This window comes from Anser cygnoides, chromosome 28 (genome assembly GCF_040182565.1).
Source record: "Anser cygnoides isolate HZ-2024a breed goose chromosome 28, Taihu_goose_T2T_genome, whole genome shotgun sequence".
In the NCBI taxonomy this organism is placed as follows: domain Eukaryota; kingdom Metazoa; phylum Chordata; class Aves; order Anseriformes; family Anatidae; genus Anser; species Anser cygnoides.
The window spans coordinates 3,799,761-3,868,560 of NC_089900.1; the positions used below are offsets into that span (position 1 = coordinate 3,799,761).

The following is a 68,800-nucleotide window of genomic DNA, read 5'->3' on the forward strand; positions in this document are numbered from 1 at the left end:
AGGTGCCCCTCAGCCTTCCCTCCTGTGCTGCCAGGGCACACGGCTGCCTCCTGCCCAGCTCACTGCCCACCAAGAACGCCTGACAGGGCTGCTTCCCAAGCTGGGCCTTGCCCAGGGTCAGTCCCCTGCAGGGACAGAAACTGGCCCTTGTCCTGGTGGCTTTTCATGGCCTTCCTCTCAGTACATTCTCTTCTCATCCTTGAACTCTTTTACTGAATACATAGGCCTAGGAGAACTTTTTGGTACAGACTAATACAGAGAAAACATTGAGTCCCTCAGCCCCGTCTCTGTCTGCTGCTATGACGTGGCTATGAGACATGGATTCGCTATCAGGTATTTTCCTCTGACAATCTCAGCAGTCTCCATGACAGGACAAGACATGAGAATACATGACATTCCACACAGGAAAACACTTTTACTGTGAGCAATACCAAGCACTGGATCATGTTTCCTAAAAAGTACTGGAGTCCCCATCACTGGAGATACCCAAAGAACAGCTGGAAATGGGCCTGGGCTGCCTGGTTTAGGTGTCCATGCTTGGCTAGTGGGTTGGGCTAGATGGGCTTTGGACGTCCCCTCCAGTCTCAGTGAACCTATCACTCTGCAATGCTTGTCAGTGTTTCTGAGAACTCCTTGGCAGTATCTCCAAACCAGCTGGACACCGGGTGCTCATGGGGCAGAGCCTTCTTTTGAGGATGAATTCGTTCACGATGTAACCCCAAGGACAAAGTTGAGCAGGGATTACAAATGCCAGCAATACCTCGACTCACAGAGAGGGAGTGCCTGCCAGGGCAAAATGGGGCAGCCCCAAGGGCCACCAGGGCTTTTCCTCCGCATTGCAGCTGGGCTCTTCATCCCACAAGCACTGCTGTACCTGAAGAGAAATTATGAGAAACAAGAGTCACAGAAAATGAAACAGAAAATGACTACCTGCTGGTTCCTTTATTTGGTTATCTACCAAGACCTTATCAGCACCTGTACATGAGGTCTTTAGGTTAAAAAAAAAAAAAGAAAAGAAAAAAAAGGTGAGCTCTGACTCAAAACGGAGCACTTTGACCTGAAACACAGCACATCTTTACATTTGCTGAGGGTGCACTCTATTCCATCATCCAGGTCATTGACAAATAAGTTGAACAGGACTGGACCCAGTGTAGATCTCTGGGGGACACTGCTGGCTCCAGGCCTCCAACTAGACTCTGTTCCACTAAACACAATCCTCTGACCTCTGCCATCCAACCAGCTCACAATCCGCCTCTCTGTCCACTCATCCATCCCACACTTCCTGAGCTGGCCTGTGAGGATGTTATGGGAGACAGTGCTGAAAGCCTTGCTGAAGTCAAAGTACACAACATCCACTGCTCTCCCTCACCCACTCAGCTAGTCATTCCATCACAGAAGGCTATCAAGTTGGTGAAGCATGGTTTCCCTTGGTGAACCCATGCTGACTACTCCTGATCACCTTCTCCTCCACATGCTGGAGATGACCTGCAGGATGAGCTGTTCCATTGCCTTTCCAGGGATGGAGGTGAGGCTGGCCAGCCTGTAGTTGCCTGGGGCCTTCTTCTTGCCCTTGTTGAAGACTGGCATGACATGAGCTTTCTTCCAGTCTTCAGGCACCTCTCCTGTTCTCCATGACCTTTCAAAGATGATGGAGAGTGGGCCAGCAATAACATCTGCCAGCTCCCTCAGCACTCATGGATGTATCCCATCGAGGTCCATGGATTTGTGGGTGTCAAGTTTGCCTAAGAGATCTCTGACCTGATCCTCTTCAACCAAGGGAAAGTCCTCGTTTCTCCAGATCTCCTCCCTTGTCCCGAAGCTCAGAGATTCCAGAGGGCTGGTCTTAGCAGTGAAGGCTGAAGCAAAGAAGGCATTCAGTAATTCTGCCTTCTGTGTATCCTTTGTCACCAGGGCACCCACCTCGTTAACCAGTGGGCCCATATTTTCCTTTGTCTTCCTTCAGCTCTTGATATATTTGAAAAAGCCCTTTTTGTTGTCCTTGACACCTCTTGCAAGATTTAACTTCAAATAGGCCTTGGACTTCCCTGTCACTTCCCTGCATCCTCAGACAATGTCCCTATATTCTTCCCAAGTGGCTTGTCCCCTTTTCCACATTATGTATGCTTTCTTCTTTCATTTAAGTCACTCCAGGATCTCCTTGATCATCCAAGCAGGTCTCCTGCCCCCTTTGTCTGACTTTTTGCTCACAGGAATACACAGCTCTTGAGCTTGGAGGACTTGGAGGTCAGTGCACTATTGCTGCCGGTGCACCGTTGTGGCAGCCATCGGCACCTGCTCTTCTTTGGCTCTCAGCAACCCCACAACAGAAGGGTCCTGTGCGAGACCAGGCAAGGTAGACAACTATTTGACGTTCTCTGTATTCAAGGCAGTTATGCCAACAGCCCTCCGGTACCCTTTTCTTTAGTTGTTTACCCTTGGAAAAAGCCAGAAACAGAGTCTGGAGGCATGTCATTAGGGTTGCCCAACGATGTTCACAATACTCAAGAGCTATCATGACTGGCCCCAAAGAAAGAAGGGGAAGGTGCCCTGCCTTGTGCCCTCCACCAAGTGGATTCATGAGTGTCGTACCAGTAGCAGCTCAAATAGTATTTATTGGTGCAGATTTAGGGAAAGCATCACAAGCCCATATTTGCTTTCCTAGTGGTAACTTAGTAGTTTCTTGCACTATGTAGTTGCTTTACAGGTAGGGTTTTGTAGCAATATGTAATAAAGACATTCATGAAAACGGAGCAACGAGGTGTCTGTGTCCTTGTGTACTATGGAATCCTACCAACCTCCTGTTGCGATCCATGGGCAGGCTGACCCTCATAGGTCCTGACCATCGTTACTGTGATGCCCTTGGAGTGGTCCTCAGAGCTGCAGGAGCAACCACAGACCTGGGGCTTGGTGACAGCTCTTTGCTGCGGAGAACAGACCCAACCGCAGGGGCTGGACCCTTCAGATGCCCCGGTGCCATGAAACTGGCTTTTTATCTGCTCAGGTCTGCTGCTCCCTCACACACAGCCAGGCCTGTGGCTTATCTCCCTGTGGAGGAGGAGGAGGCAAAGCGCTGCTGGTGCCCGAGTAAGGGAGAAATACTCCACCTGTAGGAGGGCAGGGCTGGAGGGGAGGTGGCACAGGACAGGCACTGGCCTCTTTCTCCTATTCCCTACCCTAAGAGCATTGAGACCACAGGTCAGTGTCAGTACTGCTCACAGGTGCCTGCAGCCCTGTATCCTCAGGATCCATCTTCTCTCCTTCTGTACGTAACATTATTACTTTGCTTCTCACAGTTTGGGGCCAGCATTTGTGGACCTGGTACCTGGCACTGAAAGGCTGTGTCTCACACCATGTTTTTTTGGTGAGTTTTTCCCATTGCAGCAGCAGAGCAGCAGCTAATTGCTTCTGGAAGACAACTGAAACAGCTTCTTCAGTGCATGCTTGAGCTCCTGGTTCCTCATGCTGTAGATGAGTGGGTTCAGTGCTGGAGGCACCACAGAGTACAGAACTGCCACCACAAAGTCCAGGTATAGGGAGGAGATGGAGGGGGGCTTCACGCCAGCAAACATGATAGTGGTGATAAACAGGGAGACCACAGCCAGGTGAGGGAGGCACGTGGAAAAGGCTTTGTGCAGGCCCTGCTCAGAGGGCATCCTCAGCACTGCCCTAAAGATCTGCATATAGGACACCACAATGAAAACAAAGCAACCAGCACCTAAACAAAAGCTAAATGCAATAAACCCAACTTCCCTGAGGTAGGCATCTGAGCAGGAGAGCTTGAGGATCTGTGGAACTTCACAGAAGAACTGCTCCACGGCATTGCCTTGGCAGAGGGTCAGGGAAAATGTACTGGCCGTGTGCAGGACACCATGGAGAAAGCCACTGCCCCAGGCAGCTGCTGCCATCTGGGCACAAGCTCTGCTGCCCAGGAGGCTCCCCTAGTGCAGGGGCTTGCAGATGGCAACATAGCGATCATAGGACATGACAGTGAGAAGAAAAAACTCTGCTGACATCAAGAAGACAAATGCAAACACCTGTGCAGCACATCCTGCATAGGAGATGGCCCTGGTGTCCCAGAAGGAATTGGCCATGGCTTTGGGGAGAGTGGTGGAGATGCAGCCCAGGTCGAGGAGGGCGAGGTTGAGGAGGAAGAAGTACATGGGGGTGTGGAGGCGGTGGTCGCAGGCTACGGCGGTGAGGATGAGGCCGTTGCCCAGGAGGGCAGCCAGGTAGATGCCCAGGAAGAGCCCAAAGTGCATGAGCTGCAGCTCCCGCGTGTCTGCGAATGCCAGCAGGAGGAACTCGCTCACAGAGCTGCTGTTGGGCATTTGCTGCCCTTCATCAGGGACACTGCCAAAGAAGAAAAAATATAGAGTGTTAGGGAAAATTGCTCTGAGCTGTAGCCATTTGATTCTTCAATGCAGCCTTCACATTGCCTTTCTTTCTAGAAGACCATTTTGTCTTTCCCTGGCTGGAGCCCTGCTCTGTGCTGGCTGAGTGTCCTGTACACAGCAAATACCTCTGCCCAGCAGCTCCCGATGGGCCAACTCTGCTCCAGAGCTGTGGTACACAGAGGTGCCAACAGAGCCATGTACTTGGAGGAGGGTTCCAGGGAAGGGGATCCCTCTGTTGAGTGAGGGGTGTTTGGCTGTGTGACTCCATGTGAGTCTTCTCTATTCCCCACCCTGAGAGAGGAAATCAGCTCACAGACCGCCTGTGTCTGGCCGGAGAGAACAGGAAGCATCTCCTCCTGCTTCACCCTCCCTGCACAGCATTCTCTGTCAGAATCAGGCACCAGCAGCTGCCACGCTGGGCAAGGGAGAGAAGCAGGCATGGGCAGGCAGGGCGGACCCAACCTGGTGCCGAGGCTGCGGTGTCGATGAGGTAGAACCTGTCCTCACACCCCTGTGCCACCTGGCCAGCACAGGCAGCAGAGGGAAAAGAGCTCTGGAGTCTAAGAAGCGTTTGGAATATGCTCCTTGTCATATGGTAGGAATTTTGGGGTAAGACCTCTGTGGAGCCAGGAGCTGGACTCGATGATCCTTGTGGGTCCCTTCCAACTCGGGATATTCTATGATTCTGTGATTCTATGCCTTCTTCCGTGGAGGAAGGTGGAGGGGGCCTGCAGCAAATGTGCCTACTTACACAGAGATTTAGGGTTCAGACACCCCGTATTCTCAGCTCCACAGATTATACATGCCATGACAGAAGCTGTGCTGGTGAGGAGAGGAGACCAGGGGCTGCTGCAAGGAAGGCGCCTGTACTTCAGGGGATGGCAGGGAGAGAGCAGCTCCCTCTCACTACCTGCCCATGTCCCTGCTGCCTGCAGCTGTCCCTGCCAGCAGCTCTTTCTCTGTCCCCACGTCTCCTCCTGTCCATGCTCACAGACACCATCCCATCCGCTGTGTGCCCAGCTCTGCTCTGCAGACACCTCCCAGGGACATGTCCCTGTCTGCAGGTCCTAAAGAACAGCTCAGAAAAGCCCTGGTGCAGTGTGTAAGCAGAGAGAAGGGAAGGGATATTCTCAGGTTCATCACTAACCTGTTTATGTCTCAGTTCAATGCAATAGGAAGTTCCTTCACCTGTGCAATCCCTACAACTCTGTTAACACAGAGCCTGCGCAAGAATTAGAGCAGGAAAATGCAGGCAGAGACTGCAGAAAGTGCCTTCTCTTTGCAGGCAGCCCCTGCCCTCCCCTTCCTCTGCCCAAGGCTGCTCTGCAGCACCTTCTCCTCCACACAGCACGAGCCACAAGAGACATCCTGGCAGCTCCTGGCCAGGCAGAGACATCCCGGATCCAGGAGCCCCTTCCAGGAACCTCTCCTGCACTGTCCTGCAGCCGGACACTTACATGTGCAGAGCTGTGAAGGTTTCTCCTGCACTGAGCTCTCCTCTGCCCACACCCTCCAGGCTGCCTGGAATCACTTTCTGCCTGGGTGCCTGCAGTCAGAGCCCCCAGCCCTGCTGCGCTGGGCAGAGGAGCTGCTCCTGGGCAGAGCTGTGTCTCTGCACCAGGGCCCTCTTGCCAGGAGCTCTCTCTGTCCCAGGAGCCTTGCCCAGCTCAGCACCAGAGGCCCAGCCCAAGGCATTGGAATCACCCCTCTGGGAGTTTTGGTGATGAGCCCACGAACCTCAGGCACTGAGAGACAATTGAAGAAATCTCTCAAGAAGTCCAAGTCAGAGGCAAGTTTCCTGCAGTGTCTCCCTGAGGGCCAGCACTGACACAGCCTCCCTTGGAGCTCGTTAGAGCAGAACATTGGAGGCAGTGAGAACAAGGAGACAAAGGCAGTGTAAAGGTGACACTGATGTGTAGACAACCTGGATGTGTTTCACCAAAGAAAAGGAACAGACCTTGTCCACTGGCACCCAGGAAGGGAGATATGTTTCTGTCACACACTGCTCAGGGCTCTTCCTGGGGCAGTAGGAGATGGGGATGTGCATGGACAAGTGCAGGAGAATGGTATGACCCCTGCCTGGTTCATGGGTGGGGTCGAGGAGGTAATGATTCCCTGGTACTTTAATGACAAGCTGTCTCCTCATAGGCCTCAGTGGCAGAGACAACAGCCATAGCCATGGACACAAAGACCTGGGTCCTGTTGGGACTTTCAGCCTTGCCACAGCCCTCTATCCTGTCTACACCTGGCTGTTCAAAGGACTCCCACACTTGCACATCTTTCCCTGCTGGCTCTAGACCCTTGTCCGTGTGGTGTCTTATTGGATCTCAGCTGAGTCTGATAACTCAGATTTTCTTGGTGCAATGCTCCTCTTAAGGCAGCTCTGTAGGAAGCTGGCCTGGTTCCTGGTGAGCGGCACCACTGCTCGTATGGCATCCGTCGTGGTGTTCCAGGCCCTCCTCCTCTTGGGCACTGCTCACTCAGCAGGGTCCCAGTCTGCCCTCATGTGTGGGGTTCCTCTTCCTCTGGTGCAGGATTAAGCTCTTCTCCTTGTAAATGTCGAGAGGATTCTGTAGGCAAAATCCTGCAGTTTCTCAAGGTTCCCCCCCAATGACACTCCATTCTGTCAGCTGTTCATGTCTGCAGGCAGACAGTTTAACCTTCACGTGATTGTGCTCTCTCTGACAAGATGGCAGCATCAGGAGTTGCAGGAAAGTTTGGATAATACAGGAGTAGTGAGTTGAATGGAATTGCAGCACAGAGTCACAGAAGGGTAGGGGATGGGAGGCTGCCAGGTTCCGCATTTTCTGTGCTTCCTTCTCATGCATGCTGTCAGTTTGTCTGGAGCTGTGTCCTGAACTTTATGGGGCTGTGCAGGTCAAAGTTAGAAGGGCCAAAGCCCAGCTGGAGCTCAATCTGTCTATTACTGTCAAAGACAATAAAAACTGTTTATATAAATACTTTAATAAAGGAGGATTAAGGAGAATCATCATATTTTATTGGATGTGGGGGGAAACCTGGTGACAAGAGATGAGGTAAAGGCTGAGGCACTTAATGCCTTCTTTGCCTCAGTCTCTAGCAGCAAGACCAGTTATTCCCCTAGATATTTCTTCCTCCTCATGGCCAGTGCCACCCTTCCAAGGTGCACTTTGTGGCAATTTTTTCTCTCCTGCTATTTCCTACTTCCAAAGAAAGCTCAATAAGTGTGGAAACCACTCCTGAAGTAGGCATCCCAACCCATCAGGCTCCTTGCGGCCTGTCAGCCCAGCAGACAGAAGTCACCTCACCAGCATCTTCCAAGCCATGGGCCTGCTGCTGGCCTTGCAGCTTCTTGGCTGGACACAACCAAGCCTTGTGCCTCCTGCTGTCCAGTCAAGGACTCAAGCAGAAGGGACAGCACAACCCATATGCGGGCCTTCTTTCTGCCTGGGTCCTCCTGGGTATGGAGGCAGAGGGGATCCCACAGTCAGCATGCCAACCAGGTGCCTTCTGCTGGCCTAGCAGGGCCACTGGCAGATGCCAGCTAAACAGTGCAGATCCCAGGGAGAAGTCGAGGGTGACCTGTCAGCTACTTCAGACAGAAGTGACCTCACAGTCCCTTTCCGTGACATGTTCCTGCTGCTGCCCTATCATCTGCAGAGACAGAAGTGACCTCACAGTCACTGCCACAGCCACATTCCTCCTGCTGGGGCAGGAGATCCTGAGGCAGAGCTGAGCTCATCAGAGCATTCCCACCCATCTCCTCCTTGTGTTTGACGAGCTGATCAGATCCATGGCCCCTCATATTCATCTTTGAATGCCATGTGACTGCACAGCAACCTCACGGCTCCTGCCCTGCGCCAAGGGGGTAAGCGTCTAAAGTTAAGGGTTAGGAGAGGGGTTGAAGGTGAGGAGGTTAATGCATAGGAACAGGGGCTTTGGGTGTTAGTTGTTCATGTATAGGATTAGGGACTAGGGCTCACCTTTCTGAGTTAGAGATTAAGGAAAATCTAGTGGAAGGGTTTGGTGTTCTGTTTAAGGTGTGACCTCTGTGGTTAGGGTATGGACAAGCTTTGCGGTTTAGGGTTTTGTTTAGGTCTGTTAAGAAGTTGTCCAGGGTTAAACAGAGCATTTCAATGCTGGTATTAAGGGCAGGGATCAAGGTAAGCATGAGAAAAAGCATAAGGGAAAGAGGCTATGGGCTGAGTTTTGGCTTCAAGGGATACTTTGAGGTCTGGCATTAGAGTAGTGTATTCCTCTCAGGGTGTGGAGTAGCATTTAGGTTTAGGGATTAAGGTTACTGGTTGAGACATGGGAAGGGCCTCACATGAATTTTTGAAGTTAGTGTTAGAGCAGCATTAACATTACCTGAACTCTTTTCCTCTTCAAAATCATTAATTTCTGCTGCCCTAGGTCCTCTTCCCTCCCCTAAATCTCACATTGCTCCTAGCCAGGGTTTAGCTGACCTGCCCATAGCAGTAATCTTGTTGGGATCAGCTTTCTGATGGCTTTCATGATCTCAGAGTATCTGTCTCACCTCTGTTGGCTACTCCGTTCCTAAAAGAGAAGTGTCACCTAAGGCAAAATGGAAGAGGACACAAACATGTCTGGGAGCACCTTGCACAATGTGCCCAGCAGCTCTGCACCACCACAAAAGTGAGCTTCTTGCTCTTAAGTTTTGGTTCCAGAATGGCTCCTATGGATTCAAGCTAACTATTCCCAGGCCCTCATGCATGCTTCAGTTTCCCCCAAGGATCATGGAGGCACTGGCTGACTCTGTGTAGAAAACTGAAAGCAGCCGTGGAGGATGACTTTAGGCCAAAGTTGAAATCTCTGACATGACAGCCAGAGGTGCTGCTCTGCAGAGAGAGGGGGCTGTGGTGCCTGGGGCATGGGGGCACTCTGCAGGACTGTGTTGGGAAGGCTGGGAGGCAGACCCAGCTCATGGGGTCACTGCCGTTGCCCCAGGGCTGCAACGAATCACTCACCAGACTCCTTTGCTGGGGCTGCTGCATGCCCTGGGGCTGCAGAGCTCTCCTCTGCCTGCTCACACCAGATTGAGCACTTGAGCTCTGGTCAGTCCACTTTGGACATAACATGGTGCTCAGCAGGAAATACTGGGGTCATCTTTCCAAGACAAGGTGGCAGTTTCTCAGAGATTGGCAGCACAGCGGTCTGCTTGTGGGAACTGATGAGTTACTAAATATTCATCATGTTTGGGGTTGGAATTTCTTTTTCTTTAATTTTTCTTTTCCTTTCCCTTCCTTATGTGTCTATCTCTCTGTGAGTTTTTATGTTCTTTCCCTTCTCTCTCGAGATGTGTTTCCTCCTCTTCCTCTAGAGGAGGAGGAAGCAGGCAGCTCATGCATGTGTAGTTGCTGGTTGGGGTGAGCAAGGAGGAGGCTGGCCATGGTGCAAGGAAATGGAGGTCGGTGAAGCTGCAGGAGCCCTGGTCTCTTGCCTGGGAGATCCCCAGCACAGAGTGCCTGTGCCCCGCAGGGCCAGCCCCGCTCCCCAGGCCAGCACAAGAGGCCTGCCCCAGGCACAGAGCTGCCTGCCCCAAGCAGGTGCCTGCAAAAAGAGCTTTCCCTTTCTCCTTTACCCATCTGTGCAGGCCCAGAAATGCTGCCCTACTCTTCCCCAGGGCCATCCCTGCTCCCAGAGAGCCTTGCCCAGGGCAGTGTGTCTGTGATGGCCTGGCTGGCTGTTGCTGCTTCCCTCCCCGTGCTCCCTGCAGGGCCCCAGCTGGTGGTGCTGCTGCAGGGGCTGTTGTGCCCTGGGACCCCCGGGGGTCTCCCCCCTGCCTGTGCTGCTCAGGGTGGGCAGCAGACCCAATTCCATGGGGATCTCTGCTGCTGAACCCATTTCCATCTGCCCTGATGGCTCAGCAGCACAGGACAGTGCTTGGCAGGGCCACGGGGTGTCTCTAAGGGCACAAAGGGCAAGCGAGTGCTGCACCAGACCTCGCCCACAGCACTTCAAAATGGTTATCCTCAATTAATCTGCAGTCTTATGGGCCTTTGCCTGCTGGCTCTTCACCACCTCTTCTGGCATTGCAGAGCCCTCCTTTAGCCCATGGACTCCTCAGATTTGCCTTTTCCTTTACCAGACCCTTCTTTGGATGGTCACTCATTTTATGAGGTTCTAATCACTGCCCACTGAGCACATTGTCCCTGCAGATCCCCTGACATCTGCTGGAAGCTTCAGATTCCTCTCCAGGCTGGCATTGGACATCTACCCCACTTCAGGGGACAGTGTTGTCTATTTGGGCATGTGCTGCCACAAAAGGAGTTCTTGGCCCAGCCCTTGGTTCCTCACAAACCACACTGGGACTTTCAGCCCGTGTCCTTCATTCCATGAAGAACCCCAAAAAATCAGAAGAGCAGGGAGCAACCCCTTGGCTCTATTCCTGATAACACATTTGGAAGAGGTGTCCAGGCTTCTGGATTTGCCCTGAGCAGCCCCTTTTGTTATTTTGGAGCTAGCAGGGAGGCCAGCTGTGACCCAGGGCTGCACAGTGCCTGCTGCTGCCTGCAGGGACAGGGATGTCACTGTAGGGACAACAGGACTGTCACCAAGGTACATGAGATCTCACGGATTATCCAAATACAAGAAGCACAATGAGGAAGCCAAAATAGAGCAGCAGTGAAAAGACCAGGTCCTGCTGCTGGCCATGGCCATGGCTCCAGGGAAGCAGCAGCCCCAACCTGAAGGCAGCAGAGAGGCAGAGCCCAGGGGGCAGTGAGGGGCAGCCCCGAGGGCCAGCAGGACTGCTCCTCCATGTGGCAGCTGGACTCTTGGCTCCGAGCCCCTCCTGCATGCTGGGGCAGCTCTCCAAGCTGCAGAGGAGGTGGGAAGAGCGGGATACTGAGACACATCAGGTTCTGACAGCTTCTCAGTTGTCATTATCTACAAGGCAAGCATGGTTCTACAGGTACATGAGACATTTATGTGAAAAAAAAAAGAATAATTAAGAGATATGAAAATAAAAATACCATTATTAAATGAAAATCTAAAGATGCAGTATAATATATTATAAAAGAATTATAACAAAAGACTATCCTAACAATTTTATAGAAAAACAGTGAGTTCTGATTGGATTGTGGGCTTCAGTATTACTGATGAAGAAGCATGTATCCAAAGAGTACCCTCACTGCGTCCTTGAGCTCGTGGTTCCTCATGCTGTAGATGAGGGGGTTCAGAGCTGCAGGAAAGACTGAGTACACAAGTGCCACCACCAGATCCAGGGACGGGGAGGAGATGGAGGGGGGCTTCAGGTAGGAAAACATGCCAGTGCTGAGAAACAGGGAGACCACAAAGAGGTGGGGGAGGCACGTGGAAAAGGCTTTGTGCCGGCCTTGCTCAGAGGGGATCCTTAGCACTGCCCTGAAGATCTGCACATAGGAGAAAACGATGAAAACAAAACAAAGAAAGACTAAAGAAACACTAACTACAATAAGCCCAACCTCCCTGAGGAATGACTTTGAGCAGGAGAGCTTGAGAATGTAGGGGATTTCACAAAAGAACTGGTCCACGGCATTGCCTTGGCAGAGGGGCAGGGAAAATGTATTGGCAGTGTGCAGGACAGTATACAGAAAGCCACTGCTCCAGGCAGCTGCTGCCATCTGGGCACAAGCTCTGCTGCCCAGGAGGCTCCTATAGTGCAGGGGCTTGCAGATGGCAACGTAGCGGTCATAGGCCATGATAGTGAGAAGGAAATACTCTGCTGATATGAAGAAGAGAAAGAAAAAGACCTGTGCAGCACACCCTTGATAGGAGATGGCCCTGGTGTCCCAGAGGGAATTGGCCATGGCTTTGGGGAGAGTGGTGGAGATGCAGCCCAGGTCGAGGAGGGCGAGGTTGAGGAGGAAGAAGTACATGGGGGTGTGGAGGCGGTGGTCGCAGGCTACGGCGGTGAGGATGAGGCCGTTGCCCAGGAGGGCAGCCAGGTAGATGCCCAGGAAGAGCGCGAAGTGCAGGAGCTGCAGCTCCCGTGTGTTTGCAAATGCCAGGAGGAGGAACTCGGTGATGGAGCTGCTGTTGGGCATTTGATGAGCTTGGACACAGTTGTCTGTTGAAGAGAAGAAGGCAGAATGAACAGATTCCTAAGAAGAAAACCTATTGCAAGACTTAGAGCACCCCCAGCCTGAGCCTCTCTCTTTGCAAAGAACCTTTCTGCAGCTCTCTTGAGCTGTGGCTGGTGCTGGCTGAGAGTGGCACTGGGAGCTGGGGCTGCTGTGGGCTCCAGAGGAGTCCCTCCTGCTTTGCAGCAGGAGGAAAGCAGGAACATGGGGGAAACTCAAGTTCAGTCTATGAGTTTTGCAGTGTTGTTGCAACAACAGATCTGAATACAGAGCAGAGCAGAGCTGCGGGGATTTTGTTTGCTTTCTTTTTGTTTGCTTTTCTTATCCCAGTTGCCCCATAATGCTTAAGAGAGGCGTTGGATTGTTGAACTACCTGACATTTCCTGTGCGCTCCTCGTGAAATCCTGTGGGTGCTAGGAGGCAAAGGGACTGTGCCTTGCTGAAGACTGAGCAGAGCAGATATTCCCACCAGACCTGTTCTCAGCAGCCCTGTGTCACCCCTCTGTGAGCTGCAGGACCATCCCACTGAGGTGTTTCCCTGAGAAGAAACTGGAGACAGCTGAGAACAGAGAAGCCCCAGTCCAAGTGCAACTGGACAGCATCCTCACCTTGTTTCTGTAAGGCTGATCAGGATCTCAGCTCTTCCCTCCTAACCAGGGGTGCAGAGGCCTCCCTCCAGCTGCCCGCAGACAGCCATCCAGCAGCACGGACATGGCCTTTGCATGGAGGTGTCTTCTTCTTGGGGAACCTGGATAACACAAGGATGCCATGAGAGAGCGGCTCTAGCTGGAGAACAGCCCGCAGCCCAGGAGTATGCCCCATGCACAGAGCCTCATGCACCCCACAAGCTGGGGTGTCCCAGAATTGCAGCTGCAACCCCTGCAATGTCTGGAGGATGCCTGGCCACTCCGCTTTTGGCTGACCAAGGGCAGCTAGGTTAGGGCACTCAATGTGGCTTCTGCCAGTCTTCCTCACCACGCAGTGCAATCCAGCAGGACTCTCAAAGCCCACTGCATTGCCCACTGCCCTCCCAGAAACAAGACCCAGGAGGAGACCCTTCCAGGACGTGCAGCTGCATGGCCCTGCAGCCAGAGACTTACCTTGTCAAGGGCTGTGCAGATTTCTCCTGCAGTCAGCTCTCAGCATCCTCCCACTCCCAACTGCCTCCAAGCCCTCTCTCCTTCTCTCCTCTCTGTGTCTCTGCTTCAGTCAGAGCCCCCAGCCCTGCTGTGCTGTGCAGAGGAGCTGCTCCTGGGCAGAGCTGTCTCTCTGCACCAGGGCCCTCTTGCCAGGAGCTCTCTCTGTCCCAGGAGCCTGGCCCAGCTCAGCAGCACAGGCCCAGCCCAAGGCATTGGAATCACCCCTCTGGGGGCTTTGGTGATGAGCCCACGAACCTCAGGCACTGAGAGACAATTGAAGAAATCTCTCAAGAAGTCCAGGTCAGATGCAAGTTTCCTGCAGTGTCCCCCTGAGGGCCAGGACTGACACAGCCTCCCTTGGAGCTCGTTAGAGCAGAGCATTGGAGGCAGTGAGGACAAGGAGACAAAGGCAATGTGAAGGTGACACTGATGTGTAGACAACCTGGATGTGTTTCACCAAAGAAAAGGACTACGCCTTGTCCCCTGGCACCCTGGAAGGGAAATCTGTTTCTGTCACACCTTGCTCAGGGCTCTTCCTGGGGCAGTAGGAGATGGGGATGTGCATTGCCAAGTGCAGGAGAATAGTCTGACCCCTGCCTGGTTCATAGGTGGGCGAGGTGTCAATTAGACTCTGGTGCTTTAGCAATTGGTTGTCTCCTCATAGGCTTTAGTGGCAGAGACAACAGCCATAGCCATGGACACAAATATCTCATAAGACAGCTGTCTGTGAAGCCGGCCTGGTTCCTGGTGAGCAGGCACCTCTGCTCTATGGCATCGCTCGTGGTGCCCAGGCCCTCCTCCTCCTGGGCACGGCTCACTCAGCATGGTCCCAGTCTGCCCTGATGTGTGGGGTTACTCTTGTCTGGTACAGGACTAGGCTCTTCTCCTTGTAAACGTCAAGAGGTTTCTGCAGGAGAAATCCTGGGATTTCTCAAGGTTCTCCCTGACTGACGCTCCATTCTGTCAGCTGTTAATATCTGCAGGCGGATGGCTCACCCTGACTGTGCTGTCTATTATAAGATAACTGCATCAACAATTGCAGGAGTATTTGGACAATACAGGATTTAGTGGAATAAAACTGCAGCACAGTATCACAGAATGATAGGGGATGGAATTCCACTGGATTCTACCTTTTCTCTGCTTCCTTCTCATGCATGCTGTCGTTTTGTTTGGAACCGTATCCTAAATGTTGTGAGGCTGTGCAGGGACAAAATTAGAAGGTCGAAAGACCAACTGGAGCCCAATTTATTTACTAAAGATATATAAAAAATAATATATATTTTTAAATTCATAAAATTAAAAAAAAAAAAAGAGGATATATGAGAATCTTCATCCTCTATTGGTTGTGGGGGGAAGCATAGGTAAAAGTGATGAGGAAAATGCTGAGGTTTTGATTGCTTCCTTTGCCTCAGTCTCCAGCAGCAAGAACAGTTGTTCCCCTGGTACTCAGACTCCTGAACTGGTAGATAGGGACAGTGAGTGGAATGAAGCTCTCATACTCCGTGAGGAAATATTTAGAGACACGCTACTCCACGAAGATATATGCAAGTCTACAGGGGCCAGATGGGATCCACCCAAGGGTACTGAGGGAGCTGGCCGAAGCACTCACCAAGCGGCTTTCCATCACTGATCAGCAGTCCTGCCTATAAGGGGAGGTCCCAGTCAACTGGCGACTAGCAAAGGTGACGGCCATCTACAAGAAGGGCCAGAAGGAGGATCTGTGAACTGCAGGCCTGTCAGTCTGACCTTGGTGCCAGGGAAGCTCATGGAGGGGAAGCAGATTATCTTGAGTACCATCACACAACATTTACAGGACAACCAGGAGATCAGGCCCAGTCAGCATGAGGGAAAGTAGTCAGCATGAATAGATGAGGTAAAGTCTGTGGATATGGCCTACCTAGACTTCAGTAAGTCTTTTGAGACCATTTCGCACAGCATTCTCCAGGAGAAACTGGTTACTCGAGGCCTAGATGGATGTATGCTTCATTGGGTTAAAAACTGGCGGGGTGGCCAGGTCCAAAGAGTCATGGTAAGTGGAGCTAAATGCAGTTGGAGGCTGGTCACTACTGGTGTCCCCCCGGGCCCAGTACTGGGGCCAGTTCTCTTCAATATCTTCAACAATGATCTGGACGAGGGGATTGAGTGCACCCTCAGTAAGTTTGCAGATGACACCAAATTCAGAGCGAGTGTTGATCTGCTTGAGGGTAGGAGGGCTCGGCAGAGGGATCTGTATAGGCTGGACCCATGGGCTGAGTCTTGCACTTGGGGCACAACAGCCCCATCCATGCTGGGGGAAGAGTGGCTGGTCAGCTGTCCGGCAGAAAGGGCCCTAGGGATATTGGTGGATAGTCGGCTGAATATGAGCCAGCAGTTTGCTCAGGTAGCCAAGAAGGCCAAGAGCATCCTGGCTTGTACCAGGAATACTGTGGTCAGCAGGACTAGGGAAGTGATTGTCCCTTTGTTCTTGGCCGTGGTGAGGCCACACCTCAAGTACTGCTTTTAGCTCTCAGGCCCCCAGCACAAGAAGGACATGGATCTATTAGAATAAGTCCAGAGGAGGGCCATGAGGATGATCAAAGGGCTGGAGCATCTCTCCTATGTAGACAGGCTGAGGGAGTTGGTGTTGTTCGGCCTGGAGAAGAGAAGGCTCTGTGGAGACCTTACAGTGGCCTTCCAGTACCTAAAGGGGACTACAGGAAAGCTGGGAAGGGACTCTTCATCAATTAGTGTAGCGATAGGGCTACGCGTAATGGTTTTAAACTGAAAGAGGGTAGATTTAGATTAGATATTAGAAAGAATAGGTTGGAATTATATGATCTTTAAGGTCTTTTCCTACCCAGACCATTCAGTGATTCTGTAAATATGAAACACAGCACCATAGCAGCTATTAGGAAGAAAAATTATCGCAGCCAAAACTAGGACAATATCCCCCGCTTATTCCATACATTCTACGTCATGCTCAGGTCTGACACTTTCCAATTAATCACTACCACCTTTTCTGTCTTTTGAGACACATAAAGAATGTCATGTCCTTAGTCTATTGGTGTCTATAATAATAATAATAATAATAATAATAATAATCATAATAATTCCTTTTGTGTCCTATGAAACAGCCTTTATCTCAACCCATGAACTTTTACTTTTTTTTTCTCCCAGTTCTCTCCTCCATCCCATTGGATGAATAGCTTAGGCATCTGAGCAAGAGAGCTTGAAAATCTGGGGGATTTCACAGAAGAACTGGTCCACAGCATTACCTTGTCAGAGGGGCAGTGAAAATATGTTGGCAGTGTGCAGGACAGCATTGAGAAAGCCACTGCCCCAGGCAGCTGCTGCCATCTTCACAGAATCACACAGAGAATCACAGAATGTTAGGGATTGGAAGGGACCTTGAAAGATCATCTACTCCAATCCCCCTGATGGAGCAGGAACGCCTAGATCAGGTCACACAGGCATGTGCCCAGGTGGGTTTTGAATGTCTCCAGAGGAGGAGGCTCCACAACCCCCCTGGGCAGCCAGTTCCAGTGCTCTGTCACCCTCACTGTAAAAAAGTTTCATCTCATATTTAAGTGGAACCTCCTATCTTCTAGCTTGCACCCACTGTCACTTCTATCATTAGATGTCACTGAGAACAGCCCCTGGTTCTGTCCTCCTGACACTCACCCTTTACATATTTATAAACATTAATAAAGTCACCCCTCAGTCTTCTCTTCTCCAGGCTAAAGAGACCCAGCTCTCTGAGCCTTTCCTCATAAGGGAGATGCTCCACTCCCTTAATCATCCTTCTGGCTCTGCGCTGGACTCTCTCAAGCAGTTCCCTGTCCTTGAACTGAGGGGCCCCGAACTGGACACAATATTCCAGATGCGGTCTCACCAGGGCAGAGTAGAGGGGGAGGAGAATCTCTCTCGACCTACTAACCACAGCTGTTCTGATACACCCCAGGAGGCCATTGGCCTTCTTGGCCACAAGGGCACAGTGTTAGCTCATGGTCATCCTGCTGTCCACCAGGACCCCCAGGTCCCTTTACCCTTCGCTGCTCTCCAGCAGGGCAGTCCCCAGCTTCCACTGGTGTCTGGAGTTGTTCTTGCCCAGATGCAGGACTCTACACTTGCCCTCATTACATTTCATTAAATTTCTCCCCACCCAACTCTTCAGCCTGTCTAGGTCTCACTGGATGGCAGCACAGCCCTGTGGCATGTCAGTCGCTCCTCCCAGTTTAGTGTCATCAGCAAACTTGCTGACAGTGCGCTCCATTTCCTCATCCAAGTTGTTGATGAATATATTGAATAGTACTGGTTACAGTACCAACCTTGAAGGACTCCAGTAGATACAGGCCTCCAACTAGACTCCATCCCATTAACCACAACCATCTGGCTTCTTCCCTTCAGCCAGTTCACAGTCCACCTCACCATCTGATCGTCCGGACCACACTTTCTCAGTTTAGCTGCGAGGATGCTGTGGGAGACGGTGTCAAAGGCTTTACTGAATCAAGATAAACCACGTCCACTGCTTTACCATCATCTGTCCACCCAGTCATATCCTCATAAAAGGCTATCAGGCTGGTCAAGCGTGACTTCCCCTTGGTGAAGCCATGTTAACTGCCTGTTGACAGCTGTTCGTTTGAGGAGGGGGAGTGAAAAAGCAGTGTGGCAGAGTTCAGCTGTGCATCAATGTGAAACTACCAAACTGTTCAGCTCTGTTATTGGCACCAGCTACGAAAGGAGAGGAAAACTTTCTGTCAGTATATTGGGGAGATTCTGTTTTATTACAGAAAAGCAAAGAGAGAGGCAGTGCTGACATATAGGTAGACAAAAAAACAAAACAAAACAAACAAACAAACAAACAAACAGACAAAAAAAACCACATAGAGCAGTTTCATAACTGAATGGACACTGTATAAATCAAAACCATTTTTCTAGGAAACTAATGAACAGAAGTGACAATGAAGATAAAAGTAACAATAATGATAATGAAACAAGTATCCAGGAAATCACTTTTGGAGAAAGAGGAGAAATTTATCAATATTCAGAAACATCCATGAAGCTACTTTTCTAACAGCATCTCTGAGCTCCTTGTTTCTTATGCTGTAGATGAGGGGGTTCACTACTGGAGGCACCACCGAGTACAGAACTGCCACCACCAGATCCAGGGATGGGGAAGAGACGGAGGGGGTCTTCAGGTAGCCAAATATGACAGTGCTGAGAAACAGGGAGACCACAAACAGGTGAGGGAGGCATGTGGAGAAGATTTTGTGCCGGCCCTGCTCCGAGGGCATCCTCAGCACTGCCATGAAGATCTGCACATAGGACAGCACGATGAAAACAAAACAGCCAAACCCCAAAAAAGCACTGAACATAAGAAATCCAACTTCCCTGAGGTAGGAGTCTGTGCAGGAGAGCTTGAGGATCTGGGGAACTTCACAGAAGAACTGGTCCACAGAATTGCCTTGGCAGAGGGGCAGGGAAAATGTATTGGCCGTGTGCAGCAGGGCATGGAGAAAAGTACTGCCCCAGGCAGCTGCTGCCATCTGGGCACAAGCTCTGCTGCCCAGGAGGCTCCCGTAGTGCAGGGGCTTGCAGATGGCAACATAGCGGTCGTAGGCCATGATGGTGAGAAGAGAATACTCTGCTGAAAACAAGAAGACAGTCAGAAAGACCTGTGCAACACATCCTGCATAGGAAATGGCCCTGGTGTCCCAGAGGGAATTGGCCATGGCTTTGGGGAGAGTGGTGGAGATGCAGCCCAGGTCGAGGAGGGCGAGGTTGAGGAGGAAGAAGTACATGGGGGTGTGGAGGCGATGGTCGCAGGCTACGGCGGTGAGGATGAGGCCGTTGCCCAGGAGGGCAGCCAGGTAGATGGCCAGGAAGAGCCCAAAGTGCAGGAGCTGCAGCTCCCGCGTGTCTGCGAATGGCAGGAGGAGGAACTCGGTGATGGAGCTGCTGTTGGACATCTAATCTTCCTGGACAAAGGGAACTACACAAGGAAGAAAAGATGGTGATAAACTAGGAGAGACAACTCTGAGGAAAACCTACCCCAGTTCTCATCGAAGCCCCCCTACAGTTACTTTCCCCTTTCTGAGACCTTGCTTGAGATCTGGTTGGTGATGGCTTGAGGGTGCCCCTGGGAGCAGCGGTCTGTGCTGTGGGCACTGGAGGAATCAGACTTGCCCTACAGCTCTAGGTAAATAAGAACAGGTTGTTTTCTCTGCTTTAATCTCTCTCTGATCTATGTAGCATTACAACTGTCAATACTCTTGACTGCAGAAAAGCGTTTGTGGTTTAGTTTCTTCCAGCTGCCTATGTCACACTCAGAAGCATTTTATATGAGGGAAGAAAACCCTGGCATTTGTAAGGTATTCCAGGGGAGATCTTGTGAGTCCCAGGAGGCAAAGGAACTGTCCTTACTACAGTAAGGACAGCCAGTCTTTCCGTTTGTCCTGGTCCCAGCCAGAGCCCTCAAGGGCTTGGTCTAGTTGCCCACAAGGAGCTGCCCAATTACTGTGGCCTCAGGAACTCACTGGACAGAGACTCAGCTGCTGTTGGATATTTGATCCTCCTGCGAACGGAGATCTGCTGCCTCTGAATAGGGAGGCCTGTCCAAGGAGGAAAGAGTTAAAATGCTATGGTAGACCTCTGTAAGGAAAACCTACCCCATTTCTTGTGGTAACCTGAAAAAAATTGCCTCTTCACTTTCGGGAAGACTGGTCCTCTGTTAGATCTCAAATTGGTGCTTCAGGACTCAAGGCACTCTGCAGGAGACGGTCCTGCCCTAGAGCAGTATACAGATGGAACACAGGGTGCTCTCAGATGAACTGTGCTTGGCAAAACTAGGAGTTTGTCACCTAAAACTAGCAGTTTGTCATTCTCAAAATTCACCCAACTGCAGAGCAAGGATTTCTGCATAACGTTCTGCTCTGTTTCTTTATACTTGTCCCCCCACACCTGAGAAGTGTATATAAGGCATATATCCTTGGCACTTGTACTGCCCACCAAGGGAAATCTTGGGGATCCTGCAAGGCAAAGGGACTGTCCGTCAGGGCAGAGTGAGGACAGCAGTTGTTTCCATCCATCCTGGTCCCAGCTGCCCTGTGCAGGAACCTCTGGAGGATGGTCACACTCAGGTGTTCCCCTGAAAAGAACCTGGATGCTGCTGAGAGCAGAGGAATCCAGGTTCAAAGGACAGATCTCCAAACCCCTCACCCATCTCATCGTACCTGAGGAGGATCTCAGCCCCCTGCTTTTCACCATGGACACAGAGGGATCATAGCAGCTGCCCACATACAGCCATCCAGCAGCATTTCTACGGCCTTAGGACTGACATGTCTTCTCCATGGGGCTGCTAGACGTGGAGCAGCTCCCTCTCACTCCCTGCCCATGGCTCTGCTGCCTGCAGCTGACCCTGCCTGCAGCTGGGTCTCTGTCCCCACGCCTCCTGCCTGCAGGCCACAGCCCCCATCCCACCCGCTGGGTGCTCAGCTCTGCCCTGCAGACACCTCCTGGCAGCAGGGCTCTGCCCAGGGGCAGCTCGCTGGGGGCATGTCCTAGAGACCAGGTCACACAGACCCTGCTGACACTGCATGTGTGGTGGTGGAGCTTTCTAGGGGATGAGGGGAAGGAAAGGGACTTGCTGGGGTCCTTGTAAATCTCCTTGTGATGGTTTAGCAGCCTCAGCCTCTTCTTGGAAATAAAAGCACCTATTTCTATCCCCACTGAGACAAAAGGAGAAAACTGAAAGCAGAGACTCAGAAATACCAAAACAGGATTAGGTAAACCCTTCCTTGTCTCTGCTTTTGCAAAGTCCCCTTGGATACATCCTTGTGGTGCTGTGGAGCTCTGAGCAGGCTGCAGCCTCCTGCCGGCAGCAGGACCCTGCCCTGCCGGGGGGGCTCCTTCCACCCGCAGCTTCTCCTCGCAGCGCCCTGGGCAGCTCCCCGGGCAGGCTGAGTGCTGAGCCTGGCAGGCGGCAGAGGCCCTGGGCACACAGCCCCTGGGGCACAGCAGGGACCCTGCTCTGCACCACAGCCCTGGGCACCCCTGCCTGCACCCGCGGCTTCTCCTTCCTCCAGGAGCTGCGGCTGCATTGCCCTCCAGCCAGAGACTTACCGGGGTCAGGGCTGGCAAGTATTCTCCCCCAGCGAGCTCTGTGCATCCTGCCACTTCTGCCTGCCTTTACCCACTCTGTCTCTGCAGGCAGTGCCCCCAGCCCTGCTGCGCTGGGCAGAGGAGCTGCTCCTGGGCAGAGCTGGCTCTCTGCAGCGCTGCCCGCTTGCCAGGAGCTCCCCTTGGGCCCAGGAGCCCGGCCCAGCTCAGCAGCACAGGCCCAGCCCAAGGCCTCCCTTGCTCTGCCCCCCACCAGGCTCCCTGCCCATGGCCCTGGGGCTGCAGTGGAACCTGCTGGGAAACAGCCCGAAGGGATCCCTGGGCTTCCCTCCCTCCCCTGGGCACACACACTTCTTGACAGCAGACTCATTTCTCCTTGCAGAGAGCCAAGTAAGTGTAACAATCACATCTTCTTGTCCCACTATCAGTTTGGGCATCCAGACAAAGTCAGGGAATCACCTTCTTTATCCCCTGTTCAGGGAAGGGATTCAGCAGAGTCAGTTGAGACAGCTCATGATGGATTTCAGAACTGGGACCAAAAGGGAGATCAGCTCACACCCATGCCTGCCCCAGACCCACAGGACCTGGGATTCCTCTGCCCTCCCTTTAATGTACACCACATGGGCACCTGAAGGTGAGCTCCTTGATAACAATCACATCTTCTTTTCCCAGTATCAGTTTGGACATGAAGTCATGGTCAGGGACCAATCTCCTTCATCCCCACTTGAGGAAGGAATTCAGCAGAGTCAGTCGAGGCATCTCATGCTGCTTGTTATTCCTGGGGTTGGAAGGGGTCTCAGCTCCCTCCCATGCCTGCCACAGACCCGCAGGACCTGGGATTCCTCTGGCCTCAGTTCAGGTGTCCACAGCATAGGCACCTTAACGTGAATTACTGAGCCACAATAGCTCCTTAGTGGAGATGGAGGACAGGCAGGAGCTGTTCAGATGCAAACATCTGGTGAAATTTGTGGTTGATCCTCTGAGAGTCAGCTGGAGGCATATGTCCTTTGGGTAACTGAAATGGCAGCAGATGCCACATGTAGGACAACTGAAGTGTCCCTACTCCTTTTGTGCAGGGCAGCCTGCAGAGGCTGTCAGCAGAGCAAAAGGAGTCATGTGTCACAGGGAGAGCTAAACCTATTCTGTTCTCTTCTACATGACCCTTGGCTGTAATGGCTGTTGTGTCTCAGACATCTCCACAGGGCCTCAGCTCTCACCAGCAAGGTCTCCCTGCCCTTTGTGCCTTGAGGCAGGACTCTGCAGGGGTACAACAGGTGGTGGGTGGGGACAAAATCAGTGGTTACTTTGCAAACTACACCCTTAACAGTTCATGGGACCTTAGGGCGTGCATCCACGGGTACAGGGAGAGTGTTCTGGCCAGGAGGTACTGGTTCCTTATGATCCCAGGAAGGGATTGGACAGCAGCATTCAGATACTGTAAGGGATCATTTAACTGCTCTTAGAGGTAAGACTATAAGGAGAGAAGACTATAGATGACCTACTGAATTTGGTGTGACTTCATTCTAGACACAGTACTCCACTGTTAGTTGCAGCTCTCCATTAGACATTTGCACTGACCCTATGGGATTATTAAAGGGTGAACAAATTTTGCTGATCAGTCCTTGGCTCTCCAGTAATGAAGCAGCATATATGTGGTAATCAGGGAGTCTCGGATAGTGCCATATTGCCACTGGTGCACCATTTGGGTAGCTACTGGCACTTCGACCCTGAGCAACCCCGCAACAGAAGGTTACCATGAGAGACCAGGCAAGGTAGAAAACTGTTTAATGTGCATAAATCACCATAAATCACCTCCAGCATGGCCAATTCCATCAGATACAGGCTGCCTCTCTCCCTGGTGGTCCATTTGCCTGGGTGACATGCAACATCTTCCTTGAAGAGATACCTTTCCTTTAGGCCTGACAGGAGTTGCCTCAAGAGAGTGAGGATTTGTGCCCCCTTTCCAATGCCCTCTTCCCTGGGGAGGGATCCCAGCTGCTTGGCTTCCCTGCCCTCTAATTCCAGGCTACTGGCCCTGTTATCCCAGTATCAGAGCAACCAAGTGACAATGTGCTGGCCTAGATGATGGCTGAAATCTTTTTGCCTATCTCGCAGCTCCCCAAGGAATAATGATCTGGTGCTTATCGCTGCTTTTATGATATCATTATTCATCCACCTTTTCCTATGATGGCCCTACTTCAGGGTAACCTGCCTCATCTTCTTCTTCTTCCCTCCCTGTATGAGCAGGAGCTTTTTTCCTTGCTAAACAAGATGATTTTATCTCTCTTGCTTCTTCTCCTGTGTATGTATGACTGATACAGGCACAGGTTGGTTCTGTGGCCCAGTCACAGGGATTGGAGTTGTGTAGATTGCAACTCAGTAAGCATAGGCCAAGCCCCAGCACATTGCAGTGAATTCTGTCTCTTTGGAATTGCCAGGGTGATGACACTCCTTTTTCAAGCATTCTGCCAATTTTTTAAGATTCTGCACTTGTTCAGGGGTGAAGTTCCAAGGCACTGCAGGTGCTCACTGTTGTAGGTGCCTGCCCATATCCTCCCACACTCCCTGCCACTCATAGCTATCCTGCCTCAGGGCAGATCTTTGAGTGGCATTCTGAAATAGTTCACCCTAATCATAAACAAAAAATGAAACACATTCATGAGATAGAACAATAGGTACAGGCTGGTTTGAACATCCCAAGGATATTTGAAGTTTTGAAGAGGTATTGTAACTAGCCTGGAGGAGAAAGGGGGAGGTGAAGGAGAAAGGGAGGGGGAAGAAGTGAGGAGAAGAAGTGTCCCCCCTCATCCCTCCCACAGATTGGCTCCCCGAGGAGAAAAGGTAAAGACTGTTAATTATGAATAGTTTCCGAGAGAAGGTTCCTCAAGTATGGAGGTGACAGCAATGCTGAGTACAACTACCAGATTAGTCTCATGACCAGCAATTTTATCATAACATAAGGCAGTGTTAGGCAGTAGAGTAAACTAATAACCATAAACCAGCCCCCAGAAAGGATAAACAGCACAACAGGGAACACACACAGTATGTAATGTGCTATCCAACACAATTCTGAGGCCAAACAGAGCTACTACGTCGAGATAAAAACAAAATAAACATTGTGGTCAGCAACTATGAAGGTGATATAATGCTTATAACAGATTTATTTTAACATAATCCAGTCATAGCTGTCATTATCTCAACCCTTTGGGCCCCGCACAGGATCCATTTGGGAAGGACGGCATCCCATGGGAGGGACGCAGGGGCAGAGATTGACTGTCAAGGAGCGGTGGAGACAAGTGTCATGGACTGACTACAATCCCCATTCCCCTGTTCCACTCAGGGGAAGGAGATAGAAGAGTGTGGTTGGGGGGAATGGTGTTTTTAGTTTGCTTGTGGTTCCTCACAGTTGTAGTCCACCGGTGATAGGCAATAAATTATATTAGTCTGCCTATGCTAAATCTGTCTTGCCCCGATGATAACTGGTGCCCATGAGGATATTCGGTGGGTGACCTCCTATTCTACCTGAACCCTTGATCTCTTTTCATCATATTTCTCCCCCTTTTCCTTGTAGGTGTGGAAGTGAAAGAGCAGTTGCTGTGGAGTTCACCTGCATAGCCGGGTAAAACCACCATAGCAGAGATATAGGAAGGGTTCAGCACCAGGATTGTGGCCATCCAGGGATGGCATCTCAGCATCCAGGACATGCTCTGCCAGCCTGGTGGAACAGGAGGGAAGGAACAGAGGTTCCCCTGAAGGAGAGCAGTACAAGGGGAAGGCTTGATTTCCAACTCAGGCATGGCTGGAACATTCCTGAGAGGCCTGTGGGAGCTGCAGGCCACACCAGTCTCTGGGACACCAGAGGTCTTTCCTCCCAGAGACAGATCTCAAAGAGGCACGAGCTCCCAGGGAAACCTAGCCCTGCATTGTCCCCCATCACGACGAGGCTGAGCCATGCCTAGTGGATCCCTGGGGCTCAGGGCAGCCCTAGCATCAGGACCAAGGAGTCGTGGTTGCTGCAACATCCCCTGAGCCCATCGGAATCCTCAGGCAGGGCTCTTGCAGCAGCCACCTGTCCTGTCCAGCCCCCCAAAACAGCCCAGGGCTTGCAGCTTGGGACAGCTGACAGCCCCTGGGCCACCCCTTCGGAAGGGGCTCCTGACACCCTCACCTTTAGGGGAGAGCTGCAGGAGCACTGGAAACATGGAAGTCAGGTTGGAGGTGATGGTCGCACTCCAGCAGCCCTCCATCTCGCTTGCTGCTGGCCCTCAGCTCACGACAAGGGATGCCCGCCCTGGCTCCTCAACCACAGCTCCTCTGCAAGGTGCCCCTGCTCCTCCGCCCGTCAGCGAGGGTCGCCCAGTGCAACCTTGCTGCCTGCTGCCCCCACTCCTGGCCACAGAAGGACAGCGGTGGGGAGCACCCAAGCAGTGCCCAGCAGGGACCAGGCCTTGCAGGGAAGTGCCGGCACTGCTGCTGCTCCAGTGACGATATCCTGGTGATGCAGTGCATCCATCCCCCTGTGACATCAGCACATTTCATTTGAAGGTCTATGAGGTCAGCAGCATGGAGATGGCACAGCTTGGGAGAGAGACGAGAGATTTCCCTTCTTGTCCTGAGAAACTGTCACCTCCCTTCTGCCCTGTTCTTTTCAGGATCAGGAACAGATGAGGGAAATCTCCAAATGGTGCCAAAGGCCATGGAATATAGGAAGTGGAGTGCTGGAGGAGTCGCCACTGTGTTCCTGCACCAATATGCCTCTTGTTTGGAGCCCTTCCAGGAAGGTGGGGTTTTCAGCTTCTCCTTGGCCTGGGCTTTTTTCAAAAGATGGGAGCGAAGGCACCTGGGATGCAGCAGCCCCTCACTGTGCCTGAACTCCTCTTCTGCATGAATCTGGGCTCTCTCTTACAACCTGACCAAGTCTCTCATTTCAGGAGACCTGTGGCATGCTGAAGGCAGGACTACCGTCCCTGACTGTACTGCACAGAGATCCACGTGGTCCTGTGTCAGCTGGACTATGCTGCAAGCGAACCCTGCTGGATCATGTGGAGCTGATCATGGTGTCCCGGCCATTAGCTGCCATGTCTGCAACCAGAGCCCCAGAAGAGGAGAGGCGCATCTCTGCGGACACGCTCCCCTTTCCTCTTGCATGACAGAGGGGATGCCAGTGACTGCCCAGCAGTGCCCATCCCTGGGGGCTGTGCACAGCTGGGTGAGGCTCTCGGGGGGGGTTTCTCTGGCTCTTTGTCTTCCACAGAGTGAGCACCGTGATATTTCCCCACATTTCTCCACCCATTCATGCTGCTCCTGCTATTGTGTTTAGGCTCTCTAGGGATGGGGGTTTCAGGTGCAGTTCCAAAAATGACCCTGAACATCCTGCCACAGATGTGTCAGCACAGCAATGAGGTGTTCCATCGCCCATCTGACTTGTGGGGCCACAGGCAATGCAGTGCAAGGGGGTGGGTAACATGCCAACTGTCCCTGCACAAGACCTAGAGTGCCTTTCTCCTGGGATCATAATGAACCAGCACCTCCTGGTCACAACCAAGAATTCTTCAGTGCAAACCCTACTGTCCCATAGACTATAAGGATGTAGTTTGCAAAGTACCAGTGATTTTATCCCCACCCAGCACCTCTTGCACCCAGGCAGAGTCCTGTGTCAGGGCATAAAAGGCAGGCAGACCTTGCTGGTGTTAGATGAGGCCATGTGGACATGTCCATGACATAACAAACTAATTCTCAGAGAAGATGTGATTGTTACACTTAGTTGGTTTTCTGCAAGGAGAAATGAGCCTGGTGTGAAGAAGTGTGTGTGCCCAGGTGAGGGAGGGAACCCCAGGGATTCCTTGAGGCTGCTTCCCAGCAGGTTCCCCTGCAGCCCCAGGGCCATGGGCAGGGAGCCTGGTGGGGGGCAGAGCAAGGGAGGCCTTGGGCTGGGCCTGTGCTGCTGAGTGAGTCCTGCTCTGGAGATGTGTCACTGGGAGCAAAGTGCCCAAGCTGTTCTAGTCAAAATGTCTCAGGGCACTGCAGTGCCTAGTGCCGGGAAATGAGCTGGCTCTGTTCGGGTCACTCTGGTTAAAGGTGATCCAGCAGTGTCCCTGGGGTTATCCTGCTGGAGGATGTTGAACCGCCTTTCTTTATTATAGATGCACTACATCTGAACAAAAGTATGTGTTTCAGAACGTTCCTTTCCCAGAACGTTCAGTTCCTTTCCCAGGAACACACTGCTGCACAGCAGGGCAGAGTCCTTGAGAGCTCATGGGCAGAGGCCGCTGCTCCAAACAGTGCTCAGCCAGCACAAACCAGAGCTCCAGCCAGAGAGGAGAATGAAGCTGCTGCTGAGAAAGCATGTGTTTGTGACTGATAGGAACAACATCGTCACTGTTCCAGCTGCATTAGGGATCATAATTCATATGCAGCTCAAACAGTGACAATGTTGTTCTTATCGCTCAGGTATGTGCATGAACAAAAAGCATCCATGTTCCCTCCTAACTTTTGGGCCTCTAAGGTGTGTTGGGCTAGGAAGGAACTCTCCCTTCAGGACACCACATCTAAGGATGTTTGACTCTTTACATGGGGCTTCTGCTGGGCTGCAGGCTGCCATGCTCAAGGGTACAGCTCTGCCCTAGCAGCTCTGTGTTATCTAGCAGCTCCATGGAGAAGACACATCAGTCCTAAGGCCATAGAAATGCTGCTGCATGGCTGTATGTGGGCAGCTGCTGTGATCCCTCTGTGTCTGTGGTGAAGAGCAGAGAGCTGAGATCTTCCTCAGGTATGATGAAATCAGTGAGGTGTTTGGAGATCTGCCCTTTGAACCTGGATTCCTCTGCTCTCAGCAGTATCCAGGTTATTTTCAGGGAAACAGCTGAATGTGACCATCCTCCGGAGGTGCCTGTACAGAGCAGCTGAGACCAAGACTGATGGATACACCAGCTGCCCCCACTCTGCCCTGAGGGACAGTCATGCTGAAAAATTCTTTGATAGCTCAACTGTATTCTATCTGAGGAAAGCCCATGTTGTCATCTACCTAACTCTGTAGGGCAGGACTCCCTCCTCCAGAGCACCTCTGATCCTGGTGGTACCGTCAGTCAGCACCAATCACAGCTCATGAAAGGGACCTGCAAAGGCCTTCCTGGAAGGGCAGAGGCAGTCAGGGAGGTTTCTACAAGAAATGGAGTAGGTTTCATCACAGACTTCTGTCCTAATGTTTTCCTGTTTTTTCCTCCTCAGACAGCTCTCCATACCCAGATTACTTCCCTCGCTCTGATCTAAAGGACAGAGTTGTTGCCTTGCAGGACCCACAAGATTTCACCTGGAGTGCAGCAGAAATGCAAAGGGTTTCCATAGTCACCTGCTCCCAGTAGCACTCTCTGGCACCACCAAGCAGGGCCCTAGAAAGGCACTTGCAGAGGTCTTCCTTAAAGGGAAACATCATTTCTGAGGTTTAAGAAGAAACGGAGTACATTTTGCTCACACAGTCTAGCCTGACATTTTGCTGCATTTTCTTTCTTAGACAGGTCTCCATGCCCAGAGGAATCAAATGTCCAACAGTAGCTCCATCACCGAGTTCCTCCTCCTGCCATTCGCAGACACGCGGGAGCTGCAGCTCCTGCACTTCGCGCTCTTCCTGGGCATCTACCTGGCTGCCCTCCTGGGCAACGGCCTCATCCTCACCGCCGTAGCCTGCGACCACCGCCTCCACACCCCCATGTACTTCTTCCTCCTCAACCTCGCCCTCCTCGACCTGGGCTGCATCTCCACCACTCTGCCCAAAGCCATGGCCAATTCCCTCTGGGACACCAGGGCCATTTCCTACTCAGGGTGTGCTGCACAGGTCTTTCTGTTCGTCTTCCTGTTTTCAGCAGAGTATTCTCTTCTCACCATCATGGCCTATGACCGCTACGTTGCCATCTGCAAGCCCCTGCACTACGGGACCCTCCTGGGCAGCAGAGCTTGTGCCCAGATGGCAGCAGCTGCCTGGGGCAGTGGGGTTCTCTATGCTCTGATGCACACTGCCAGTTCATTTTCACTGCCAGTCTGTGGAGGAAATATCCTGGACCAGTTCTTCTGTGAAATCCCCCAGATCCTCAAGCTCTCCTGCACAGACTCCTACCTGAAGGAAGTTTGGCTTCTACTGGCTGGTTTCTGTTTAGCATTTGTCTGTTTTGTTTTCATCATACTGTCCTATGTTCAGATCATCAGGGCCGTGCTGAGGATGCCGTCTGAGCAGGGACGGCACAAAGCCTTTTCCACGTGCCTCCCCCACCTCACTGTGGTCTCCCTCTTTCTCAGCACTGGCTTTTTTGCCTACCTGAAGCCCCCCTCCATCTCTTCTCCATCCCTGAACCTGGTGGTAGCAGTTCTGTACTCCGTGGTGCCTCCAACACTGAACCCCTTCATCTACAGCATAAAGAACCAGGAGCTCAAGGGTGACATTAGGAAAGTGATTTTATGGATATTTCTCAATAGTGAAAAATTTCCCTTCTTTTTCCAGAAATGACTTAACTTAGTATCTCCGTGCAGGCCTGGTCCTTCTTTCATATCATTATTGTAATTGTTAACTTTGGTATCATTTGCATTTTTTACACTCTTAGAAAACTATCCTACTTCTCCTGAGGAATTACATTACTCTGTTTACTCTTGAGGTTCGATAAACATATGTCTAACAATAGGTCAGAGCTCACTCTTACATAGCTTTTGAGAAAAGAAAAAAAAAAAAAAGAAAAGAAAAAAAAAAAAGCATCTCCAGAGTGCATTGCCTGAAGACTTGGCTCTTTTTTCAAAGCTGGTGCCAAGATCAGAGCTGTGCAGCTGCTCCCCAAAAGGCCTGTTGCTGCATGGATCTGGGAGAGGAAAAGCTCATTGCCGTACTGTGAGCTGTGAGAGATTGTGGGTGGGATTTAGGAGCACCCTGTTGGTGTCTGATGACAGCAGAAATGGTGAATGGTCACTGAGGTACATAGCCATGACTGTCCCTCATGGGGCTGGGCAGAGGACAGCTTCCAGGACATGAATGTGGAGCTGTGTGGAGAGCCCAGGTGTTCTCCGTGGGCAGCATGTTGTCAAGGTGGGCAAGGACTGGAGTCTTACAAAGAGAGAAAATGCACGAGAGCTTGTCACCAAAAGGGGTAGTGTGAAATTTAGATGTCCTCAGGCAAAGGAGAGCATCGCAGTTCCTGTGCAATTCAGTGAAGAACCAGCACGCACAGGGAAGGGAGGATGGAGAGGGATTCCTGTCACCCTCACAAAGTACCACCAGCTGGATTTAGAAAGACACCTGGAAACCCCCTAGGTCCTTGGCAATGTCCCTTGCTCTTTCTGAGCACCTGCCAGAACTACACACCATAAAAAGCAGGATTAGCAACAGTGATCCCAACCCATCTGGGTCTACTTCCCGCCGTGTGCAGCTCAGCCAGCGTGCGGTCACCTCTTGGGCACCACAGCCTGCTTGGTCTGCTCAGAGCACCACCAGCTCAGGGCCCTGTGGGGAGCATGGGGAGGTGGCCAGAGACATCTGGAGAGGTGAGAGGAGGGATGGGGAGAGATCAGATGGGAGCTGACCTTGGCTGGAAGTTGTCTCAAATACTGGTGTTCACCTAATCAAGACAAGGTCTGGACTGTGGGTACCCCAATGCATGCTCATGACTTAGGGTAGATGAGCCAGAAATCCAGTTTTCCTGGTGCTGCACTAGGTTGGGAAGTGGCTGAAGAAGGACTGGTGTCCTCTGCTCTGCATCTCATAACTCCATAATCTTTCCTGAAGGGTGGCATCGGAAGCCAAGTCTGGGGCCCTGTGCCAGGGCTTCTAGGGATGGAAGCACGACACAGCAGCCATACCAGTTTGCTTCTGTTCCTCAGTCTGAGTCTAGCACACGTCCATGTGACAGTCTCCTCCAACCTGTGTGCTGAACCTGAGCCCAAAAGTCCTCAGCAAGTCCTCAGCTCGGGTCCACCCCAGGGACTGGAGTGCAGCTGCGACCACACGAAGGACGAGCCCTCTCCTTGGGCCTGTCCATGGCTGGATGCCTCTGCATGCCGCCCAGGAAAAGGGAGTGTATTACTAATATGTTAAGGCCCCTTTCACCTTCTCTGTGTCTGTGGGGCCCTCAAGAAATGACCCTCAGTCCTGAAATCAGGCCCAGCTTCTTCTTGCATCAGGAGCCTGGAGACATTGCCCCAGAAGTCTCAGCCCTGTTCTGCACACAGGCAAATACACACAAGTGTATGCACAAGCACACAAACACCATCTCATACACACACAGATGTGTGCACAAGGCATGGACATGGCCAAACATACCTCTGTGCATTCTTTACCTTCTCATCTGTTTCTCTAGGTGATCCTGTGAATCACATCAGGCAGACCACGTGGTTCAAATGGCACAAGCTTCCTCCTTATTGCCTTTTCTCTTTTCTAGTTATAATTAGTAATGTACAGTTCCCAGGATGCAATGGTGGGACCTGCTACTTCAAAGCTGCCTATCCTGCAAGGGCATTTCCCTTGTTTAAGGACAAGCTGCCCCAGTTCAGATCAGAGCCAGTTCCTCCAGCTTGAAAAGGAACCTGCCGGCTGCTGGCCAAAAGCTGAGCCAATGAGCGATGCTGGTTGTGCCTCTGTGATAAATTTTTTTGAAAGTGTCAAAATACTCTGTGCAGCAGCAGCTGGCAGAGGAGTGAGAAAATGTGAGAGAAGCAGCCCTGCAGACACCAAGGTCAGTGCAGAAGGAGGGCAGGAGGTGCTCCAGGCGCCAGAGCAGAAGTTCCCCTGCAGCCCGTGGAGGAGCCCATGTGGAGCAGGTGGATGTGGCCTGAAGGAGGCTGCAGCCATTGGAGAGGAGCCCACACGGGACCAAGATTTCTGGCGGGAGCTGCAGCCCATATGGAGGAGCTGACACTGGAGCGGACCACTTCCGAAGGACTTTCCCCAGCTTTGTACGGATCCATGTTGGATAACATCTTAAGAACTGCAGTCTGTGGAAAAGTCATCTTGGATCGGTTTGGGAAGAACTGCATCCCATGGGAGGGAGAGACCCCACCCTGCCCTACCCTGGAGCAGCGGAAGAGGGTGAGGATGGAGATGAAGTGTTATGGACTGACCACAACCCTCATTCCTCATCCCCATGCATCACTCGGCGGGGAGGAGGTTAAGGAAGTGCAGTGGGGGGTGAAGTTGTTTTTTGTTGGCTCTTAGTTGTCACTGCTCTAGACTCTTATTAATTCGCATTAAATGACATTAATTCTCCCCAAGCCAAGTCTGTCTTGCTGTGACAGTAATTGTGAACGGTTTCCTGCCCCTTACCTCAACCCACGAGTTGTTTAATTGTATTCTCTCACCCTGTCCATAAGGAAATATTCCCCCAGCACAGCCCCCTGCCAGCCCTCACTGCCCCAGCCCCCCACTGCCCTTCTGCTTTAGCAGCCTCCCCCCCTTCACCCAGCCTTGTCCCAGCCCCAGCATGTCCCACACAGGCGTTCGCAGACAGTCCTGCCCTGGGGCTGGCTGGGCTCTGGGCCCGGAGAGGAACCAGGCTGGGCTGGCCGTTCCCCCGGTACAGGCCCTGAGCCCAGCAGGAGGATGGAGGTGCTCACATTTCAGCAGTCGGCCCTCCACAAACCGTGGTGGAAGGCTGGTGCTGGGAACTGTGAGGGGCGGGGGCTGGTGGTAGCTTTCTTGGGCAGTTCCTCCTTTTTGTTCATGCTACAAGCTGGGCTGAATCTGTGCCCTGACACACCTGGCTTGAGGGCCCTGTGGGTGTGGGGATAGTGTTTACTGTCTGACCACCCTCATGGTAAGGAAATTTTTCCTAATGTCCAGTCTGAAGCTCCCCTGGTGCAGCTTTGTGCCATGCCTTTGTGCCTGAGGATGACATGAATCCTTTTCCAGACCCACCTTCCCTTGCCCACTGGGTCCACATTTCCTCCATGGAGACTGCAAACATCTCATTTGCCTGTAGAAGCCGAGATATCAAACAGACACTATGGGAGAGTCAGCTCAGTCCCAGTGGCACACATATTTTATAGGGGCTACAGAGAAAGAGAGCAGGTTGATGTTTCAGATGAAATGAGACGAAGCCAAATGTGTGTAGGAACATCACAATGGTACTTAACAACAACAACAAAAATAATATAATATAATAATAACAATAATAATAATAATACAACACACAGGAATGTACTGAATATACAATGAATATACTGTGAGTCATTTGTGGAGACAGATGAGAAGTTTACCACCAGTGAAAAATGTCAATGAAATCACTTTGTTCAGTGCAACTTTCAGCTCCTGGTTCCTCATGCTGTAGATGAAGGGGTTCACTGCTGGGGGCACCACCGAGTACAGAATTGCCACAACCAGGTCTAGGGATGTGGAGGAGATGGAGGGGGGCTTCAGGTAGGTAAACATGACAGTGCTGATAAAGAGAGAGACCACAGCCAGGTGAGGGAGGCACATGGAGAAGGCTTTGTGCCGTCCCTGCTCAGAGGGCATCCTCAGCACGGCCCTGATGATCTGAACATAGGAGAGCACAATGAATACAAAACACCCAAAGTCGATGAAAACATTACCCACAAGAACCCAAACTTCACTGAGGAAGGACTGTGAGCAGGAGAGCTTGAGGATCTGGGGGATTTCACAGAAGAACTGGTCCACAGCATTGCCTTGGCAGAGGGGCAGGGAAAATGTATTGGCAGTGTGCAGCAGAGCATAGAGAACCCCACTGCCCCAGGCAGCTGCTGCCATCTGGGCACAAGCTCTGCTGCCCAGGAGGGTCCTGTAGTGCAGGGGCTTGCAGATGGCAACATAGCGGTCATAGGACATGATGGTGAGAAGAGAATACTCTGCTGAAAACAAGAAGACAGTCAGAAAGACCTGTGCAACACATCCTGCATAGGAGATGGCCCTGGTGTCCCAGAGGGAATTGGCCATGGCTTTAGGGAGAGTGGTGGAGATGCAGCCGAGGTCGAGGAGGGCGAGGTTGAGGAGGAAGAAGTACATGGGGGTGTGGAGGCGGTGGTCGCAGGCTACGGCGGTGAGGATGAGGCCGTTGCCCAGGAGGGCAGCCAGGTAGATGGCCAGGACGAGCGCGAAGTGCAGGAGCTGCAGCTCCCGTGTGTCTGCGAATGGCAGGAGGAGGAACTCGGTGATGGAGCTGCTGTTGGACATGTGCTGCTCCTGAACATCAGTACCTGCTGAAGAAATAAAAGACAGTGACAAATTCTGCAGCATTTCTGAATGGCTGAGAGGCCTGAGAGGTAAAGAGATTCTCTGCAGTTTGGTGTAGGGCGATGGGAGCTAGCTGGGCTTGATCCCAACTGCCCTGAGGTTGTAGCTTTTGCTGATGGAGGGCCATCACAATCCCAGGTTAACCTGGAAGCCAGACACTGATAAGAGAAAAGGAACCCACTGTCCATCCCTCAGCGAGCAGCCTTTCTTAAGGTACCTAAGCAAGGTCTCAGCATCACACTTCTAGCCAAGGACACCTGTCATTCATTTCTCAAGCCCAACAGCGTGTGCTTCCCTGTAGCATCTCCACTACTACATGTGGCTTTCAGATAATGCAATCATAGTATGGGAGAGACTTCTACCCTGCAGGGCAGCTCACTGCTCAAGAGGACACCCCAAGTGTCCTAATGACAGTTTCTCATTAAGAGAAAGTCAACTCCTTCCCCAGCCTCACAGAATGCGTTGCCCACACACCGGGCTGTTGCTCTCAGCCCCCCTGCACCACAGAGGGAAATGGGCACATGGCTGGAGAGGTGCACCTCTGCTCTGCCGGAGCTGTGGCTGCAGAGGACGTGCTTCATGCCTTGGACCCATGGCTGTGAGGGCAGAGGCTTTTCTGTGTGGGAGAAGAGGCAAGGGAGCTTGTTCACAGGAAAGTGCCTTCATTGAAGGGAATAATACAGTTTTCTGATGAATTCTCCCTCCCACATTTCTGGCTTTACTTTCCTCTCATTCCCTGATCCCGTCCCTCCTGCCTTAACATTTTACTCCAGAAAACCGTTTCCTTGTCTCATATTGTTTCCCTGTCTGTGCTCACAGACTCATGCTAAACTCCATGCAGTAACGTTTGCTTTTCAGACAACTGCCTGTTTGTCTGACAGCGCCTAGATGCCTGTATATCTTTGCAGGTAGAAAAGGACCTGTCAGAAAGCTCTGACAGGTTCAGCAAAGTTGATGCTGTTGCTTTCGATAGGAAGAGCAGAGGTTGCAGGCATTCTCAGGGCTTGCTCACAAACATACTGATCATAAAAGTTACAGTTCAGGAGTCTCGGCAATATGCTCATAATTGCTCACAACTGACAAAACTGCTCAGGTCTCCTTTTCCATTTCTCCCTGCTCCCACCCCTCCCGTCCCTCCCCCCATCAAGTAGAGTAGGTAACTGAAAATACGGTAGAAAATCCCTGCTTTGACCTTTCTTCTGAAAAAAATGCTTGGGAAATGCCCTTGCAGTGCTGTGGAGCTGTGAGCAGGCTGCCCCAGGCAGCAGCCTCCCGCCAGCAGCAGGACCCTGCCCTGCCGGGGGGGCTCCTTCCACCCGCAGCTTCTCCCCGCAGCGCCCTGGGCAGCTCCCCGCGCAGGCTGAGTGCTGAGCCTGGCAGGCGGCAGAGGCCCTGCCCCGGCACACAGCCCCTGGGGCACAGCAGGGACCCTGCTCTGCACCACAGCCCTGGGCACCCCTGCCTGCACGCGCGGCTTCTCCTTCCTCCAGGAGCTGCGGCTGCATTGCCCTCCAGCCAGAGACTTACCGGGGTCAGGGCTGGCAAGTGTTCTCCCCCAGCGAGCTCTGTGCATCCTGCCACTTCTGCCTGCCTTTACCCACTCTGTCTCTGCAGGCAGTGCCCCCAGCCCTGCTGCGCTGGGCACAGGAGCTGCTCCTGGGCAGAACTGGCTCTCTGCAGCGCTGCCCGCTTGCCAGGAGCTCCCCTTGGGCCCAGGAGCCCGGCCCAGCTCAGCAGCACAGGCCCAGCCCAAGGCCTCCCTTGCTCTGCCCCCCACCAGGCTCCCTGCACATGGCCCTGGGGCTGCAGGGGAACCTGCTGGGAAACAGCCTCAAGGGATCCCTGGGCTTCCCTCCCTCCCCTGGGCACACACACTTCTTCACACCAGGGTCTTTTCTCCTAGCAGAAAGTGAATTAGTAATAATAACTTCTTCATGTCCCAGTATCAGTTAGGACATGAAGTCATGGTCAGGGACTGATCTCCTTCATCCCCACTTGAGGAAGGAATTCAGCAGAGTCAGTCGAGGTATCTCATGCTGCTTGTTATTCCTGGGGCTGGAAGAAGGTCTCAGCTCCCCCCCATGTCTGCCACAGACCCGCAGGACCTGGGATTCCTCTGGCCTCAGTTCAGGTGTCCACAACATAGGCAGCTTAATGCGAATTACTGAGCCAAAATAGTTCCTTAGTGGAGATGGAGGACAGGCAGGAGCTGTTCAGATGCAAACATCTGGTGAAATCTGTGGTAGATCCTCTGCGAGTCAGCTGGAGGCATATGTCCTTTGGGTAACTGAAATGGCAGCAGATGCCACATGTAGGACAACTGAACCTGTCCCTACTCCTTATATGCAGGGCAGCCTGCAGAGGCTGTCAGCAGAGCAAAAGGAGTCGTGCCACAGGGAGAGCTAAACCTATTCTGTTCTCTTTTAACTGTTCTGTTCTCTTTGAAATATTCTCTTTTTCCTTTCTCTTCTACACGACCCTTGGCTGTAATGGCTGTTGTGTCTCAGACATCTCCACAGGGCCTCATCTCTCACCAGCAAGGTCTCCCTGCCCTTTGTGCCTTGAGGCAGGACTCTGCAGGGGTACAACAGGTGGTGGGTGGGGACAAAATCAGTGGTTACTTTGCAAACTACACCCTTAACAGTTCATGGGACCTTAGGGCGTGCATCCACGGGTACAGGGAGAGTGTTCTGGCCAGGAGGCACTGGTTCCTTATGATCCCAGGAAGGGATCGGACAGCAGCATTCAGATACTGTAAGGGATCATTTAACTGCTCTTAGAGCTAAGACTGTAAGGAGAGAAGACTATAGATGACCTATTGAATTTGGTGTGACTTCATTCTAGACACAGTACTCCACTGTTAGTTGCAGCTCTCCACTAGATGTTTGCACTGACGCTATGGGATTATTAAAGGGTGAACAAATTTTGCTGATCAGTCCTTGGCTCTCCAGTAATGAAGCAGCATATATGTGGTAATCAGGGAGTCTCGGATAGTGCCATATTGCCACTGGTGCACCATTTGGATTGCTAATGGCAATTCGACCCTGAGCAACCCCACAACTGAAGGATCCTGTGAGGGACCAGACAAGGTAGAAAATTGTTTAATGTGCATAAATCACCATAAATCACCTCCAGCATGGCCAATTCCACCAGATATGGGCTGCCTCTCTCCCTGGTGGTCTATTTGCCTGGGTGGCATACAACATCTTCCTTGAAGGGATACCTTTCCTTTAGGCCTGACAGGAGTTGCCTCAAGAGAGTGAGGGTTTGCGCCCGCTTTCCAACTGCTTTGTCAATGCCCCCTTCCCTGGGGAGGGATCCCAGCTGCTTGGCTTCCCCGCCCTCTAATTCCAGGCTACTGGCCCTGTTATCCCAGTATCAGATCAGCGAGGTGACAATGTGCTGGCCTACATGATGGCTGAAATCTTTTTGCACATCTCACAGCTCTCCAAGGAACAGTGATCAAGTGCTTACTGATGATTTTATGTTATCTCACTCTTCATCCACGTGTTCCTCTGACGGCCCTATTTGGGAGTAGCCTGCCTCATCTTCTTCTTCCTCCTTCCCTGTATGAGTAGGAGCTTCTTTCCTTGCTAAACAAGCTGATTTTGTTTTTTTCTCACATATACGTATGACTGATACAGGCACAGGTTGGTTCTTTGGCCCAGTCACAGGGATTGGAGTTGTGTAGATTGCAATTCAGTAAGCAAAGGCCAAGCCCCAGCACATTGCAGTGATTTCTGTCTCTTTGGAATTGCCAGGGTGATGACACTCCTTTTTCAAGCATTCTGTGATTATTTTTTTTAGGATTCTGCCCTTGTTCATGGGTGAAGTAACAAAGCATTGCAGGTGTCTACAGTTCTAGGTGCCTGCCCATATCCTCCCACACTCCCTGCCACTCATAATTATCCTGCCTCAAGGCACATCACTGTGTGGCATTCTAGAAATAGGTTACCCTAACCTTAAACAAAACCTGAAACACATTCAGGAGAAATAAGAGTAAGAAGAAGTTGGTTTGAACATCCCAAGGATATTCAGAGTTTTGAAGAGCTATTGTATCTAGCCTGGAGGAGAAAGGGGGAGGTGAAGGAGAAAGGGAGGGGGAAGAAGTAGGGAGAAGAAGTGTCCCCTCTCATCTCTCCCCATAGATTGGCTCCCCGAGGAGAAAAGGTAAAGACTGTTAATTATGAATAGTTTCCGAGAGAAGGTTCCTCAAGTATGGAGGTGACAGCAATGCTGAGTACAACTACCAGATTAGTCTCATGACCAGCAATTTCGTCATAACATGTGGTAGCGTTACCCAGTAGAGTAAACTAATAACCATAAATCAGCCCCCAGCAAGCCCCCAGCACAACAGGGAATACACCGAGTACGTAATGTGCTATCTAACAGAATTCTGAGGCGAAACACAACTACTACACCGAGATTAAAAAATAAATAAAAAAATAGACCTTGTGGTCAGCAGCTATGAAGCAGATATAATGCTTGTAACCATTTTATTTTAACATGATCTGGTCATATCTGTTATTATCTCAACCCTTTGGGCCCCACGCAGGACCCATTCAGGAAGGAGGGCATCCCACAGGAGAGACCCAGAGAGGGCAGAGATGGTGTCCTGGTTCCAGTTAGGACAGAGTTAATTTTCCCTCATAGTAGCTGGTAGGGTGCTATGTTTTGGATTAGGATGAGAAGAGCGCTGATAACATCCTGATGTTTTAATTGTCGCAGAGCAGTGTTTACACCAGGCCAAGGACTTTTCGGCTTCTCGCTCTGTCCTGCCAGCGAGCAGGCTGGGGGTGCAGCAGGAGCTGGGAGGGGACAGACCCAGGACAGCTGACCCAAACTGGCCAAAGGGGTATTCCATACCATCTGACGTCATGCTAAACAATATATAGGGGTGGCTGGCCGGGGTGGGGGGGCCGGCTGCTCGGGGATAGGCTGGGCATCGGTCAGCGGGTGGTGAGCAATTGCATTGTGCATCACTTGTTTTCTTACACATTATTATTATTAATACTATTATCATTATCACTATTATTATTATTATTGTTATTATTATATTCCTGTCTTAATAAACTGTCTTTATCTCAACTCACCGGCTTCACTTTCCCGTTTCTCTCCCCCATCCCAGAGAGGGAGGGAGAGGGTGAGCGAACGGCTGTGTGGTGTTTAGCTGCCAGCCGGGTTAAACCACAACAGATGGATTGTCAAGGAGCGGTGGAGACAAGTGTCATGGACTGACTGCAATCCCCATTCCCCTGCACCACTCAGGGGAAGGAGTTACAAGAGGCTGGATGGGGGGAATGGTGTTTTTAGTTTGCTTGTGGTTCCTGATGGTTGTAGTCCACTGGTAATAGGCAATAAATTCTATTAATCTACCTATGCTAAGTCTGTCTTGCCCATGATGATAATTGATGCCCATGATGGTATTTGGTGGGTGACTTCGTGCTCTGCCTCAACCCCTGAGGTCTTTTCATCATATTTTCTCTCCCTTTTCCTTGTAGAATCATAGAATCATAGAATCATAGAATCATAGAATATCCCGAGTTGGAAGGGACCCATAAGAATCATCAAGTCCAACTCCTGACACCGCACAGGTCTGCCCAAAAGTTTAGACCATGTGACTAAGTGCCCAGTCCAATCTCTTCTTAAATTCAGACAGGCTTGGTGCAGTGACTACTTCACTGGGGAGCCTGTTCCAGTGTGTGACCACCCTCTCGGTGAAGAACCCCTTCCCAATGTCCAGCCTAAACTTCCCCTGCCTCAGCTTCACACTGTTCCCACAGGTCCTGTAGGTTGGAAGTGAAAGAGCAGTTGCCGTGGAGTTCACCTGCGTAGCTGGATAACACCACCACAGTAATGGACATGGAAAGGGTTCAGCACCAGGACTGTGGCCACCCAGGGATGGCATCTCAACACCCAGGACATGCTCTTCCAGCCTGGCTGCACAGAAGAGAAGGAACAGAGGTTCCCCTGAAGGACAGCAGTAGAAGAGGAAGGCTTGATTTCCAACACAGGCATTTCTGGCACATCCCTAAGAGGCCTGGGGGAGCTGCAGGCCACACCAGGCTCTGGGACACCAGAGGTCTTTCCTCCCAGAGCCAAATCTCAAAGAGGCACCAGCTCCCAGGGAAACCTGGCCCTGGATTGTCCCCATCAGGAGAAGTCTGAGCCATGGCCAGAGGAGCCCTGGGGCACAGGGCAGCCCTAGCATCAGGACCCAGGAATCCTGACTGCCACATTGTCCCCTGAGCCCAGAAGGACCCTCAGGCAGGGCTCTTGCAGCAGCCATCAGCCCTATCCAGCCTCCTCCCGAAGCCCTGGACTTGGAGCTCTGGACAGCTGACAGCCCCTGTTCCAGCCCTTGGGAAGGGGCTCCTGACACCCTCACCTTTGGAGGAGAGCTGCAGGAGCACTGGGAACATGGAAGTCAGTTCGGAGGTGGTGGTCACCCTCCAGCAGCCCTCCATCTCGCTTGCTGCTGGCCCTCAGCTCACGACAAGGGATGCCCACCCTGGCTCCTCAACCACAACTGCTCTGCAAGGTGCCCCTGCTCCTCCGCCCGTCAGCGAGGGTCGCCCAGTGCAACCTTGCTGCCTGCTGCCCCCACTCCTGGCCACAGAAGGACAGCGGTGGGGAGCACCCAAGCAGTGCCCAGCAGGGACCAGGCCTTGCAGGGAAGTGCCGGCACTGCCGCTGCTCCAGTGACGATATCCTGGTGATGCAGTGCATCCGCCTGTGACATCAGCACGTGTCATTTGAAGGCCTATGAGGTCAGCAGCAAGGAGATGGCACAGCTTGGGAGAGAGACGAGAGATTTCCCTTCTTGTCCTGAGAAACTGTCACCTCTCTTCTGCCCAGTTCTTTTCCACAGGATCCTGACAAATCCACCAGGAACATCTCCAAATGGTGACAAGGGCCATTGGATATAGGAAGTGGAGCGCTGGAGAACTCACCGCTGTCCTCCTGCACCAACACACCTCTGATATTGGAAGCCCTTCCAGGAAGGTGGGGTTTGAGGCTTGTTCTGGGCCTGGGCTTTTTTCAAAAGATGGGAGCGAAGGCACCTGGGTTGCAGCAGCCCCTCACCGTGCCTGAACTCCACTGCATGTCCCTCACTTGGAGAAGTAGGATGTGTTATATGGATGGAATTGCAGTGCGTGCCAGGGCCTTCCTCCCTGGACATCCCACAAGGCTCTGTGCTCTGAGAAGGCCTCAGCAACATCCCCTGGTCTGCCATGCAGGAGGCAGAGGTGGTACACGAGGGAATGGCAAACGTAATCGCTGTTGATCATCCCCACCTGTCTCTTCTGAAGAATCTGCACCCATCCAGCACAGCACCCCAAGCTGAGGGACCTGTCCCCCCACACCTCAGCAGCTCTTCCATCCATGTCCCAGCCCTGTGACAGCAGGCGGGGATCCAGCTCCTCCTGCCTGTGCCCCACGCTGAGGGCATTGGGGCACATCTGGGCTGCAGCACCTCAGCTGTGGCACAAGGGCCAAACTCAGTCTTGTCCCAGATCTTGTGCCCAAGCATGGGCATGCAGAGGCTTTCCTTCACAGCAGAGACCTGCTGCCGTGGATGGCAGATGGCCATGGGAGGATGAAATGAGGGGCCCGAAGCAGAGCACGCCCTGGTGTTCCTGAGGCCAGAAGGAAACAGGCCTGGGCTGTGGCGCCCTGACAGCAGAGGGCCATTTGTGGTGTTGGTGCAGCCCTGAGGGCCAGTGCTGGAGCTGGGGCTGATCTCCAGGCAGGAGAAGGGGCTGCTGCCAAAGTCCTTGGCTATGGGCGTCCTGTGATCCAGGGACACAGAAAAAATCACTGGGCTGTGTCTTGACTGAGTAAAGGATGGGGGTAAGAAGCAGCAGCAGTGTTTGCAAACACAAGTGGAAACCCCGGTGTGATGTGCCTCATATCCATGCACTGCCTGCCTCTACTGGATAGAGGAGGGACAGACCTTGGCTTGCTGCAGCCCTGGGAAGCAGTCACTTGCTCATAAGCACCAGATCTGTTGGAGATGCCATCGGGGTTCCCGTTAAGTACCAGCTATGAATGGCCAGAGCTGTCCTGTGGGTCCTGTGCTGCCCGTGTCAGCTGCATGCTCCAGTGGTGCTGGGCAGCATTGGCATCGCAGGTAGCACTGCAGGCCTGGAACTGGCTATTACATGGAGCAGCTGCCCTGAACGAGGTTAGGCAATGTAGGGATGTCCGTGAGACAAGTGCCGTTACAGTCACTGGAGATGGAGGGAAAACCAGATGGAGAAGAGGGAGAGAGAGACTCAGGTCTCCCTGTGGCACAGTTCTCCATTGGGTCAGGTGGATACCTCTACAGGCTGCCCTGAGCCTACTGAGGAGGGACAGGTTTAGTTGTCCTAAATGTGTGCATTTGCTGTCGCTTCAGCTGGCCAAAGGCATTCCCCACCAGCCTCCAAGGGGATGCCCCCAGGTGCTGCCCAGTCCCTCAGGGTTCCTCCATGAGAGCTTGCAGATACCTGCACGTCCCTCTGCCCCCTGACATGTCACCAGGTGTTTGCAGCCCCCTGATTTCCTCCATCTCCATTAATGATGTTGGAGCTGAGACAAGGAGCTCACCTGCAGGTGCCCATGTGGTGTACATTAAAGGGAGGGCAGAGGAATCCCAGGTCCTGTGGGTCTGGGGCAGGCATGGGTGTGAGCTGAGCCCCCTTTTGGTCCCAGTCCTAAAATCCATCATGAGATGTCTTAACTGACTCTGCAGAACCCCTTCCCTGAACAGGGGATAAAGAAGATGATTTCCTGACTTTGTCTGGATGCCCAAACTGATAGTGGGACAAGAAGATGTGATTGTTACACTTAATTGGTTTTCTGTTAGGTGAAATGAGCCTGCTGCCAAGTGTGTATGCCCAGGGGAGGGAGGGAAGCCCAGGGATCCCTTGAGGCTGTTTCCCAGCAGGTTCCCCTGCAGCCCCAGGGCCATGGGCAGGGAGCCTGGTGGGGGCAGAGCAAGGGAGGCCTTGGGCTGGGCCTGTGCTGCTGAGCTGGGCCGGGCTCCTGGGCCCAAGGGGAGCTCCTGGCAAGCGGGCAGCGCTGCAGAGAGCCAGCTCTGCCCAGGAGCAGCTCCTCTGCCCAGCGCAGCAGGGCTGGGGGCACTGCCTGCAGAGACAGAGTGGGTAAAGGCAGGCAGAAGTGGCAGGATGCACAGAGCTCGCTGGGGGAGAACACTTGCCAGCCCTGACCCCGGTAAGTCTCTGGCTGGAGGGCAATGCAGCCGCAGCTCCTGGAGGAAGGAGAAGCCGCGCGTGCAGGCAGGGGTGCCCAGGGCTGTGGTGCAGAGCAGGGTCCCTGCTGTGCCCCAGGGGCTGTGTGCCGGGGCAGGGCCTCTGCCGCCTGCCAGGCTCAGCACTCAGCCTGCCCGGGGAGCTGCCCAGGGCGCTGCGGGGAGAAGCTGCGGGTGGAAGGAGCCCCCCCGGCAGGGCAGGGTCCTGCTGCTGGCCGGGGGTTGCTGCCTGGGGCAGCCTGCTCACGGCTCCACAGCACTGCAAGGGCATTTCCCAAGCATTTTTTTCAGAAGAAAGGTCAAAGCAGGGATTTTCTACCGTATTTTCAGTTACCTACTGTACTTGACCGGGGGATGGACGGGAGGGGTGGGAACAGGGAGAAATGGAAAAGGAGACCTGAGAAATTTTGTCAGTTGTGAGCAATTATGAGCATATTGCCGAGACTCCTGAACTGTAACTTTTATGATCAGTATGTTTGTGAGCAAGCCCTGAGAATGCCTGCAACCTCTGCTCTTCCTATCGAAAGTAACAGCATCAACTTTGCTGAACCTGTCAGAGCTTTCTGACAGGTCCTTTTCTACCTGCAAAGATATACAGGCATCTAGGCGCTGTCAGACAAACAGGCAGTTGTCTGAAAAGCAAACGTTACTGCATGGAGTTTAGCATGAGTCTGTGAGCACAGACAGGGAAACAACATGAGACAAGGAAACGGTTTTCTGGAGTAAAATGTTAAGGCAGGAGGGACGGGATCAGGGAATGAGAGGAAAGTAAAGCCAGAAATGTGGGAGGGAGAATTCATCAGAAAACTGTATTATTCCCTTCAATGAAGGCACTTTCCTGTGAACAAGCTCCCTTGCCTCTTCTCCCACACAGAAAAGCCTCTGCCCTCACAGCCATGGGTCCAAGGCATGAAGCACGTCCTCTGCAGCCACAGCTCCGGCAGAGCAGAGGTGCACCTCTCCAGCCATGTGCCCATTTCCCTCTGTGGTGCAGGGGGGCTGAGAGCAACAGCCCGGTGTGTGGGCAATGCATTCTGTGAGGCTGGGGAAGGAGCTGACTTTCTCTTAATGAGAAACTGTCATTAGGACACTTGGGGTGTCCTCTTGAGCAGTGAGCTGCCCTGCAGGGTAGAAGTCTCTCCCATACTATGATTGCATTATCTGAAAGCCACATGTAGTAGTGGAGATGCTACAGGGAAGCACACGCTGTTGGGCTTGAGAAATGAATGACAGGTGTCCTTGGCTAGAAGTGTGATGCTGAGACCTTGCTTAGGTACCTTAAGAAAGGCTGGTCACTGAGGGATGGACAGTGGGTTCCTCTGCTCTTATCAGTGTCTGGCTGCCAGGGTAACCTGGGATTGTGATGGCCCTCTATCTGTAAAAGCTACAACCTCAGGGCAGTTGGGATCAAACCTAGCTAGCTCCCATCGCCCTACACCAAACTGCAGAGAATCTCTTTACCTCTCAGGCCTCTCAGCCATTCAGAAATGCTGCAGAATTTGTCACTGTCTTTTATTTCTTCAGCAGGTACTGATGTTCAGGTGCAGCACATGTCTAACAGCAGCTCCATCACCGAGTTCCTCCTCCTGCCATTCGCGGACACACGGGAGCTGCAGCTCCTGCACTTCGCGCTCTTCCTGGGCATCTACCTGGCTGCCCTCCTGGGCAACGGCCTCATCCTCACCGCCGTAGCCTGCGACCACCACCTCCACACCCCCATGTATTTCTTCCTCCTCAACCTCGCCCTCCTCGACCTGGGCTGCATCTCCACCACTCTCCCCAAAGCCATGGCCAATTCCCTCTGGGACACCAGGGCCATTTCCTACTCAGGGTGTGCTGCACAGGTCTTTCTGTTCGTCTTCCTGTTTTCAGCAGAGTATTATCTTCTCACCATCATGGCCTATGACCGCTACATTGCCATCTGCAAGCCCCTGCACTACGGGAGCCTCCTGGGCAGCAGAGCTTGTGCCCAGATGGCAGCAGCTGCCTGGGGCAGTGGGGTTCTCTATGCTCTGCTGCACACTGCCAATACATTTTCCCCGCCCCTCTGCCAAGGCAATGCTGTGGACCAGTTCTTCTGTGAAATCCCCCAGATCCTCAAGCTCTCCTGTTCACAGTCCTTCCTCAGTGAAGTTTGGGTTCTTGTGGGTAATGTTTTCATCGACTTTGGGTGTTTTGTATTCATTGTGCTCTCCTATGTTCAGATCATCAGGGCCGTGCTGAGGATGCCTTCTGAGCAGGGACGGCACAAAGCCTTCTCCATGTGCCTCCCTCACCTGGCTGTGGTCTCTCTCTTTATCAGCACTGTCATGTTTACCTACTTGAAGCCCCCCTCCATCTCCTCCACATCTCTAGACCTGGTTGTGGCAATTCTGTACCCGGTGGTGCCCCCAGCAGTGAACCCCTTCATCTACAGCATGAGAAACCAGGATCTGGAAGTTGCACTGAACAAAGTGATTTCATTGGCATTTTTCACTGGTGGTAAACTTCTCATCTGTCTCCACAAATGACTCACAGTATATTCATTGTCATATTCAATTGTATATTCATTCATGGGAAGGAGGCTGCAGCCTGGGACAACCTGCTCAGATCCACAGCACAACCAGGATGTATCCAAGGAGACTTTGCAACAGCCGCGAAAAGGTAGGGGATTTCAGCTTCAGTGACGGATTTCCTGAGCCTCCTGAGTTTTCAGGCTTCTCTACTTGCTTCAGTGGTAATAGAAACATATGCTTTTAATTCCAAGAAGAGGCCGAGACTCCATGATGGCTGAGAGGTTACAAGGATCTTTCCCTTCCCCTCAGCCCATAGAAAGCTCCACCACCACACGTGCAGAGTCAGCAGGGTCTGTGTGACCTGGTCTCTAGGACGTGTCCCCAGCGAGCTGCCCCTGGGCAGAGCCCTGCTGCCAGGAGGTGTCTGCAGGGCAGAGCTGAGCACCCAGCGGGTGGGATGGGGGCTGTGACCTGCAGGCAGGAGGCGTGGGGACAGAGACCCAGCTGCAGGCAGGGACAGCTGCAGGCAGCAGAGCCATGGTCAGGGAGTGAGCGGGACCTGCTCCCAGAAGCAACATGGGACAGGGGATTTGGTCACCTGCCCTCCCGATGCCTTCTTCATACAAACTCCTTAGCTTCTTTTCTCATGTAATAATAATGTCATGAGTTTCTTTTGATTCACTAGAGTTTTGGAGATGAGAATTCACGTGCAGCTCAAAAAATGGTGATGATGTTCCTATCTCTTCAATACGTCCATGAATAAAAGGCATCAACGTTCCCTCCTAACTGTTGGGTCTCTGGGAAATGCAGTGTGTGGGGAAGGAGCTGACTCTCCCTTCAGGACACCACATCTAAGGAAATTTGACTCTTTACATGGGGCTTCGGCTGGGCTGCAGGCTGCCATGCACAAGACCACAGCTCTGCCCCAGCAGCTCTCTGTTATCTAGCATCCCCATGGAGAAGACACGTCAGCCCTAAGGCCATAGAAATGCTGGTGGATGGCTGTATGTGGGCAGCTGTTATGATCCCTCCCTGTCCCTGGAGAAGAGCAGAGAGCTGAGATCCTCCTCAGGTGCAATGAGATGGGTGAGGGGCTTGGAGATCTGCACTTTGAACCTGGATTCCTCTGCTCTCAGCAGCATCCAGGTTCTTTTCAGGGAAACACCTGGGTGTGACCATCCTCCAGAGGTGCCTGCACAGGGCAGCTGAGACCAGGAGTGATGGACACACCAGCTGTCCCCACTCTGCCTTGAAGGACAGCCCCTTTGCCTCCCAGGAGCCCAAGGTTTCACTTGGTGAGCAGTACAAGCACCAAGGATTTGTGCTTTAAATGCACTCCTCAGGTGTAGGGGGATGAGTATGAAGTAACAAAGCACAGCATTATGCACAAAGCCCTGCTCTGCAGTCAGGTGAATTTTGAGAAAGAATGCTCCAAACTCCTAGTTACCTCAAATACACTTCATCTGAGACCACCCCATGTTCCATTTACTTACTGTTCTAGGACAGAACTGTCTCCTGCAGAGTCTCGTGCCCCCAGTAGCACCCTCAGGCAGCACCCCTTTGACATCAAGTAGAGGAGCAGTCTTCTGAAAAACGAAGAGGCAGTTTTTTATGGCTTCTACAAAACAATAGGCTAGGTTTTCCTCACAGAGGTCTACCCTAACATTTTAATTCTCTTTCCTCCTTGGACAGGCCTCCCTATCCAGAGGAGCAGATCCCAATTCCCAGGAGGATCAGATGTCCAACAGCAGCTCCATCACTGAGTTCCTCCTCCTGCCATTCGCAGACACGTGGGAGCTGCAGCTCCTGCACTTCGTGCTCTTCCTGGCCATCTACCTGGCTGCCCTCCTGGGCAACGGCCTCATCCTCACCGCTGTAGCCTGCGACCACCGCCTCCACACCCCCATGTACTTCTTCCTCCTCAACCTCGCCCTCCTCGACCTGGGCTGCATCTCCACCACTCTGCCCAAAGCCATGGCCAATTCCCTCTGGGACACCAGGGCCATCTCCTATGCAGGATGTGCTGCCCAGGTCTTTCTGTTTGTCTTCTTGATATCAGCAGAGTTTTATCTTCTCACTGTCATGTCCTATGATCGCTACGTTGCCATCTGCAAGCCCCTGCACTACGGGAGCCTCCTGGGCAGCAGAGCTTGTGCCCAGATGGCAGCAGCTGCCTGGGGCAGTGGGTTGCTCAATGCTGTCCTGCACACTGCCAGTACATTTTCCCTGCCCCTCTGCCAAGGCAATGCTGTGGACCAGTTCTTCTGTGAAATCCCTCAGATCCTCAAGCTCTCCTGCTCTGACTCCTACCTCAGGGAAGTTGGGCTTCTCACATTTAGTGGTTTTGTATTTGGGGGGTGTTTTGTTTTCATTCTTTTGTCCTACTTGCAGACCTTCAGGGCTGTGCTGAGGATGCCCTCTGAGAAGGGACAGCACAAAGCCTTTTCTACGTGCCTCCCTCACCTGTTTGTGGTCTCCGTTTTCATAAGCACTGCTGCATTTGCCGGCTTCAAGTCCCCTTCCATCTCCTCACCATCTCTGGATCTAGTGATTACAGTTTTGTTCTCAGTGATGCCCCCAGCAGTGAACCCCCTCATCTACAGCATGAGGAACCAGGAGCTAAAGAATGCCATTTGGAATGTGTTATTACAGATATTTTTCAGTAATCATGAAGTTCCCGTCTCTCTCCCAAAGTGACTCTCAATATATCCCATTCTAGCCTTGTGTTTCATTGTTTTATACTGACTTTTTTTGTAATTATTATTTTTTGTATTCTTTATAACTTTTGTGCTTCTGCTGTTCCGAAACCTGGGATACATCCCCACCACTGTCCCCAAAGCCATGAACTATACCCTGTGGGACACCAGGCCATTTCTTATGCAGGGTGTGCTGCATAGGTTTTTCTGTTTGTCTTCTTGATATCAGCAGAATATTCTTTTCTCACCATTATGTACTACAACTGCTATGTTGCCATCTGCAAGCCCCTGCACTACGGGAGCCTCCTGGGCAGCAGAGCTTGTGCCCAGATGGCAGCAGCTGCCTGGGGCAGTGGGGTTCTCTATGCTCTGCTGCTCACTGCCAATACATTTTCCCTGCCCCTCTGCGAAGGCAATGCTGTGGACCAGTTCTTCTGTGAAATCCCCTCCATCCTCAAGCTCTCCTGCTCACACTCCTACCTCAGGGAAGCTGGGCTTCTCATAGTTTGTTCCTTGTTGGTGTTTGGATGTTTTGTTTTCATTGTTCTGTGGTTGTTTTCTGGTTCTCTGATTTCATTGTTTTCTGGTTTGGGGGTGTTTTGTATTCATCATACTGTCTTATGTGCAGATCTTTAGGGTTGTGCTGAAGATCCCCTCTGAGCGGGATGGAACAAAGTCTTTTCCATGTGCCTCCCTCACCTGGCTGTAGTCTCCCTGTTTATCAGCGCTGGCAGATTTGCCTACCTGAAGCCCCCCTCCATCTTCTCCCTATGCCTATATCTGGTGGTGGCTGTTCTATACTCAGTGGTGCCTCCAACAGTGAACCCCCTCATCTACAGCATGAGGAACCAGGAGCTCAAGGGTGCTGTTAGGAAAAAGATTTCATGGCTGTTTCTGAAAATTGATAAATTTCCCCTTTTTCTCCACAAATGATTTCCTGAGTATTTGTTTCATTATCATTATATATTCTTACTTTATCTTCAGTGTCATTTCTTTTAATTAGTTTCTTAGAAAAAAAAATATTTATCTAGTGTACTTTGAGGAATAAAACAACAAAGTGTTATTTTGTTCGTCTGTATGTCAGGATTGACTCTTTCTTACCATCCGTTTAATAAAACATGATCTCCCCTGTAAATTGCCTGAAACTGTCTCTCCTTTTCAAAGCTGGTGCCAGTAACAAGGCCAAGTGGTGTGGTGGTTTCACAATGATGTTCAGCTGTACTCCATAGTGCCACTTTCACCACCCATCCTCAAAGGCACAGATGGAGAAAATAGAATGGAAAAGGGCTGCAGTGTTGATTTAAGGGACAGGCAGATCACTCACCAATTGCAGTCATGGCCAAAGGGTACTTAGCGTAGGGAGATTAAGATAATTTATTGAGTGTTACTAGAAGGCTGGAACAGTGAGAAACTAAAAGCGAACTAAAAAAAGACCATCCACCCTCTTCTTCCTCCTCCCCCTGAGCAGCTCAGGGGAACGGGCAATGGGAGCTGCGGTCAGTCCATGACACTTCATCTCCACCACTCCTTCATGGTCACTCTCTGCCCATACTCCGGTGTGAGGTCCCTCCCAAGGGATGCTGTCCTTCCCAAACTGATCCTGCGTGGGCTTTCCACAGGCAGCAGCTCTTCAAGAACTACTCCAGTATGGGTCCTTATCACAGCATCCATCTGCCAGGAGCAAACTGCTCCAGCACGGGTCCCCCACGGGCAGCAGCTGCCCCCAGATCCCCTGCTCCTGTGTGGGCTCCTCTCCACGGGCTGCAGCTCCAGCCCAGGGCCTGCTCCTGCAGGGGCTCTCCATGGGCTGCTGCCTCCTCCAGGCCACATCCACCTGCTCCTCCGGGGACTCGTCCACGGGCTGCAGCGTGGACATCTGCTCCGCCATGGCACCGATGGACTGCAAGGGGACAGCCTACTACACCATGGGCCTCTCCATGGGCTTCAGGGGAACTTCTCTGGTGCCTGGAGCCCCTCCTGCCCACACTCTGCACTGACCTAGGTGTGTGCAGGGCTGTTTTTCTCTACATTTTCTCACTCCTCTCTCCCAGCTGCTGTTTCAGAGCAGTATTTCTCCTTTCTTAAATATCCTCTTACAGAGTTGCAACTAGTATTGCCCATTCGCTCAGCTCTGGTCAGTGATGGGTCCCTTTTGGAGCCATGTGGAATGGGCCCTTACCAGACAGGGGGCAGCTTCTGGACTCTTCTAACAGAAGCCACCCCTGCAGCACCACTGCTACCAAACCATTGCCACGTAAACCCAATACAAGCAGCTGTACCGCAGAAGGCCTGTTGCTCCATGGATTAGGGAGAAAAAAGGCTCGTCATCATACTGTGAGATGTGAAAGACTGAAGGTAGGATTTAACAGTTACCCATCAGTGTCTGTTGGCAGTGGAGATGGAGAAAGGTCAATGAAGTACTTCTCCAAGGCTGTCCCGCATGTGGCAGGGCAGAGGACATCCTCCAGGAGAGGAATGTGGAGATGTGTGGAAAGGCCAGGCTATCTTCCTGAGCAGCATCTGTGCAGGGTGGGCAGTGACTGGAGCCCCACAAAGTGAGAGATCACCCAAAGGGTTGTAATACCACATCAGGCCAAGATTACCCTCATAAAATTATCAGAAAAAAAAAAAAAGAAAAAAGAAAAACCACTCTCAGTTTGGATATAGAGGTAGCACAACTGGAACAGAGCGATGAGCATTGTGGTATCACCTCGTCAGTGTTGGTTCAAGGCCTGGCAGCACTGTAGGCACCACTGTGTGTCACCCCACTCAGAATTTGGGTCAGATGAACCATTTTTCAGTTCTCATAAACTATACTGACTGTTTGCCTGTTGACCCGAATGGGACTGTAGTTACTGAGTCATTCTGGTGCGGATGGGACATTCCTCCTGCAATGAGTTCTTGGAGAGGCTCTTCTCACCCCAGTCTCTCCCCATACTTATGGTCCTACACCTCTCACAGAAGGAAATAACCCTGCAGTGCCTGGATTTGTCCACGGTTGCTCTTACCCACAACACTGGCTCTTTGTGGCCTTTCTGACTTGTGTATTTTTCATCCTGATGAGAAACGGCCTTGTCCTGATCCTGACTTTATTGGGTACCCCAAAAAGACAGACTGGAGCTTATTGCATCATATGTAGGGTTTCAGAGTAAGGAATCAAAGACTGCATGAACCTCACACAAGGGCAGGAGATACTCCCCTCTGGAAAGGTTATTTGTGCTACTGACCATAAAGCCACGCAAGGCTACCTTGGTAAGACCCAGTCATCCCTTTTTTTAAGGCACTGAAGCCACATTAATTTGTATGAATATAGAGGCCTGTCCTGGAGTGGCATGACACCATCCTTTTTTGTGTTTCCAACCAAGCTTTCTCTCCAGGTCCTTTCTGGGTGTGGACTGGGGGCAGACAGCATGCACAATTGGAGCTGGATCTCTCAGGGCTGCCTCCACCTTTTGGCTAACATGGACACAGTAAAGGTGTTGAGACCCAGAGAGGTGGAGATGCAGAGAAGCCTTTTCTGTTGCTGCAAAATAAAATTAAACACGGACTGATTTTTCTCATTTTCTGTTTCCTTCCTTGGTTTGGTTTGGTTTGGTTTGGTTTTTCCTCCTACAAATTTAGCAGTTTTCCTTTGAACAGCTAAATCTAATTCCTAACTTTCTGTACTTTTGAAAGACATGTAGTTATTCTGGAAGTTGCTCAGATCCTCCTAATGTAGTTACTGATGCTCTGGGTGTCTGGGGAGAAGCACTGGCAGCACTAGGGTTGCTGACTTCTCTCCTAGGATTGCTCACTGACTGACTTATAACCAGGTAGGAACAAGAGTGATGGAGTAGTGTCCAGAGAACCCTATCCAGGTGCTTTCCAGGGAAATGACACAAAGAAAATGAGGTCACCTCTGTCTCCTGTATCACCGACTGAGAAGAGTGCTCCCATGTCCTAGCTCCTGACAATGGTAAATCCCTTTTGCCGTGCTCTGAAGTGCTGAGATACTGTGCTAGAACAGCCACTGCTAAAAGCAGCCGCAGGCAGCTGTGGCTTGCCTGGGCTCAGAGGGATGGGTTTTGTTCAACTTGGAGAAATGCTGCTGATGAGACTGTCACTATGTAAGGAGTACTCCGTCAGTTTTCCTCGAGCAATGCTCAAGCTTTGCTCAAAGCAAAGCCATGCTCTATGTGTGATCATGTGAAGCATTGTGATATCCAGGCATTAAAAAGCATATCCTACAGGTTTAGGGAAGAAACAAGGAAACAACGCTGATATATGGAAAATCTGCCTCTAAGTGGTTGTTTTCAGTTACAAAACTTTTTTCCTAAAATGCAGGGATCTCAAAGTATTTCAGGAAATAAAAGTTTTTAATTTTCCTACTTATTTGCATGTGTAAATAGGTAGGTTAGGAAACAGATCATGGCCACTTCTTCCTCAAATGTACACTAATTTTATCTTGGAGATTTTGAACAGTGCTTCTAGGAGAACTCCAAAGAGAAGACTCATAGAAATAGGTAGGCATGATAGAAAAAAAGAATGAAATCAAGCATCAAGCTCTCAGATCACGTCTCTGTGGATTCAGTTTTCAGTTGAAAAAAAAATCCTTTTTTTTTTTTTTTTCAGAGCTTAAGAAGACTTTTTGAAGGGAGTTAGCAATGGGTAGAGACATGCAGCAAGCATCCTCAGTTCTCTCTGCTTGGAATAGAACATTTCTTCCCCATGTCAAACTGATACCTTCCAAAAGCTTTCAGCTGAGTCTGTTATTCACAGGAAGCAACCTGCAATTGCAAGGGCTGCTTGCTTACAGCTCACGCCCTTCAAGTGTGATCAGCAACATCCTTATGCTCTGGGAAATGGGAAATGCAAAAGGGAAGGCTCAGTTTTCCAGCCAGCGAGAGCATCGCTCTGCTCTGTGAGGGCTTGCAGTGGCCTGGGAAGCCTTGCTGGGTTGAGATCACAGCTAGTGAGCCTTCAGTTGCATTTGGAAGCTGCCAGAACTCCAAGTGACAGAACTGCAAGGTCAAGCAAGGGAACTAGACAGCATATTCAGAAGTTATAATAGCCTGCCCTGTTTGCCCCACCTTTAATCACCTTCCTCTTTGGATCCCTTGAAAACTGTTTCACATTGGGTTGTGATTGTGTTGTGATTGCTTGCATAATGCCCCTTTTAGCCCCCTGAAAGCTTGTGATTTCTGCACAAGTAGCTACCTTTACTCATTGACAGGTAGAAGTCTGTTTTACTTCTAATGGAGTTCACCCCTCAGCCATGCAAAAAATTAATAATTTGGATCTAAGGTAGTGTCCCTTCTCTCTGTGTGGTGGACAGACCTTCAGGGGATAAGTCTTGAACCAAATCTTCACCTTGCCTTGCCTTGCCTTGCCTTGCCTTGCCGTGCCTTGCCTTGCCTTGCCTTGCCTTGCCTTCCCTTCCCTTCCCTTCCCTTCCCTTCATGTTTTTAAGGTGACTACTCTTTATCCATTGTCTTCTTTTTTTTTTTCTTTTCCTCATATAGCAACAGAAACCAGGCAAAGTCTTAAATAATATACATATATATAAAATATATATAAAAGTTATTTAAATCCTCTCTTACAAAGAAAACTAAATTTCTCTTATTCATATGACAACTAGCTGTCATTCAGGCTTAACGATTTTGTTCTGACCCTTCCTGACAGGCAAGAAACTCAGGTACTAGGGCTGGCTAGGATGGAGATAATTTTCTTCATAGCAATCCCTGTGGTGTTGTGTTTTAGGTTGGAGTTTAAAACAGCGTTGATGACATACCAATGTTTTGGCTATTGCTGAGTAGTGATTGCACAGCATCAAAGCCTTCTCTTTTTCCCACTCTGCCCCTACAGCGTACCGGCCACAGGTGGACAAGGGTCCATGGGGCACACAACCAGGACAGATGACCCAGACTGACCAAAGAGATATTCCTTGCCATGTAATGCCATGCTCAGCAAAAAAAAGCTGAGGGGACTGGGTGGTGGGGAAAGTAGGCATTGCTTGAAGGCTGGCTTGTTTTGGTTTGTTGGTTTGTTTTCTTTTTCCTTCCTCTAACTCTAGCTTATTAAACTGTCTTTGCCTTGACCCATGAGTTTTCTTGCTTTTGGCCCTTCAATGTTCTCCCCCATCCCACTGAGGGGGAGTAAATGAGTAACTGGGTGGGGGCTTAGCTACCAGCTGGGGTCTGCCCACCAGACCACATTAGATTTCCATACACACATGCAGATTTTGGTCAAACTGTCCTAATACTGGAGTCATGTGTATGCTGATGTTTGTAACCTGTCGCTATATTTGAGGTCTACATGGTGGTGGATGGGCCAAGAGCGTCCTCTAACAGCATGTTGTTGGCATTGCTCTATGTAGAGAAAATGCTCCAAAGAAAAGGCTTGGATAATCACACTACTGATCCTGGATTTCTTCTTTTGGGATTTTCTGACCACCCTTGCCTACCCAGCGTGTGCTTCACAGTCTTCCTGATCATCTACCTCATGGTTCTCATTGGGAACAGCCTGATTGTGCTCATCACAGTGATGGACTCAAGCCTCCACAACCCCATGTATTTCTTCCTGAGAAACCTATCCTTCCTGGAGATCTGCTACACATCGACTACTCTACCAAAAATGCTGGTGGCTTTCCTGACAGGAGATGGCAGGATCTCCTTTCTTGGCTGTGCTGCCCAGCTGTATTTCTTGACCATGCTGGGAAGCACTGAATGCCTTCTCTTGGCTGCCATGGCCTATGACCGCTACGTAGCCATATGTGACCCCCTGCGCTACAGCCTCATCGTGAATGGGGGGTTCTGCATCAGACTGGTAGTGGGGGCGTGGATGGCCGTTGTGCCAGTACAAGTGGGACAGACCTATCAGGTGTTCACCTTGCCCTTCTGTGCATCCCATGACCTTCATCACTTCTTCTGCGATGTCCCCCCTCTGTTGGAACTGGCCTGTGCAGACACTTTCTGCAACCAAGTGACCCTGCACACTATCATCCTCGTAGTTGCTGTCCTTCCCTTTTCCATGATAGTTATTTCTTACACTAAAATTATCGGGGCAATTCTGAAAATGCCTTCAGTTCTGAGCAGACACAAAGCCTTTTCCACCTGCTCTTCACACCTCGGGATTGTGACTCTCTTTTATGGCTCAGCCATGCTTGTGTACTTTAAACGCCGGTCAAGGGACTCTGCAGACACTGACAAATACCTTGCCCTGTTTTACACAATTGTGACCCCCATGTTTAACCCAGTCATCTATAGTCTGAGGAACAAGGACGTTAGAATTGCCCTGAGAAGACTCCTATGGAGAAAGTGATATGGCAGAGTATGTGAAAGAAGCCCAAATCGTACCAAAAGTCCCAATGAGGCATTTGGCTGTGTGAATGTAGGCATCAAGAATCAGCTTAGACAAAATTGATATCTTTGATTCTCCTCAAGGCCTTGATCCTCCTCAAGAAGGGGATAGGTCTCCTGGGGCATTCCTGTTATCTCTGAGAGCCCCACCTAGGTATCTTCATGCTCCAAAACACCTGGAGTTCTCCTTTATATTTAAATTCAAAACCCTTATTCAAGCAGTGTCTGTCTAAGTTGTCAGTACCATTAAAGAGCAATACTCAAAGAAGCTGATGGAGATCACAGGGTAACACATGCACTGAGAAGGTGCATTGGGTTTATGCAGAGAGGTTCTGGTAGTAGTGGGGCTGCAGGGGTGGCCTCTGTGAGAAGAGACCAAGAGCTGCCTCAAGTCAGATAAGAGCCAGTTCCAGCCATCTCAAAAAAGTAACAACCACTGGCCAAAGCTGAGCCAATGACCGATGCTGGTTGCACCTCTGTGATAAAATGTTGAAGAGAGGCCAGAGAACATTGTGCTGCCTCTGTGAGACAGGAGTGAGAAATGTAATGAAACAAGACTGCAGACATCAAGGCCAATGAAGAAGGAGAAGGATCTGGCTTCCTGAGAAGCATCTCTCTAATAAAAGGGCCTCTCCTCATTGCAGTAACTGAAGGCTGGGCTCTTCTTCCCTATGAAAGCAGGAATTGGTTCCAGGAATTACATTCTCCATGGGCTGTTGCTGTGCTTGGTTCTCCATGGGCTCAAGGCTTGGGGGTCATAGGGAGATGTGTTGCAGAATGAGGGCTGGACTCAGCTCCCACTTGTGGCTGCTTCCCACCTTGACCATCTTAGCCAGTATGAAATAACTCCCTGTACCCAGACACCACTGTCCCCTCTTCCTGCAGAGCAGCACTGCCACCTCAGGGTCCTCTGAGGAGCACTAGGAGGAGGCCAGGAGCAGCAGAGCTGGTGCTCCTGGAGGAGGGATGGGGAGAGGTCAGGGAAGGGCTGACCTGGGCTGGAATTTTTCTCACAGAGAAAAATACTGATGTTCTGTTAATCCAAGACAATGCCCAGGCTGCGGGTACCCTGAAGTACACTTATAGTGAAGTCCCTTTTGACTTGGTGCTCTACTAGTGTCTCCTGCTCTAAACTTCGGTGCCTTCATTCCTCCAGAAGGGTGTCATCAAAAGGAAGGATGGGACCCTGTGTCAGGAGCTATACTGAAAGAACAATAACCCATACCCCATGGTAGTTCACAGATATCCTTCAGTCCCCAATGCCCAGCACACATCCTTGAGACAGTCTCTCCCACTCCATGTGCCAGGCCTTACCCCAAAAGTCTCCCCCAGACAAAGCTCCTCAGCTGTGGTCGAGCTGGATCACTGGAGTCCAGCCATGACCATAGGGGGGACAGAGCCTCTCATGGGTCTTCTGAAGGGAGATCATTCTCTGTGATCCCCAGAGAAAATGGCAGCAGGCAGAGGAGAACTTAAGAAACTGTTGCCCATTCCTGTGCACATGGGACCCTCAGCCCAAGATCCTGATTGGCTCGTTGTTGCATGAAACGGCAAGGAGAAGCTCTCACGGGAGCATTAGTCCAAGATCACACCATTTCACAGAATGCTGGAGGTACAAGTCATTTCATCATAGGAGGTTTTCAAGTTGTTCAAGCATGACTTCCCTTTGGTGAATCCATGCTGACTACTGCTGATGACTTTCACGTCCTTTCTTTGCCTGTAAATGGTTGCCAGGAAGAACTTCTCCATCACTTTCAGAGGGATGGAGGTGAGGCTGCCCAGCCTATAGGCTCATGGGTCCTCCTTCTTGCCCTTCGTGAAGATATGGAAAGCACAGCACTATATGAGCTGTTATAAGAATGTTAACTCAATCCTAGCCACACCTAGTACAGTTAGGCTTGGTCAGAGTAGGTGAGGTAATCTGTCCTGGTGGCAGGGATGTGGGGGAAAAGACAAAAGACCAAGAGGAAAAAAAAAAAAAAAAGGTGAAAGGGGCCGAAAGAGAAATTTCAAATGGTTTTCAGGAGAAAATAAATCACCGTGAATGTGAATTAAAGCTTGGTCAGGAGAAAGTACTGACTAATCTGATCTCTCAGTTAAGTTGTCTCTGCTCAGAGCAGACCACAGTGCTAGAGAGCTCCAGAAGTCCTTTGTGACCCTAGGTCCTGCCAGGGAACGGGGCTGCACAGTGGAGGCAGGGGTAGTGGGCACTTCCGTGTCTTGCGGCTTTGCTGGCCTTTGTAATCCCTGGCCGGACCTGTCCTCAGCACTGCACAGTGACCATGTTCATCCTCAAAATGTGGCTCTGATCCATGGGCTCCAGGACTCCATCAAGGATGGGGGTACCACAGACAATTTCTCAGAAACACTGCTGGGCATTACAGAATCACAGAATAATGAGGGTTGGAAGAGGCCTCTGGAGACTGTCTGGTTCAAGTGCTTCCTACTCAAGCAGGGTCAGCTGGAGCAGGTTGGCCAGGACAGGGTCCAGCAGTGTTTAGAATATCTCCCAGGACAAAGGCTGCAGTATCTCTCTGGGCAATGGTCATCAGTCACCTACAGTAAAGAAATGTTTCATAGGGTCAGCTAGTGGCCATTGCCTCTGGTACTTCATCAGCCTCTCTACCAGGATCTTATGGGAGACATGTGAAAAGGCTTTCGGAAGACAAGGCAGACAGCATCCCCTGCTCTCCCCTCATTTACCAAGGCAGTCTTTTCATTGGAGAAGGCTATCAAGTTGTTAAAGTCACAAGAGAACCTTGGTGAATCCATGCTGACCACTCCTGATCACTTTGTTGTCCTCCATGTGCTTGGAAACATTTGCCAGGATTAGCTGCTCCATCCCCTTCCCAGGATCTGAGGAAAGGCTGTCTGGCCTCTAGTTCCCTGGGACCTCTGTCTTGCCTTCGTGCAAGATAGGAGTCACATTTGCCTTCCTCAGCTGTGCTCTGGGCCTCTTTCTAAGGCTGTGCTCTGGGTTTCTGGGTATTGCTTGCAGTCTGGCACTTGGAGAGCCATGGTGTTATGCAACTGTACACCCCATAAAGATTTGGCCAGCTCATAAAGAGGAAGGATGAAAGGGAAGTCCTAGCACGTGTGGCCATTGGTCGACAGCAAAGAGCTAAAGGCAGGATCTATCCATCCCCTCTAACCCTAATTGCTCTCTGCTCCGTTTAGATCTGAGATGGAGATGTGCAATGTGCCAATACACGCATGTCCTGAGAACACAGTTTCACCATTCAAAGTTTAGGGAATGAACACGTTTGGGAACATGGGTGCAAACTTGGATAAGAATTCATAGACAAGCCTAAATATTCTGAAAGTTAGTGCATTTCATTTGTTTTGTCTCTTGGCTTCCCTCCATAAATCAAGAGAGCTCAGGATTTCAGCACGTGACTCTCTGAGTCCAAAAAGTGAATATCAGGAAATGAAGTCCTGGGAAAGGAGTGGTTTTGGTGGCCTTGAAATGTGTGCTTGACACTCACAAAAAAAGATATTTTTCATTTCTCTAAGGTTCTCCGTTGTGGAAATTGGACTAAGTAGAGGAAATATGGGTATAATATAGAGCTGAAGAGTGTCTTTTATATTTGACCAGACTGTGCCTTTTATCTTTCATTGCTGTCGATTAAGACTTTACCTTCAGTGCCTGCATATAGCTCATTCTCCAAGGAAAGCAGCTGGGAATTGGTGCCAAGGGGCTGGAAAACATTCCAATGCAATGCTCATGAAAAATCTCAGAGCTTATCACACCTGCTGTCAGTCCCAGGTGGCTGATAAGGGAAAGAGTGGGGCTGAGGGGTAGGGATGAAGACTGTGCATAGGGTGCCTGGCAGAAGGGGTCTTGATTTCCCCACGGGCTCAGAGTCCCTTAGGAGACATTCAGGACCAATATCAGTTGGAGATTGTTGATATCACTTTATCTGTAGGCAGACAAGTAAAGAAACAGCAGAAAGAAGAAATCTTTTCCTATACCTTTCATTATTATTATTCTTGAAGTCTCTCCATTTAAGGAGACTCCTGGCATCTCCCTAATTAACCCCATAAGAACTGAAGACTTCGGGAGAATTGTGTCCGGAGCCTTGGCTTGTGAGGGAGTTTTGCATGTTGATTCGCCCTCTGCTGCCAAGTTCCTGAACTGCAGATCCTGAAGCAAGTCTGAAGAAGTAAAGGACAGAAGCAAGCCCCCAGATGTTTGAGGGTGTTGGCCAACCCTGCTGAGGGCCATCCCAGAAGAGACCGCAAGAGAAATAACCAGACAAGGTGCCAGTCTCTGGGAGATGGTGAAGGAGAAAATCAGAGGCACTGGTTACAAGTGGAAAATCAAATGGAGAAGTTTCTCTAAAAGCCCTTGATGTGTTTCACCAAGGGGGATGGCCAAGGCCTGAGCGCATCCCCTGGGAAGGGGGATCCTGTACTTCCTTGGCTGCTCGGGGCTCTGGCAGGGCAAATGGGATGTGGGGGTGTGCAATTCCGAGTGCAGGACACTGGTAGGACACTTGCCAGGCTCTGTGGGGCCTCAGTGGAAGAGGCTGCAGCTGTAGCCCTAAGGACACCGGTTTCATTGGGGGGGCTCCAACCCCACTATAGCCCTTTGTCATCCCTCTCTGCAGCCTCTCCCAATTTTTCCTGTACCTGTACTTGCATCCCTGCAGACTTTTACCACACATTCACATTCCCAGCTCACTCTGACCCCTCGACTGCACAAGTTCTCCTGATTTCTCTCCATCCTCACTAGATTTGGCTTCAAACACTTTGTCTTCCTGAGGATTTACCGATACCTGTGGTTTCCCCACAACACATCGGGCTTCTTCCAAAGCCCAATCCTAATGGTCCTCTATCAGCCAATATGTCCCAGACCCACCTTTGTTTGCTTCATCTCTGCATTGAATCTCTACATTGCAGCCCTGACCTCCACATTACGCTTCTGAAATGGAAAAGGACTCACTAGAGCATGTACATCTCTGAAGAGAATGTGGCATGTGGATAAGTCCACACCTCTGAAGGCACACCCGCAAGCGTCTGTGGCAGTCAGTAAGTCCACGACACAGTAGGTAGAGCTTTGAAGGGACTGTGGCTCATGGATACGGCTGTGTCAGAGCAGGTACAGCTCTAAGGGACTGTGGCCAGTGGACGAGCCCAGGCTGGAGCTGAGGTGACGGCAGGAGTTCATTGCAATGTCAGATTCTGCGGCCTGGTCTGTGCTGTGGTTTAACCCAGCAGGCAGATAAGCACCTCACAGCCATGTTCCATAGCAGGAAACACTCGAATCAATGGCAGACGAGCCTCACAAGAAGCAGTGCAAGTGCAGCAGTGACCTGAGCTGAGCTGGCATTGGTGACCTCTCACTCCATGTAACATATGTCTTCTCCTGTCCTGTGGGGCCACAACAACAGATAGAACCCAATTCATGGACTAAATGGATTCATTGAACCTTTTATGGGCATTTTACTGAGCAGGCCCATAGACTAATGGTATGAAATCCGTGTTTTAATTGCAGGGTGTTGATTAATGAAGATGTATTGGAAAGTCCTGAACCTGCCATTATATAAACAGTAGAGAATAAGGGGTGGATATTGTCCTGGTTACTTCTTGGGTGACTTTTTTGGCTCTCAGCCCAGCTCAGAGAGGTTGTTTGTTCCTCCACAGAGGGACACTTAATGGAGAAGTCAGAAGTCCATATGTGCCCTCTATAGATGAGGCTTCAGTGTGCACATTGTGTGCATGTGCATGTGAGGTGAACCTGAGTGAGCACAAATGCCCTCTCCATGTGTCCATTCCTCATGCCGTACGGTATCTCAGACAAGTGCAGAGCAGGGCAATGCACCACAGGGCTCAGGTGCCTCCCAGCCTGTGGGAGAGGCAACAGAAGCCAGAGGGACACCACAACCACTGCAATGCCCTGCCTTTGGGTGTACAAGGGTAGGACTTGTGTGTTCTTGCCTGTCTCCTGCACCACCCTCCCCTGCCTTCCTGGACTGTGTCAGCAAATGTGCCAGGGGGACCAGAAAGCTTTCTGGAGACTTGGAATGACATCAGACCTGTCTTCCAGAAGAGGAAAAAAGAGAGTGAGAAGAATTAAGGCTGGTCAGCCTCACCTCCATCCCGGGGAAGGTGATGGGGCAAGTTTTTCCACAGCTACCTCCGGGCACTTCAAGGACAAAAATGGGATTGCTGAACCCATAGGTGAGGGAAAAGAAAGGGACGCTGTCTACCTGCACTTTAGCAAGGCCGTTGACATTGTCTCCTGGAGACTACTTACAGCCTGATTGGTGCTATGTGGACTTAACAAATGGATGAGGCTGTGGGTGGGAATTTGGCTGGACACTCAGGCGCAGTTGTCATCTGTGATGGAAAGTTCTCCTGTCAGGCAGTTCCTAGCACCATCCCTCAGTGAGCAGTACTTGGGCCAACACTGCTGAATGTCATTATTAACTCTCTGAATTACAGGATGGAGCACACTTTCAAATCCTTTCTGGATGGTGCCAAACTCAGAGCAGCCCTTTAGCTACCTCATCTGGTTTAGTTTGCCTTGAGCAGGACAGGTGAAGAGGATGCCATTCAGGGGTCTCTTCCAACATGAGTTATTTTGCGATTCCATGACTCTTTCCATTGGAGAGCTCTCTGAAGACATAATAGGGAGAGGAAGAAGAAAAGAGAGAGAGGCAGAGGTACAGATACATCGTGTGTTACTACGAACACAGTAAAACCTGTGAAGAATGTTTCTGTATTTAAAGAAGTGTTAGAAAATTTGATTAATAAATTTCATTTAAAAAGCTTACTTCTTGTGTCCTCATTGTCTGGCCCAAAAGGTGGGTGCTGGGTTAATGTGTTCTTATGTGGTCTGTTGTGCCTCAGAAACTTAAAATCCAGTAGGAAGCATCTGGTCACCTCTGACTCTGGAGCTGACAGGCCAGCAGCAGTAACATGGCTGGGGACAGGGCCTATGAGGTGACTGCTTCCTGAAGCAGCTGATGTGTCAGCCCTTGCCTCCTGGCTGAGACCTGTGCTTTCTAGCTTACACCTGCCAGCATCCCCGATAAGCCAGCAGAAGGCACCTGCTTGGCACATTGATTGTGAGATGCCCTCTGCCTGAGAGCCTGATAGGCCCCATGCAGGAAGAGGCCTTGGTGTGAGTTATAACATCCCTTCTGCCTGAGCACATGGTGGGACAGCAACAGGCACACAACTTGGTCACGTCTACCTGAGAAGCTGGAAGGCCAGCAGCAGGAATACGGCTTGGAAGATCCTGGTGAGGTTTCTTCTGTCTGGTCAGGCCATAGGGCTCCACAAGGCTGATGGCTTGGGACATCTGCTAAAAAAGTGGTTTGTGGATAATGGAGCTTTCTCTGGTGGTGGGAAACAGCAGGAGAGAGTAAAAGCTGCTGCAATGTGCTTCTTGGAAGTTTACGACTGGGCATGAGGAGGAGAAAATGTCACTGAAAGGGTAGTGCTGTGGTGTCAGAGGTCACCCAGAAGGAGTCTGTGGTCAGCCCATGCTATTGTGTTTCAAGCAACTGCCATGGAGGGTGGGGAGACATCAGTGAAAGTAAGGAAATGCCTGGATGAGAGCAAGGTGGAGAAGCAAGGTGGGTGCCTACAGCCTGCAGGGAAAATTGGGAAGGGATAAGACAGCGCAGGACAGCGTGTGGTGGAGAAGACTGAGAGCACTGGCAAGGCTGGAAGGCCCCAACAGAGCCAAGGGCTTTGTCCCCCTGCCGATGGCAGTTGTCTCTGCTACTGAGGCTCATGAGGAGACCTGCTGTGCTCATGACACTGGGGCCTTGTTGCCTCCTTGCAACCCAGTGGGGAGGCCAGGAGGTGTCATAGCATTGTCCTTCACACAGCATCACACACCCCACATCCCACTGCCCCAGGAAGAGCCCTGAGCCATGGGTGAGGGTCAGGACCTCCCTTCCCAGGGGCAGTGGACAAGGCTTGGCCCTTCTGCTTCACCAAACAAACCAAGGCCTTTACTCAGCATCAGTCTCCTGCCCAGTGCCTTTGCCTACCTGCAATCATGGCCTCCCATTGTCTGCTCTAACAAGTCCATGGGGATGCTTTGTCAGTAATGACCCTCACTGGGGCCCATTAATACTCCCAGACACTTCAAGGTTTCCTTCTGACTTTAACTTCTCCTGCAGTTACATCATTCTCTTATCACTACCTGAAGTTTATGGTCTCAGCACCAAATGCACCATGGGGCTCATTACAATTCAGTCATTTTCATTCAGTCTCCCAGACTTGTACAATTAATTAGTGAGGTTTCAAGAATGCAGTTTAAAGAGGAAGTTTTCAATGACCACTTCACTAAAAGCATTTTCCTTATTTAAGATCAGTTTCCATTAGTTTAGAGTTTTCAGAAGAACTGATAGCATCATTCTCTAGTTGTCATGAATCCAATGTGCCTCCTAAGGAGGTCTGTATAGGTGGAAAAGCAGTCCCTTGAAGTCCTAGACTGTATGGACGACCTTGCTGCTCAGCTCCCCACCCCCACCACTTCTCTCATCAGCCACCTGGGACTTGCATCACTTTGCCTTACACCAGACTTCTCCACTGAAGTCTGCAGCTGGATGTTACAGCATCTTTTCACCAAGTCCCATCTCCTTTCCTCAGACAACTGGCTGCACACAGGCACAGTTTTTGAAGTCGTTGTTATTAACATTTAACCACAAACAAGCAAACCTCACAGTCTTCAACAGTGAGCCAAATCCAAGTTGCCTCCAGTGAGGTGCAACTTCCACAAGGGATGACTATACAAGAAATGTTTGACATGGGTAGGAAATGATGAATAGAAATGCAATTACAGAGTTGTCTGTAGGGATGATGAGATAGAAAACTGAAATATGGGCAAGCTTGAGATCCCTCAAGTTCTGAGAACCAACTGTGTAGGTGACAGGTATCTGAATGATCAAAGGGTGAGGGGAGGGGAATCTGGAGAAGAATGGAAACTGCACATGTCCAGACAGTCTGCTGGAAAGGTTACTTCCAGCACGGTCTGTTTCATAAAGCCAGGTGGAAATACCAGAAAGACTGGGGAGATGAAGCGCGGTGCATAAGAGACAGAATTCTGGCAATGCAAGTACAGGGGAAGATTGGTATCTTTTTCTTTTGTTGTAATAAACATCCAAGAAAAAAAAAAAAAGTGTTCAGTCATTTCAGTTGATTGAAGTGTGCTGATTGAAACGAAATGTTTGAAATGGTTAAAAAAAACGGAGGCAATACTCAGGCCTACAGCCATAAAATGACGATTTTCTGTCCTGCATGGAGCCCAGTTACTGTAAAACACTCCCTGCTCAGGACTGTTCATGCCACCCCTCACTCCTGCCGCAGAGCAAATCTTTGACATGTCGACCTCTCCTGCCTGTTAGAGGCCCAGATGATGTAGGCAATGGTATCTGAATTACCAAATGCGGGTACAGGTATAGCAAACTAGGGATCAATGGGGGAAAATGTGATTGGTGAGCACTGGTAATTGAGCAGGGCACTGCATGTAAGAAAGGAAGGGATTAAAGTGTCTTGATGAGGAAGAATCCTGTGGAAGAGGAGGGGAGAGGGATGCAAGGGGCCAGCTGCATGTGGATATGGGGCTGCTCAGGGCTGGTCAGGGCTGGTCTGCTCAGGCCCTGTTCCTGATCACTGTCCTGCCTTCTTATTCAACTCTGTTGCTGGCTATTTGCTGTGTGAGTGTGCTCACTCCTGGGTGTGTTAGGGGTGAATCATACAATTATGGAACCACATAGCCATGTGTGCGTCTGCACCCATGGGTAATTGCTGCTGGGGATGCGTGGAGCACTGGTGACCTTCAGAGCAGATCAGACTGAGGTGGGGAATGGGATGGGGCCAGGTGTGTTGCTCATGGCTCTGTGTGTGCTGCTGGTGGTGTGGTGGCTGTGAAGGTGCTGTTCCCTGTTGGAGTTGGTCTGTGTGTGGTCGGCTGTGTCCATGCCCTGCGTGCACATCTGTGTGTGTATGAGTGTGTGTTTGTGCATGCACTTGTGTGTATTTGCCTGTGTGCACAAGAGTGTTGGAAATTCTGAGAGAATTTCTAGCCATGGTGAACCTCATCCCATTGGCCTCTGCCCATCGATCCAACATGTCCAGGTCCCTCTACAGGGCCTTCCTACCCTCTGGCAAATTGGCACTTCCCACCACCTTATTGTCATCTGCAAACTTACTGAGGGTGCACTCAATTCCCTCATCCAAATCAACAATAAAGCTGTTAAAGAGCATGGGCCCCAACACCAACCCCTGGGGAACACCACTAGTGACCGGTCACCAGCTGGATTTCACTCCGTTCACCACTACTCTCTGGGCCCGGCAGTCCAGCCAGTTTTTAACCCAGCAAAGAGTGTACCTGTCCAAGCCATGGGCTGCCAACTTCTCCAGGAGAATACTATGGGAGACCGTGTCAAAGGCCTTGCTGAAGTCTAGGTGGACTGCATCAACGTGATTTCCCTCATCCACCACGCAAGTCACCCAGACATCGAAGGAGATGAAGTTGTTCAGGCAGGACTTGCCTTTCATGAACCCATGCTGACTGGGCCTCATCCCCAGGTTGTCCCACATACGTTGTGTGACTGCATTCAAGATGATCTGTTCCATCACCTTTCCTGGCGCCGAGGTGAGGCTGACAGGCCTGTAATTCCCCGGGTCCTCCTTACAAACCTTCTTGTAGACGGGCTTCACATTAGGAAGTCTCCAGTCATCTGGGACCTCTCTGGATGACCATGACCACTGACAGATGATGGAGAGCGTCTGATAGGTGATGGAAAGTGGCACAAGCTTCTGGAAAGCTTGGCAACAACCTTGAAAAAAGAGCCAAGGCCTCAGACAGTGCACTGTGGAGACCCCTTTTTATTTTGCAGATGTTATGGAAGAGTCAGCTCTGACCTTCTGTTAGACACATATTTACAGAGCCTCGAGATCAAACAGAGCAGTGTCGATCCTCAGCAGAAGTAGGATGAAAAAGAAATATTACTCTAAGAGCATACTAAATGCAAATGATACCAAAGATAAGAATAACAATAATGATAATGAAAGAAGGACCAGTCCTGAGGGGAGGTACCAAGTTAAGTCATTTCTGGAAAAAGAGGGGAAGTTTGTCACTATTCAGAAACACCCATGAAATCACTTTCCTAATAGCCCACTTGAGCTCCTGGTTCCTCATGCTGTAGATGAGGGGGTTCAATGTTGGAGGTATCATCGAGTACAGAACTGCCACCACCAGGTTCAGGGATGCGGAGGAGATGGAGGGGGGCTTCAGGTAAGCAAAAAAGCCTGTGCTGATAAACAGGGAGACCACAAAGAGGTGGGGGAGGCATGTGGAAAAGGCTTTGTGCCGTCCCTGCTCAGAAGGCATCCTCAGCACAGCCCTGAAAATCTGCACATAGGAAAAAACAATGAAAACAAAACAGCCAGATGCTAAACAGACACCAGTCACAACTACCCAAAAACTCTTCAGGTAGGAACGTGCACAGGATATCTGCAGGATCTGGGGGATTTCACAAAAGAACTGGTCCACAGCATTGCCTTGGCAGAGGGGCAGGGAAAATGTATTGGCAGTGTGCAGCAGAGCATAGAGAACCCCAATGCCCCAGGCAGCTGCTGCCATCTGGGCACAAGCTCTGCTGCCCAGGAGGCTCCCGTAGTGCAGGGGCTTGCAGATGGCTACGTAGCGGTCGTAGGCCATGATGGTGAGAAGAAAATACTCTGCTGACATGAGAAAGGGGAAAAGAAAGGCCTGTGCAGCACATCCTGCATAGGAAATGGCCCTGGTGTCCCAGAGGGAAAAGAAAGGCCTGTGCAGCACATCCTGCATAGAAAATGGCCCTGGTGTCCCAGAGGGAATTGGCCATGGCTTTGGGCAGAGTGGTGGAGATGCAGCCCAGGTCGAGGAGGGCGAGGTTGAGGAGGAAGAAGTACATGGGGGTGTGGAGGCGGTGGTCGCAGGCTACGGCGGTGAGGATGAGGCCGTTGCCCAGGAGGGCAGCCAGGTAGATGGCCAGGAAGAGCGCGAAGTGCAGGAGCTGCAGCTCCCGCGTGTCTGCGAATGGCAGGAGGAGGAACTCGGTGATGGAGCTGCTGTTGGACATGTGATGCCTCTTGGC

At 51.1% G+C, this 68,800-nt stretch overlaps 6 protein-coding genes across 6 annotated transcripts; 3 read left to right on the top strand and 3 right to left on the bottom strand.

Annotated features, from left to right (window-relative positions):
* Nucleotides 1–11,488: 11,488 nt before the first annotated feature.
* LOC136787291 (olfactory receptor 14A16-like) lies at nt 11,489–12,421 on the bottom strand. Its single transcript, XM_066984445.1, has one exon. The coding sequence runs from the start codon at nt 12,419–12,421 to the stop codon at nt 11,489–11,491; it is 933 nt and encodes a 310-aa protein (XP_066840546.1).
* A 6,163-nt stretch (nt 12,422–18,584) lies between these two features.
* On the bottom strand, nt 18,585–19,544 carry LOC136787290 (olfactory receptor 14C36-like). The gene has a single exon (XM_066984444.1). It carries the CDS (start codon nt 19,542–19,544, stop codon nt 18,585–18,587), a length of 960 nt encoding a protein of 319 aa, XP_066840545.1.
* A 9,686-nt stretch (nt 19,545–29,230) lies between these two features.
* Nucleotides 29,231–30,340, top strand: LOC136787332 (olfactory receptor 14A16-like). The gene has a single exon (XM_066984492.1). It carries the CDS (start codon nt 29,231–29,233, stop codon nt 30,188–30,190), a length of 960 nt encoding a protein of 319 aa, XP_066840593.1. The 3' UTR covers nt 30,191–30,340.
* A 3,549-nt stretch (nt 30,341–33,889) lies between these two features.
* Nucleotides 33,890–34,849, bottom strand: LOC136787185 (olfactory receptor 14C36-like). The gene has a single exon (XM_066984318.1). The coding sequence runs from the start codon at nt 34,847–34,849 to the stop codon at nt 33,890–33,892; it is 960 nt and encodes a 319-aa protein (XP_066840419.1).
* Nucleotides 34,850–45,715: 10,866 nt separating this feature from the next.
* LOC136787186 (olfactory receptor 14C36-like) lies at nt 45,716–46,675 on the top strand. The gene has a single exon (XM_066984319.1). The coding sequence runs from the start codon at nt 45,716–45,718 to the stop codon at nt 46,673–46,675; it is 960 nt and encodes a 319-aa protein (XP_066840420.1).
* Nucleotides 46,676–48,394: 1,719 nt separating this feature from the next.
* Nucleotides 48,395–56,655, top strand: LOC136787187 (uncharacterized). Its single transcript, XM_066984320.1, has 4 exons — nt 48,395–49,322; nt 50,162–50,223; nt 51,180–51,317; nt 55,645–56,655. Exons 1-4 carry the CDS (start codon nt 48,398–48,400, stop codon nt 56,653–56,655), a joined length of 2,136 nt encoding a protein of 711 aa, XP_066840421.1. The 5' UTR covers nt 48,395–48,397.
* The last annotated feature ends 12,145 nt before the right edge of the window (nt 56,656–68,800 follow it).

Excerpts from the sequence above, each read along its gene's own strand:
- LOC136787187 (XM_066984320.1), top strand. The coding sequence starts at position 48,398 with ATGTCCAACAGCAGCTCCATCACTGAGTTCCTCCTCCTGCCATTCGCA. Across the intron at positions 50,224-51,179 it reads ACCAGGAGCTCAAGGGTGCT|GCCACATCCACCTGCTCCTC; the intron begins GTTAGGAAAAAG and ends TGCCTCCTCCAG. Across the intron at positions 51,318-55,644 it reads GCTTCAGGGGAACTTCTCTG|GTCTACATGGTGGTGGATGG; the intron begins GTGCCTGGAGCC and ends GCTATATTTGAG.
- LOC136787290 (XM_066984444.1), bottom strand. The coding sequence starts at position 19,544 with ATGTCCAACAGCAGCTCCATCACCGAGTTCCTCCTCCTGCCATTCGCA.
- LOC136787185 (XM_066984318.1), bottom strand. The coding sequence starts at position 34,849 with ATGTCCAACAGCAGCTCCATCACCGAGTTCCTCCTCCTGCCATTCGCA.
- LOC136787186 (XM_066984319.1), top strand. The coding sequence starts at position 45,716 with ATGTCTAACAGCAGCTCCATCACCGAGTTCCTCCTCCTGCCATTCGCG.
- LOC136787291 (XM_066984445.1), bottom strand. The coding sequence starts at position 12,421 with ATGCCCAACAGCAGCTCCATCACCGAGTTCCTCCTCCTGGCATTTGCA.
- LOC136787332 (XM_066984492.1), top strand. The coding sequence starts at position 29,231 with ATGTCCAACAGTAGCTCCATCACCGAGTTCCTCCTCCTGCCATTCGCA.